The 72,089-nt window shown below is 36.6% G+C and overlaps 4 protein-coding genes across 4 annotated transcripts in view; 2 read left to right on the top strand and 2 right to left on the bottom strand.

The window, feature by feature from the left end:
- Window positions 1-16,189: 16,189 nt before the first annotated feature.
- Window positions 16,190-44,992, bottom strand: cUnh18orf63 (chromosome Un C18orf63 homolog). The gene is made up of 15 exons (XM_081352440.1): window positions 44,686-44,992; window positions 44,262-44,396; window positions 43,471-43,549; window positions 39,817-39,873; window positions 38,842-38,953; window positions 33,171-33,212; window positions 30,147-30,223; window positions 28,975-29,081; window positions 28,488-28,584; window positions 27,325-27,410; window positions 25,376-25,559; window positions 19,240-19,809; window positions 19,001-19,102; window positions 17,869-17,952; window positions 16,190-16,655 (listed from the first exon to the last, which is right to left on the bottom strand). Exons 2-15 carry the CDS (start codon window positions 44,393-44,395, stop codon window positions 16,533-16,535), a joined length of 1,854 nt encoding a protein of 617 aa, XP_081208566.1. The 5' UTR covers window position 44,396; window positions 44,686-44,992; the 3' UTR covers window positions 16,190-16,532.
- A 135-nt stretch (window positions 44,993-45,127) lies between these two features.
- cyb5a (cytochrome b5 type A (microsomal)) lies at window positions 45,128-52,484 on the top strand. Its single transcript, XM_081353282.1, has 5 exons — window positions 45,128-45,376; window positions 47,140-47,268; window positions 50,724-50,753; window positions 50,893-50,927; window positions 51,177-52,484. The coding sequence occupies exons 1-5, from the start codon at window positions 45,242-45,244 to the stop codon at window positions 51,259-51,261; spliced, it is 414 nt and encodes a 137-aa protein (XP_081209408.1). The 5' UTR covers window positions 45,128-45,241; the 3' UTR covers window positions 51,262-52,484.
- Window positions 52,485-58,953: 6,469 nt separating this feature from the next.
- ppp1r3g (protein phosphatase 1 regulatory subunit 3G) lies at window positions 58,954-60,192 on the top strand (the record flags this gene model as incomplete). The annotated part of the gene is made up of 1 exon (XM_081352971.1): window positions 58,954-60,192. The coding sequence occupies one exon, from the start codon at window positions 58,954-58,956 to the stop codon at window positions 59,710-59,712; it is 759 nt and encodes a 252-aa protein (XP_081209097.1). The 3' UTR covers window positions 59,713-60,192.
- Window positions 60,193-60,953: 761 nt separating this feature from the next.
- Window positions 60,954-72,089, bottom strand: part of lyrm4b (LYR motif containing 4) — a 75,430-nt gene continuing 64,294 nt past the window's right edge. Inside the window, exon 3 of the mRNA XM_081352972.1 lies at window positions 60,954-62,929. Within this exon, the coding sequence (XP_081209098.1) occupies window positions 62,861-62,929 (69 nt within the window). The 3' untranslated portion in view covers window positions 60,954-62,860. The remainder of the gene's footprint in view (window positions 62,930-72,089) is intronic.

Below are 72,089 nucleotides of genomic sequence, written 5' to 3'. Positions count from 1 at the left end.
GTAACGATAGGCGTACCCACGTGTATGACGAGGCTTTCAAAACAGATGCAGGACAAATGGAGGTGCATCATCTCGCTCTCCAAATAAACACCATGTCGAGTCGTGGTGTGGAGGAAACTGGAATATACTGTGATGTTCTGTGCTGTAGTCACAGCCGAAATCTTTGGACATGCCGTTTGAACACTGTATAAATACTTACACCATTTCCGTCAATAGTTTTGACGTTAATGATGTGTGTTGCATTGAGAGAGACGCAAAAGACCATTTGAAATATGATTTGAGCAGCCAGAGTGACTGAGACGCATCTGCAAAAATCTGATTGGAATCGCATTTCAAACCACCTCCAAATGTGTTTTGAATCAGTTGAAAAAAAAAATTTGATTTCATATGTTTCATATGCTCTCCAGACTTTCAAAACGCCATCTGGATAAAATCTGGAAGTGCAAAAAAAATGAGATTAGATTTTTTGCTGGCAGTCTGAACACAGCCCAAGACTGTGTGAATCCTGATACTTCAACAGAAACAAACAGTTGAGTTTAATTAAAGTAAGTAATATCTTGATTTTTATTTGTCTTTTGTAAGGTAACCTGGAGGGGACATGTTCAATTCACTTAGTTTTGTCGTGGCCACAACATATAAACTCGTGGGAACGTGATATTAAGTCGTGGGAACGTCATAATATCTCGAGGGCACGAGATTGTATGTTGAGGGAACGACATCCGTTTCTTGTGGCTACCAGTTTTATAACATGTGGGAACCGAATCTTCACACGCGATACGGGCTTCTCCTTCAGCCCCGGTTATAATTTACTTTATTTGTTCATTTAAGTTTCTCATAATTTGTTCTTGTTTATTGCCTTAAACGGGACTTTATTCATGACCCGAGTATTTCATTCAAGCCAGCAAATTTCAGATTTCTAACTCTTGGCCACGAGAAAAATATATTGTTCCCTCAACATCTCGCGGCCATGACATAATAATGTTGTTACCTCAACATATGATCTCAAGGCCACGATTTATTATCACGTTCCCACGACTTAATATGACGTTCCCAAGAGTTTATATGTGTCCACGACAAAACTAAGTGAACCGAACATGTCCCCTCCCGGTCACCGTACTTTTGCTTATTTTAATGCTTGTTTTGTCTTATTTTAAGGCCTGTTCACACAAAGAGCGATAACTTTAATGATAATTATATTTTCATCTACACCAAAGCACAATGACGTTCTGGTTATTCTAAGTGTGTGCTGCAGCTTTGTCATATTTTGCTTTAAATGCTTGGGCTGTTTAAGTCAGGTGGATTCTGATTGGCTGCCGGAAAAAAATCATTCTGAAACCGAACGATGTTGTTCCTCTGTGTGTCGCTATCATCACAGTTGTGGTTTGAAATGTCCTATTCTCATAGAATTAGAACAGTTATTGAAACTTTAGTTAAGGCCCGTTCACACCAAAATATGACTATAACGATAACTATATTATCGCCCACACCAACAGATTATGTTCTGCTTATATTTATACATACTGATTCTAATTGGTTGATGAACATTCAAGGTGTGCATTTATTTTCCAGTAAACGCACGGATAAAGTAGTTCCAGGCAGGTCTTAACCGCATTACAGTTCCATATCACTAACACTAACCCTAACCCTAATCTATCTATCCATCAACCCACCAATCTAAAGGTAATGTTCCTATTCAGAATAATGGTTGTGTTAGTGTTTATATTTTGGAATGAGTTCTGCTCTCATTCGGGAGCTTGAATCCAAACCTTTGAATCCAAGCTCTTGTAAAATCAGGTACAGGTCGAGCCTTGCCCTAAAATGCTCAGATGAGGGATTATTTCACCTGTCATACCTGCCTCCACCTGCTCTCTATCTCCATATCTCCATATATCCAGGACTCAAGCCTTTCCCTTTGAACATATCTCAACTAATCTTTGAACTCTCAGCTGGCACAGACTTTTCTTTCAGATTCAGCCAGTGGATTACAAGGATTTTTATGTAATTAAATGTCTCTGTATTCTAGGTCACACCAGAACAAAGCATGCTTTGTGTTTTGATCAAAGTAATGACTGTATTTGGACTGTTTCTAAAATGCTTGTGGCGATGGTTGTTGCAGCAAAAATAATGGTAATTAAAAGAATATTTCCCATGGAGCTGAAAATGTCATAATTTACTCATCATCATATTGTTTTAATCTCATATGAGGAGATATTTAACAAAATACAATAGCTTGTCAGGCTTCAAAACTCTCATGTGGTTTCAAACCTATTGGGTACAACGGGGCTAAAGCAGTGTGAAGTTGATTCTTTGCTAATTTAATGTAATATATATCTATTTTTTAAAGTAGCAAATGAGAATCACTAAAATTATTGAATATATTTTGAAACAAAGGTCGTCTTAATGATTTTTGGTTTTGTTTAACATAATTAAAGCAACAGTTTTTCAATATGTAATACTGAATATGTAAAAGTATGGTATTTGGGGCAAAAGGTACAATAATAAACATAAACAGCTGACTTTTCCATTTGTTGACATGACATGGTTAGATTCAGTTGGTAAATATCATATTTATACAGTAATGTCCCATACAGTAAATATATTTTAAATCATCATGGGATCTTTACTTTTTTAAATAATTGTTTCTTTTTTTTATTTAATGACAGTATATTTATTAAACAAAAATACATTTTATTATCAAAATAAATAGATTATAGTACAAACTTTGCTAAAGGGATTGTTTTGATCAAGCATTAACTTAGACATTATTCAAAACATATTATTTTACCTAAAGTATTTGTATAAATAATTGCCATATTATACATTTATACGATTTTAAATAAACAAACCACTTTTATTATTTATTTTCACACAAAATCCGTTGCTGTTCAATACAAACACACACACACACACACACACACACACACACACACACACACACACACACACACACACACACACATATGTATATATATATATATATATATATATATATATATATATTTATTTCTGCAATCATACACTATGGGAGCTAATTTTTCTTAAGGTGTGCCATTAGCTCCGATGTACCCTATGATTTTCTTTCTTCAGTAGAACATGAATTAATTTTCAGTTTTGAGGGAACTATCCCTTTAGGAAATATAAAAGAGCTGCCAGTTTCCTCTTGTCTGTGTGTTAAATATGGATGAATACTTTTTTCTCTTTGTACTGAAGGTCTGAAGGACAAGCATAGAAATCATCTCAGTCCTTATGACCCTTATGATCCAGCGGCTGTGATTTCAAACTCTCCTCATTTTGTAAGAGCTCTGCACAGGGACCGTTCAGGTCAAACGGAGTAGGTGTAGTCATTTATTTTCTTGGAGGAAAGAGATTCATTTTGCTCTACACAAAGATATATAAATATAATCTTTCACTCCCGAAACCACAAGCGGGTGAGATGTAGCTCGGAAACAAAAATATGACAGGCACGTCCGGCAAGAACAAAACAACAAACACAGAGAAAAGACATAAATAAACAATGATGGTGGGCAATGTTTACTTGGCTGGTGAAGAGATGGCAGATTTCCTATGAGAAAAGCTCTACGCCTGGCTAGAAAAACAAAGGAAAAAGAGCAGTGAGGATCTTTTCAGCTCATTTTGATTCTGGACGGACATCTGTAGTGAAAAAGTAGTAAATCTATTGAACCTGAATGCAGACTTGCAACATTAAAGACTGAGCGGGGATGGACTGTATAGGCTTGACTTGATCAGAACAAATGAATATGTGGACCACAAAACCAGTCACATGGGTCTATTTTTTGAAATTGAGATTTATACATCACATGAAAGCTGAATAAATAAGTTTTCCATTGCTGTATGGTTTATTAAGATAGGACAATCTGGAAATCTGAGGGTGCAACAAACCGAAACATTGAGAAAATCGACTTTAAAGTTGTCCATTTATGTTCATGATTGTGCTGCATTCATTCACAAATATACAAGTTTTATATATTTACAGTAGGAAATTTACTAAATATCTTCATGGAACATGATCTTTACTTAATATCCTAATGGTTTTTGGCATAAAAGATCATTTTGACTCACGTATTGTTGGCTATTGCCACAAATATACCCGTGCGACTCGTGACTGGTTTTGTAATCCAGGGTCACATATACTAAAGTGATGTCAACAGAATTTTTTTCATTCAAGTTACGTAAAGAGAATGATATATATGCTGCTAAATTGTCTCATGTACAGTATATAGAAGAAGAAACCCAGAAGCTGCATGTTTGGGTATACACAGCTTATATTCTACAACAAACCAAGTGACTATACCTGTCATACAAACATACTTCACTAAAACTGTCTCTTCAGTGTCTGGTTTGCATCAAGAGATGTCTATCCACACCCCATGACACAGATTATACGTTTCACACTCTCCTCCCCAGTGTGTTATTTCTGGATGTGAAGTGTTTGGCTCTACGGCGTGTTGAGAGGCAGTAAACGCGTCTCAAGGAGAAATCTGTATTGAGAAACTGTGTGTTATGATGGACCTTTAGTTGGGGACACTTAATATTCAGCAATAGCTGCTTTCACTGCTAGCATACAGGTTGATTGAACTTAAAAAAATGTATGTAAACTAAGATTTAAATAGCGCTGCATTAAAAACTCTTAGTTCAATGAACTAAACGTTTTTAATTAAACGTTGTTGAAATTTTAAGTACATTCAACTTAAAATGTATTGTTTTTTCAACAAGACAAAATTAACTTTTTTAAGGCAACGAGTTTCTATTTAAGCAATAAGCCCCTTGAAGCCGTGTTTTACAGTGGGTTTAGAACAGCTAAGGGGCGTTGTTAGGCACAACGCGGAGTTAAACGGTTACTCCATAAAAATATTCATTTTATATTTATTTTATTCATAAAATAAACACCAGCAACAAAAAAATAAAACGTTATAACACATTTATTCCCCTGCCAAGCAATGCATTTCCAAAGAGGTTGCTAAGCAACACATGCAGCAACAAAGAATCACAAACGGCAGTTGCGCAGTAACACTAATGTAATGCGGACACAGGTGTGTGTTTGTGGAGTAATTTACAACGGCTTCGAACACGGCTCAACCAATCAGAATCAAGGACAGGAACTATCTGTTTTATAAACATTTTTTAAGTTAAATCAACCTGTATGGGCTTACAGTGTAGATGAATTTAACAAATTTTTGATGATCTTTACAGTAACTGAATGGAACTGAATTAACAGAACTGACCTCAGCTATTTTCTTTTTAGAGCTGCTTTACAGCAGTATTTAATTCTGTTTGCATAATTAAATAATAATTTTTCTGCTTTATCCCTTTAAAGATGGTATGAAACAATCTGTATTGTATAATGTGCTATCTAAATAAAGGTGACTTGACTTTTGAATAGTCCTATGACAGTTTAAGGTGATCTCTAAGATCAAGTAGGGGAGCGCGGGGCTAGTTGTAACACGCTTGTTTTAAATACTTCCGCACATGCTTGGATGACGAAACTTTGTGTATTTACTAGTTGCCATATCAACACTAGGCCTATATAGAAAAAAAAATCCACCAACATTTTTTTTTGGGAAGATATCCATAGACATTTATTAAACCATAGCAAAAGTAAATTTCTTACTTAAGTTAATTTTTCATCTCTATTTTTTGTGTTTATTTAAAATAAGACAAATCTGATGTTATTTTAATCTCCAATATGTTATTTAACAGTTGAGATAGTTCTGTAATGCTTCGCTAACTAGCAGAAGACACTAGCAGGGTTTAAATCCCAGTTGTGCAGGCGGGGCATGTTGTCACACTGGGTTACAATGTGCCCCTATTAGAAATATGCTATTATATTCTATACTTTTATTAATTTTATTGAGAAAACGTGAGAAAAAGGTGAATAAAGACTGAGAGTCAATGTTCAGAAATGACTAATTATTTATTTGTTTTGAACTATGTTGTATAGCTGTGTTTTCATGTGTTCATAGTCAAAACTCAAAAATGAGTTAATATTTAAAGGTATAGCGGAGGATCTTTCCAAATTTTAGATAAGACCCGCCCTCTCCACTTTTTGAAAAGTTTGATTGATTCACCAGAATGATTGACAATTAGGAGGACCAATAGTATAGGTTACCCACCAGGAAGTAAAACATCCTCCGCTATACCTTTAATTATTAAAAATTGCCATTACTTTATATGAAAAAGTTTTTTAATTGTATTTTATTTAGAAAATATTTTAGTTTGTTTTGTATATTTTTTTTATTAGATCAGATAACATTTTAAGCTGTCATATGGTCATGTTACAATGTGCTCCACACATGTTACAATGTACCCCACCCTATGGGGCATGTTGTCACATTTCACTTCCATTCTTTCGGGGTATATCAAGAAAAAAGTATATACTGTATTAATAAAACAAAACCACATAATTGTACTAGACATGTGGGAAATTAATGTGGGAAAAAATAAATACTCTGAACCATAAGTAGATTTACACAAACTGAGAAAGTCAAAAAGCGTTACTTTGTGCCCCGCTCTCCCCTAGAAGAGAACTGAGTGTGACTACATTTGCTGGTTTGCTATATGCTATTTGGCTCACAGAGGAGTGTGTTATTGCCAGGAAATAAGAAGGGTGAAAACATTTTTTTATGAGATGAACACCACCACAAAAACGTAAATACCAGTGGAAAGCTCTGGATTTTCTTTAAGCCCGATCTTTATGAGTTGAGTGTGTGTTGGCGAGAAACATGGCAGAATACCACAATACCTGTAGGTATTTAACAGTGACATTGACAGGCTTTTTTATTTACAACAAAATAAGCGAATTGCCAGCACAAAATATAATAGCTTTGAAATATAACAATATAGTATTTAACAATAAAGTTTACAGTTGCTTCATAAATTAATTAAAAACATACAAAGCAAAACACACAATGCACATTCTTTGTTCTTCGTTTTCTATAAGTAAAAAACTTCCCTGTATTTTGGTGTAGTTTAAGTGTAGTTAAAGGGTTAGTTCGCCCAAAAATGAAATTTCTGTCATAAATTTCTCACCCTTATGACGTTCCAAACCCGTAAGACCTTCGTTCATCTTGAACACAAATGAAGATATTTTTGATGAAATCCGAGAGCTTTCTGAACCAGCCATAGGCAGCAACGTTATTACCACTTTCAAGGCCCAGAAAGGTAGTAACGACATCGTCAGAATAGTCCATGTGACTACGGTGGTTCAACCTTAATGTTTTGAAGCGGCAACAATACTTTTTGTATTTTATTGAAGAATTTCATCTCTTCTGTGTGAGTCTCCTACGCTGATCACGTAGTAAATAGTGAAATTGTTGAATAAAGCCGTTGCTAACTTTCTGTGCCTTGAAAGTTGCAAGTTTTTGGGTGAACTAACCGTCATCTTGCTCCAACAAAAGTGACGAACGCACCTGACGTCGTAAAAATAAAAATAATTTAAAATCATTCCTTTGGTTACAGTGTTCATGTTCATGTGTCTTTAATGCAACTGAATTTTATTAATAATGATGTCATGATTATGTTCGGTTTCGTTTGCATGGTTTTCCTGTGTTCCCTGTTCCTGTTTCCTGATTTCTCATTTCTAGTTGTCATAGTTTCTAATTGAGTTGCGCACCTGTTTCTCATTCTGTTAATCATCTCTGCATGTGTATTTAAGCCCTTAGTTCTTTCTGTTCATGGTTCGGTGTGGTCTTTGTAACATGTGTAGTTTTCTATCTTTTAAAAGACCAAAACAGGTAGTCCTTCCCCTAAACTAACACCACTGGTTACTCCTGAAGTCGATAGGTTGAAGTTTTTACACTCTTCAGGAAGTCAACCTACAAATGGCTTAAAATCGTCACTGCATATTAAACTCGGACAGAAATAAATACTTTGACATCTGAAAATTGACACATTTGAGAGTATTTCTTTCAATTTGTCTCGCACATCCTGGAGTAAAATGTTAACACACACCCATAAATCTCAGTGGCTGTAAACTAATGGGCATGAAATCCTGCCGAAAACATTTCTTTTTCTTGAGGCAGTCTGCTTCAACAGAACCCATTCTTACATTGGTGGCACAGTTCAGCGAGTTCAGAAACACAATGGACCGTTTTTACACACTGACCTCTATAAACCAGTTCCTCTGTGAGAGCCAAACTGAAAGAGTGACATTGTGATATTTCATATGAAGGAGCAAAGTGAACATAATGGAAAGCATGAGAGTTTCTTCCACTGATTTTTTTTTTCAAAACCTCCAAAAATTCAGGCTAGGGCTGTCAGCATTCTTGTGTGCAGATGGAAACCAGACACCGGGATAGTCTGCAGATGCCTCGAGGGAAAACGCAAGAACCCTCAAACCACAAACTCTGTAATTAGCTTATGACTGACTTTCACGAACATTAATCCTTGAAATCAGAACAAAAATGAAAGCCATTAATCTAGGAATTACCGAGCTAACATGCATTACATTTACTCTATTTATTCCATCTGTGAGACAGATTTACAAACCAAACAGTGAAAGCCATTAAACTTGTTACAGATTTTAACATGCTTAGTTTGACCAGGATGCAACTTAAAACATAAAAACAAATTTCTTCTGGTCAATATCTTCCTAATACAATGTGGAAACAAAGCAGCTAAACTCAAACAATGCAACTAAGCCTTCCTGAGCCTTTAAGCTTCATATTTCTCTTGCAAAGCAAAAGTGTTTTCAGTTTTGTACGCAAACGTGATGCCAGATGGCCAGTTCTGAAATGAGCTTCGTGGACCTTTTTCAATGCACTCGATTCCTTCACGTAGGCCTGTCGTTTTTATGCTTCGGTGCTACTTGAAGACAGCTAACTCCTCAGTCTACTCATGCTGTGTGGTGTGTACCGATGCATGCGCAAGCTTTTTGTGTACAGGGTTTCATGACTTTTCCAGGTACATTAATAATGGATTAAGATTTTAAAGGATTAGTTCAGAATTAAAATTTCATGCAAGATGAGCATTTGTGGTTAAAAAGCACAGGTTTGAAAACCACTATATGGAGAAAATTCTCAAAAAACATTAATTTCTTTTTGACTGAAGAAAGAAAGACGTGAACATCATGGATGACGTGGGGACGAGTAAGTTATCAGGAAATTGTAAGAAATTAAAACAAGAAAAAAAACTTACATTATGCACTTGGATATTTTTTATTTAATTAATACATTAAAAATTAAATATTTAAATTGTTACATGTAACATTTTTTATATAATTTTCTTGTTAAATGATTTTTAATAAATATAACATACTAAATAGTTTTTAAAATATTCAAACTGTTTTGCACTTGGATAACTTTTATATTTAAATAAATATGCATCTTTTTAGAATCATTTTCTTGTTAAGTTTAAAGTTATATTGTTATAATTATCAAATTCCCTGACATTTCCTGGTATTCTAAGTGTTTAAACCCTGTGTGTCATACACGTAGATATTATTTCAAATTCACAGAGCACTATGTTAAACTATTTAGATGGGAATGTGCCAGAGGCTGTACACCTATGTGACCAACATTTTAATAAACCTCCTTTCAAGCCATGTTATTATTTTATAAGCATATACACTGAAGCACAACACAGCAGTGCATCATGTTACACAGGAGTTGTGAAGGGTTAAGAGTAGATGTGTTCGAGCTGGGTGAAGACGACCAGCTGCCACCTGCTCAGCTCTGACTCCCTCTGGCATTTCATACATTAGGGCACATTAAGCACGGAGATCGTTCTCTGCTTGGCAGCAAAATATAGCCATGTGTTGAGGACGTGAGAGAGAACTTCAGCGTGACCAAGCTGAATATTATCCCGACTTTGTATTGTGGGTGTTCAGCTGTAAGAGATTTCACAGCGTTTCTCACCTTTGTGGTATGTCCAACCCCACGACCCTTACTATGGCTCCAACTTTTACATTTAAACATAACAGTGCACTAAATATTATTAAACAGTATTAAAATATGTATTGTTTTAACAAATATTAGCATACTAGCATACATTATATTAAATTCCCCCTGTAGTGAAAATCAAGTTTTTAATGTCGTTTATATATCTATGTGGTGTTTTTAATAGGCTTTAAGACAAACCATGTGTAAATTCATAAGTCGACAGCATTGCTGAGTATTTTCTCCTTAAAACTGCAGTGAACCAAAGACAGTCTCAAAAACACGCTTTGAAATCGCTGGTGTTTCTGACGTCACAAACTACCTTGTAACCAATCAGATCAACGTGTGATCGTCAACCAGTGGATCTCTGAGCTGAGTGAGTGAGTGGAGGCGGGGCTCATTTGCATATTCATAGAACCACGTATACTACATGAGGCAATGGTGTGTAGAGTTACATTCAAGCTATTTTAAGGCATGAATAATTTTTTTCAAGGAAAAAACATTTAAAAATGTCCTTTTGGTGATCAAAGAGTTTTAAGAGATTAAATGATTGACTACAGGGGGACTTTAAGTGTTTTTAACTACTGTGTACTAACATTTAAACGGACAGTATGGAATTTTTCGCCACTAGGGGTCGCTAACCTATTTACAATAACAAAGGCGTAGATTGATGACGCAACATTTGCTAAGAATTATGGATCTTGTCGTCAACGTCAAGCCGACTGATCTAATAATGTTTATGGATGAGTGAATACATCGATGCTTTTATCATGACTGTGATATGAAGCAGTTCGGGATTGCTAAGAGACAGCTATCAGCTCCACACGCGGATATAAAAGGAATATGGACATTTCATTCTACCGAACTACACGCAGAATTACTACTCACAGGTCAGTTTATTAGACAAATTAAACTTGTGAGGTAACTCAGCGCTGTTTTATTGGTCTAACATTACACTATCACACTAAACTGCATTTGAATGTGTTGAAATGCATGTGTTAGTTTGTCTGTATGAGACTAGCAGTAAGCTAGATCAACATTAGAATAACATACAGATCATATTCTGACATTTTATCATTGTTGAACTATAAAACATTGATTAGTTTTATGTAAATGTGCTCACCTGTTTAATAAAGTACATGTAGGAGCGGTCGAAGTCTCGGACGTGGAGCTCTCGTTTATATACTGTCTATGGGAGCTCTCGGCATCTCGAAAACACCGCGCTGATATTGATTCTCGTTTTAGTTCTCCTTTTTTATCCAAAGTCTGCTTGCCATGGTCCATGTTTGAACGAAACAACAACAACAGCGTGCAAACAGACATTGCGAACTACACATTTGTCCACGTCTGTCGCCTTGGTTACTATCAGACGGCTCTGGTTCATAGCTCTGGTTGCTATGGCAGTACGAGCGGAAACCAGGGAGAACGCGGATATGACGCCATTGGCGGCGATAAAACGGAAATAAAGAAACGGGACGTGTCTTCGAATTAAATTACAAATTTCTCCTGGTTTGAAAGTTGTTGGAAACAGTCGGGATAATGTAAGTACACAACAAAAAAATATATATAACATGGATATAGTTGATTTTTGCTATTTTTAAAGCAAAAAAGTTACATATTGTGCCTTTAAATTAATCATTTGATACACTGCAAGTATTGTGTAAATACACATTTTAACATTGTACTTACAGTATATTTAAAAAAATACCCATATGTATTTACAGCTGTAATTAAAGTGTTGACCCTTCCCTTACTCCTTGACCCACCCTTAAACCTACCCATACCACTAAACCTGTCCTAACCTCCACCTCAATAGCAGCACAAGTGTTTTGCACAATAAGTACACTGTATCCAACATTTTTCTTTTTGATCCGAGTACAAGACACCTAATATAAAGTGGGACTGTGCATTGACATTACTGAAACTACATTAATTATAATAATGTATTATAATTAACTTCAATACAAGCTCAACTACTCATACCATATTATTTGATAAAGGAATCTTTCAATTATATTATGCTTAATAAGCAATTGCCATCAGCATAATAGCAGCTGGGAGGCATTGTTCCTAAGCAATGGAGTGACAGCATAACACGCCTCTAGTGTATTGGCTGGCATACTTGTGGTATTATACAATTTGTTTTGACTTGATTGCAACAATTTTGTTTATAAAAATGTATCCACATTCATTTATCAACTACGTCAGCACAGGTGGGGTTTTCAGCACATTTTATATGTATAAATCACCACTGGATGATTTCCTTAAACAGCTGAGTTTTTTTAGCACGATATTTCAATAGAAAAAAACGTTGTCTTGTTTGTTCACCACCCTCAATCCAGTTAAACCAGGTGCTTTAAGTGCTGCTAATAATGCTGTGCCATTCACATGTTTATTATTTACCTATTTGGTGACTGTATTATAATTGTGCTTTTTCAACAAGTCAGCATGTTTTGCTAGCGGCATTAAAGGGACAGTTCACACTAATATTACAATTAAGTCATCATCTACTCACCCTGTTATTGTTCTTTTTTGGACCACAAAACAAGAATAAAAAAAAATAAAAAATTGTCCCACTCGCGCTCATCCAATGATCTTGTGCAACACACTCCATATATTCCAAGTGTTCTGGGGGTTTATGATAGAGTTTGGTGAAAAGAAAACTGAAATTGTATGTATTATTTAACGAAAATGCTGACCTTGGCCATTGGTCTTCTGTACATGGCTACGCGAGGTGTGCATTTGTGATACTATCAGCACCGCAGTTCACCCCATCTTGCCCAGAAAAAGCACACAAGTTGTAAGAAATCAAGATTAACAAAAATGTGACATGAAATACAATCCATATACCTTCTTCTCTGAGGTGAATATATCCTCTTTGTTCGTCGTAATGAAGTTATCGCGCTCACATCTGTTCACAACTGTCATTCTGACTGACATCAGACAAAAAGAGTTCAGGTCCAGAGATATTTAACTCAGTGAAACACAGATTATTTTGGGGGATTTAGGCGCATGTCATTTGTCATTTCTCACAACTAGTGTGCTTTTTCTGGGCGAGACGGTGTGTATTGCTGTGCTGACAGTCTCATGAATGCCCACGTCGAAGACCAACAGACAAGGTCAGGATTTTTGTTACATAATCCATTAAATTTCAATTAGTTTTCCAACTGTTAGTATCTATCCCTATCAACTAATGCAGGTGGTAAACAGAATCTTATCTAAAAATATGACTTTTCTAGTGATTATAGCAGCAGTTATGCACCACCAAGTGATGGAGAAAAACTATATAATCAGTGTATCTGCAGAGTTTTTAAAATCAAATTTAAGACTGTTTAAGACCTCCACAAATAAAATTAATACTTTATGTCTATATACTCTCTCTCTCTCTCTCTCTAAAAAAAAAAAAGGTATAAAAGCAGTCACTGGAGTGGTACCCTTTAAAAAGGTACATTGTTGTAAAGTACCTTATTTACCCTTATAGGCTTTGTATGATACGTTAACGTCATTTCCACTGAAACAGGAAGCTAAGGCGGGACATATTGAATGGCTCCTCCCCCTTTTTCAGATAGCCAATAGCGTTTAGTTTACCTCACAGACTGCGAGTCGTACTTGACAGCACCATGGAAGCGAATCCGAGCGCTGATGACACGTTGGATTCAATTAATAGTAGAGGTATAAATAAAAGCTAGCCATTTAATTCCTAACCAATGTATAGTTGGGAATAAAAAACGGAATAAAACTCGAGCAACCAAACACACATCTCCAACCAGTGGCATAATTTTGTTTTAAAAAGTGGGTGGGACAGGTGTGTGTGGGGGGGAGGAGGTTGCTATAGAATTCTAAGAATAATGTACAATTTATGTGTACATTACAATAACAATTTTCAGAAAAAATAACATTACGATGTCCAAAAATCAATTTCAACAGTACATGGGGTTTAATTCGTCATTTAATGAGATCTACTGTACTAATATATATTGTTAAAAAAGAGAATTTTCACGGGAATAAATCCACAGATCCGCGACTGAAGCTTATACTTTCATGGGCTAGTGGCATTACTTTTGCCAAGCTTGTCAGAGGTTCTTGGGTTCTAATCCGCACTTGTATCGTTTTGTTTTTTCTCTTCAAAACCGAATGTTTATCAGTGGTTGTATGTCAAGCAGGGACATGTTTGTGTGCATTTTGTTTTGTGATTTCACCGGAACGAATATTCTCCACAATGGCGATAGATTGAAGCGCGCTTCCGAGTGAACACAAGAGAACACTGTATCCGCGCCACTGATAGCAGCTTGGTTTCAAAAACAACACATTTCAGCGCTAGATCGACTCTTATTTGACTAACAAACAAAATGAATGCCCTGCTAGTTAACTGGAGATATTTAATTTATTTATATTATGTACATCCGTGCCGCGAGTTGTTTCAAAAAGTGGTCGGGACAATATCGACCCTGGCAAAAACCCATATTGCTCTGTGAGGTGTCAACGACGGTCGCTTTGGCTAGGTGGTGTTTATAGCATTGGGGGCGGGACTCTTTACATACTAGAGAGCATTTGATTGGACAGAAGATGTGATGAGAAGCTGAAGTCTGCGGTGACGTCATAAAAATCCATGACCCATTTTAACAGAAGTGAGGGACTGTAAGTTTTGAATGCTTATATCTCCTAAATGCAAATTTTGTCATTGGTTTGGAACACACCAGCTAATTCATAACATTAATCCTAACATATTCATATTGAAATTTTGATTTCAGGGGGCCTTTAAAGGGTGATTTTAAATACCTAAATGGTACATATTAGAACCTTTTGAAAAGCTACTTTCCCAGTGACAGCTTCGCACTATTTTTTTCTGAAAGTGTACAGAACTAACTGATACAACCTCAAAATTATGGCTAAAATGTCCTGGCCAGCTTCTGTGAAAGTAATATGGGTTATCTAGATCTATATATGCTGTAAAAACCCATCGTTGCTTTAATCAATTCAGCATTTAATACGATACTTCAATGCTCCAATTGTGAAAGGTTATAAATTATAGCAGCAGACACCTTGACTCTGTATATTAACTTGGTTGTAAGTACAGTCTGGCAGGTCAAAACTCAGTAAACAGTCTAAATCAGAGCAGAAGAGTCCCGAGGCCTATGCTTTGAGATGAGAGCATGAACCAGCACGCAGGAGACAGGAATTTTGACTGTGCCTTGTGGTGACTGGCACCTGAACAAAAGTGTGTTCTAGTGTGCATTGATGTAAGTAAATGAACAACAAATAACAGAAGAGGGACTACATATGAATATATGTATTGAAGTCTCTGAGATGAAATATGTCAGACTAATTTACTTGCTATCACAGATTGTGATATATATCATCTATCACTTGTTGCATGTGCTGATGCAGACAAAAAATAGCCTGATTCTGCAAAGCGTGGGAACCATTTTCAGGGAACATTTATCTTTGTCTGTGACATGAGGTTGAGGACTTAGTCAATAAATCAACTAACCCCTGATGTCTACCATAAACAAGTCATCCGTCAATTAAACGTGCTGATATTAGAAGCCATTACAGTAATGAATACTGTAGTCACAGTGCACTGATAGCAAGTCTGTTTCACATTCAAATCTTTGATGTGCAAAATGCACTGCACTTTTTTTTTAAGCTTAACAATGTTTGCCTTGCAGAAGTGCATACTTGCTCCTGCATTGACCTCCTACTTACCGCAAAGCTTTTCAAGTCAGATGTGTATGGGTCATTAAGCTCTGTAAGTATAAAGAGCAGAAAAGACAAGAGTGATCTTGCTCTTTTAAGATACAGAAAGCAGCGCAATCTGGACCCTATCATTAGCCATCAAAGTGGCTATAGGCCTGACTTCCATCTCAGTCAAGAGCCCCTGACTCTATTCTGACTCTTCTTTGGGGTCATTATTGAGGAAAGTCACCTTGCATCACTGTTTTATGCAGTTACGGCATTCATGATTGCCAACTGAAAATCTGTTTGTTAGGAGTTTGGCAAGATCACTGAGAAAACTAGTATCTCACATATGCCTCGTTTAGATCTCGAGATGAGATTATAGAAAACTCCCAATGAGATTTGCCAAAAGTCTGCAATCAAAAGAAGAGATTTCAAGATTAATTCTAGCATTAAATTCTTCTGAGCTGTTTTCGTCATGAATTATATAGCTCTAAACTCATACTGAAGCCTATGTCAATAATCATCGCATTTGTGTCCAATTTTACTTCTAAAGAATTTTAGAAGAAATATCTGAGACAAAGACCTCTGGGTCTGATTAAAGTCAGAGTACAGAGTTAGAATAAATAATTGCACTAAATTTAATGGTAAGTTTGATTGTTGAAACATGACCATCATGCTAACAAAAAAGGACCACTATTACAAAGAAAGGCTTGCATATTTTTTCTTTATCTGCATCTCTTTCTCTCTCTAAACTCTAGATTCAATTAAACAACAGATTTTAGCTTACAAAGTCTTACTTGAAAAAAAGTCAATAGTCAAATGTGTTATGAACATGTAGTAAATCATGGCAATCGTATTGAACTGTCAGTGTCAACAGAGTTTATCAATGGAACAAAAACTCAGTATGCAAGGTCTCTATGTGTGTGTGTTTTTTTAGGTGAGTAACCCAATCCAACACACCTAAGTTTCACTCAGACATTGCATAACCTTTGACACTAGCAAATGTTTCTTATCCTTTGCGCTCACACTGATCCCTCGACTCTTCAACCATGCCTGCAGAGTCACTACTTTGACCTTTGAGAGCTGAAAACAGAAAAATATAAATAAGTTACTGGGTTACAGCTTATTCTCTTTAACTTCCATTATATTTAAAACCACAATAAATAACCGGACAGAATCTGCAGAATTGTCTCTCGTCTGCAATGATCTTCTAAAACATGGATTTAAATATGGTACAAATATGCTAAACTGAGCAATAAGTGCTTTAATTTTATGGTAGCATTAAATATTTAAATTGATGAATGATTATTTGGAATGTACAGTCAAAAGTTAAGGTAAGTATATCTTGTGTGAATCTAAGATTTTTTTAATATTTCTGAAAAAGACGTTTCTTATGCTTATCAAGGCTACACTGTAAAATACAGTCAATAGAGTAAAAATGGAATCAATTTTCTATTTTAGTATATAGTATATTGTAAACTGCAATTTATTCCTGTGATCAAAGCTGAATTCTCAGCATCATTACTCCAGTCTTCAGAGTCACATGATCCTTCAGAATTCATTCTAATGATGATTTGCTGCTCAAGAAACATTTCTGATTATTAATAATGTTGAAAACAGTTGTGCTGCTTAAATTTTTGTGGAAACCCTGATACATTTTTCAGGATTCATTGATGAATAGAGTTCAAAAGAACAGCATTAATTGAAATATAAATCTTTTGTATCATGTTTTCTAACACGAAATGCATTCACTCTGATTAAATGTAATAATTTATTTTAAAAAAGAATCCAAACTTTTGAACAATGTGCATCTTGATGCAAACCTCTGCAAAGCGCTGTACACTTATTTCTGTTCATACTGTCCAAGGGCAGCCATCAAGCCATAACATGAAAGCAGAAATGGCAACAATACATATAATACAGATGATCTGTATGGGTTTTTATATGGCTTGCACCTGTTAGTAGCCTCCATCATAAAGAAAATATACGAGCTCATCCTCTCACTCAGTGACATTCAATCAAGACCATGAACACAAGCCAGGCTTGTAATGGATCTCATTTATATATATTATAGGTGCCAATGAGCAGTCACTCTGCTGTTATTTAGCAAACTATTCTGCCTTGCTAAGATGAAACCGTAATTACACCAACACTGAAACTAAACGGCTTATTGATTGAGTTTTGAAGATAATGAGATGTTATTTTGATTAATATTTCTTTACTAAACATTATATATATGTGCAATTTAAAAATAAACCGAAGAAGATATTATAAGTACACTAATATGCCAAAGTACCTGATTGTTCGTCGCATACACTTCCACACACACATCCTGCACACTTTGTTTGGGCTTCTTCGGTTTTGACTGAAACGTGTCTCCCTGAAAGATGGTGAGACAGGATCCATTAGAAGCACTGCACGTCTTTCTTTACAACCCATATTTAATCATTCATGTAGGTTCATTAATTATTTTTTTGGAAAACTACACCAGTTAATTTGCCTAGTCTTGCTAAATCTTTGCCCTTAATGGACTGTGTAAGATGTGTAAGATGTCTAATGAGAAATACAGCAACTTAGACACTAAATTTGTACATTTTCTAAGTAGGAAAATATGAGTGGTGTTTGCCAGTGCAAAACTTACGATGCATTTACTAAGGAATTGTTTTTAAAGAGGCCATATTATGTCTTTTTACAAAGTCTTGATTTTGTTTTTGGGCTCTAATAGAATAGTTTTTGAATAGAATAGACTATGTCATGCAAACAAGAAACTGCTTCTAACCACAGGTCGAGAGCTGCCAAACACACAACTTTGCGATGCTGTTTGCGAATGTTGGAACAATGTTTTCAGGAAACAGCGACTCGTTGAATTCTGCTGATAACGATGGAACCATAGTTCATGTCTCTATGAAGCCCCTCCTTCTAAAAAGAACACTGTGCTCTGATTGGTCGGCTGGAGCAGTGTGTTGTGATTGGTCAAGCTCTTCGAGTGTGTTTCGAAAATGTCCCGCCCCTTACCATAACTGCAAGTTTCAACGCACTACTAACTAACTCAACCAGGCCCCGCCCCTTTATTCTGCGTATGCAAAACTCAAGACTACAATGAAGGTGTTTCATGGAGTTCAGAAACAGTGACTCTGATTTAGAGAATAACTCCCGACTTTGTAACTTTGCAGAGCTTTTTTAAGCTCAAACAGCATCATTGACAATGTAAAAAAACATTATTTACATTTTTATGCATTTGCTGATGCTTTTATCCAAAGCGACTTACATTGCATTTCAGGGTACATATTTACTTTCTTATCAGTTCTTGCTTTCCCTGGGAATCGAACCCATGACCTTGGCGTTGCAAGGGCCAACGCTCTACTGTTTCTAGAGCATTCTGATTCTGATTTACAGCACAAACAGTGCAGAACAAACTGCTTACTTACCCCTCTATTGCTGGGGATCTCAGGTAAATTTTGGGTCTGTGTCTGTACTAAAGGCAGGGGTGGGAGAATCCTATCGACTCCGCTGTTGGTTTTTTCCTTACTCTTATAGCAACGTTGACAATGTAAAAAAGCATTATAGGTTCTCTTTTAGTCAAATTGCTTAGGAATCGAACAGGTATCATTCTGATTTACAGCACAAACAGTGCAGAACAAACTGTTTGGTTGCATTGCTTACTTACCCCTCTATTGCTGGGGATCTCAGGCAAGGTTTGGGTCTGTGTCTGTACTAAAGGCAGGGGTGGGAGAATCCTATCGACCACGCTGTTGGTTTTTTCCTTACTCTTAAAAAATGGTAAAGACATCCGCCCAGGGGCTGGAGGCCTGGAGAACTGGTTAGAACGAGCTGGTGGTGTGAAAGACGATGACAGACCAGTCGATGACAGAGGCTTGATGAATGCTTTTAGCTTCTGTTCTTTCACAAGGATCTCAGTCGCGTTCATGCGGTGGGTGTATGGTTTGTTTTTGAAGATTGGTACAAGCCTTGGTCTTGGAAGTGTAGACTGTGACTGGATGTGAGTAAAGTGAACAATTGTGGAAGAGGAAGAGGACAGAATTGCTAAGTTGGAGGAAGTCCAGTCTTTTTGGTCAAGCGATCTGGGTCTCTCTTTCTTTTCAGTGTGTTTTCCATTTGAGTCACACTGACTATTGTGGTTTTTTGCGGTGTCCCGTGGGCATCTGCTGGGAAGCTGGTTCAGCACAGCCCTGCTGCTGCTTTCTGTTGTCACGTTTATAGGCAGGGCCTCAGAGGACTAGAAATGTAAGAAAAGAAAAGTCTGTGAATGGGAAAATACTTCCAGAGAAAAGTTCCAGTGTAAATGTGCACATGAATAGCAGGTTAGACGCCATATTGAATTTAATACATATGAAAACGAGGCTGTGACTGATAAGAGTATAAAGCTCCTAGATCATAGTCATTTTCACAACTCACAACTCTTAAAGTCCCCCATTAGTCAATAATTGTATCCCCTAAAACTCATCTTTGATCACCAAAATGACATATTAAAACGTTTTTTTTTTTTTTTCCTGTGATTTTTTTTATTCATGTCTTAAAGGGATAGTTCACTTTGAAATTAATTTTTGATATGTTTTAGCTTACCTCAAGGGCATCCAAGATGTAGGTGTCTTTGTTTCCGCAGTAGTTTCAATTTTGATATTTTTAGGTCAAACCGTTCTTGTCTGTCAGTCATATAATGCAAGTCTGTGGTCACTGTCTCAAAGACCAAGCACAGAGTCCAAATTAAACAATTCCCCATCATCCAAATTAAACAATTCCCCATCGTAAGTACACATTGATGGCCTAAGACACGAAACGAGCGGTTTGTGTGAGAAAACGAACAGTATTTATATCGTTGTTATCTCTTGAAAACAGCACACGTCTAAATGATCTGACGGCGCGGGCGGGTATAGATATATACATAGATGTCGCCTTGGCTACTGCAGTTCATTGGAACGAAACCGTAGCCAAGCGACATCTAGTGTATATATCTATACCCGCCCGCGAGCGGGTATAAATGTATACACTAGATGTCGCCTTTGCTACTGCAGTTCATTGGAACGAAACCGTAGCCAAGGCGACATCTATGTATATATCTATACCCGCCCGCGCCGTCAGAACATTTGGACGTGTGCTGTGTTACAAGAGGTAAAAACGATATAAATACTGTTCATTTTCTCACACAAACCGCTCGTTTCGTGTCTTAGGCCATCAATGTGTACTTACGATGGGGAATTGTTTAATTTGGACGATGGGGAATTGTTTTAATTTGGACTCTGTGCTTGTGTTTTGATACAGTGACCATCGACCTGCATTATATGACTGACAGACAAGAATGGTTTGACCTAAAAATATCCAAATTGAAACTACTGCGGAAAAAAAGACACCTACATCTTGGATGCCCTTGAGGTAAGCTAAAACATACCAAATTTTATTTTTAAAGTGAACTATCCCTTTAAAATAGCTTGAATGTAATTCTATCCCCTTGCTTCATTTAGTATACACGGAAATATAAATATGCTAATTAGCCCCGCCTCCACTCACTCACACCAGCTCAGAGATTCACTCGGTCGACTTACTGAGGTAAGTTACTGAGGTTACTTACTTTCTTTTAAAAACACCACATATAAACAACATTAAAAGCTTGATTTTCACCACAGGGGCACTGTAAAACTGTTTCATGGAGTTTTTGTCGACTGAAAAACATTTGGTCAGCAGAACAATCTCTATGTTGTTAAACAACAGTGCGATCTATTGAACACTCTGTTTTCTATTCCTCACAGCCTCGTTTTCATTCCTGTCAAAAATGATATATTGGTGCTCCACTGACCTATGGTTGATTCTATGCTGTTAGAAACCACAAATGTCTAAAAAATAAACTTTTAAAGGATCATTTACCCTTAAAGTTAAATCTACCAATCTACTATTCTTTTATGAATTACGTTTTGCGTGTATTATCAGAATGATAATTTCTTCAAAAAGGCCAATATGTAAAACTCGAGTTCAAAAGCTCTTTTTGGGTCTCATTCACTAACCATGTGTATAATTTTTTTCGTGAGAAGTTCCTCTGTGCAAATACGAATAATCCACACAATTATTAGTGAATGAGACCCATTGTCTATTGGGGGACACTGCAGCTGTGGTATCTTAAGCCAAAACATTAACTTTATAATATCTATTATAACTTATACATATAAATTTAACTATAAAATAATAAATGTATTTTAACTGATATAATCTCTATATCATCTCTAAACTCTATAAACTCTAAAAGTGTCTGTGTAAATGCAATTTTTAATGATCTGATGACATTAAATGCTTTAATATATTATTTTTTTATTTTGCCTAAAAGAAACATTCCACTACAACTATTCCATTAATATTTCAATAATTTTCCATATTCAATTTTTGATAAAAAATTATATGGTATTGTTCCAACATGGATTGCAACACTTGAATGACGCATCATGGCAGACTCACTCTACCTCCAGATCTCTGAGACAAGGAAAAATACTTTCCCGATAACGACATCTGTAAGGTTCCTCTTAGTCAAAGATTATTTGTGTTGAACAAGTATGTTGATAATGATCCTGGAGCTAGTATGCTTTTCTGCATCCAACATGAATTAAATAGTCAGTTAATCATTGCTGCCTAATGTTGCCATTATCAATCATTATAGTCTATGAGATTAATGAAAGCTTCCTCTGCGCCAGATTTCCATCTGTACCAACACAGGGAACGGCACACATAGCGTTTCAAATCACGTTTTACAGCATTTGTCAAAGTTTAATAACATCAGCCCTCAGCTCTGGCCAGTATAAATTAAACCTTAGCCCATCTGGCTGACTGTTAGACTCTCCTCCATGCGCCAACAACAACTACATGGAAGAAATGATCTAATGTAGTATCAGATATTGTTCTTACTGGAAACTCTTACTTGTATTCTTTGAATTCAATGACAAGCGTCAATTATCCTGCAAACTGAGAGATTGTTTTAGTAGGCAGACCTCACCACAACCAATTTGTCCATATAAACACTTCTCATATGTGTGTGAGGTAATTCGCTCCACTTTCACTGTGAGTTTAGGCAAGCTATTATATTTTGAGAAAATGTACGATTTCATAATTCATCCACTAAACAAGGGGTCTTTAATCTTGAGTGTTTATAGTGTTTATGAAATTAAATTCACAGATTTTTTTTAATAATACCTTAGGGAAACAGAAAAACAAAATAGAAAATGTTCTATACAATAATCTATGCAATTACATTTTAGCTATAGCTGACATACACAAAAAGTAAATCAATCAACTGGGGTGCCAAATGGCATTTTTTTCATAGTTAATGAGACTAAAGCCCGGAAACTGAAGAATGTGATCAGGAAATGACACAAACCAGACCTGAGTTACTGACACATATGTGCATCACCCTCCAGGCCACGTCTTTGACAACATTTTTGTTGTTTGTAACTGGAGTGGATGATTCTGGTCTTGTTGAACGCTGCGATCATTTATAAGCATTGCATGTGCAGTGAAGTGTTTTGAGATGCTGTCTCATTTGATCTCTTATATTAGCGGCTGATGTATAACGTGTCCAAGGACTTCAGTCAACAACATCATTTCAGATTAAAATTGATGTGTGTAAAAGGAAACATGCTTATCATCGGTCTGTAACTGGCCAGTATTTATTTTAATTTATTCACCATATTTAATCAACTTTTTACTAGCTTCTACTTGCGGCATGACACATTAATTAAAATCAGAACATAAACGCTGCATGCATAAGAATTAGGAAAATGTGCAAAATCCTGTATAAAATAATTTTAGCTTTAAATTAATTTTTAAATAAACTCCAAAAGTGGGAAAATGCAGGTTTTAATGATCTGATGACACTAAAGGGTTTATCATATTATTTAAAAAAATATATATATAATAATTTTATGTTGCCTCGAAGTAATCTATTGAAGCTCCATTTATTTTTCAAACAGTTTAAATATAAATCCTTTTATTATTCACCATATTTTATCACTTTTTAACTGATTTTTACAATTAACATCAGGCCATAAAAGCTGCATGTATATTAACCCTTGTGCATTGTTCAAATTCACTCCCCTTTCGTTATGTTCGTGGCTGAAAAACTGCTGTAAAAATGTATCAGATAAATATTTTTTTCAATTTGTTTTGCATAACTCTATTAATCAACCTCAGTCCTGTTCAAAACTACTAAATGTTTGTTTAAAAAATCAGGATTTTAACTCTTTAATTGCAAAATTCATAAATGATGTCACTGATTCCGGAAAAAACACACACAAAATGACTTATTTTAAATATAAAATGTGAATGTGGACTGGATTCTTTTAACCTTTTATCAGTCTTGGACATGTCAAAGATTAAAAACAACTTTGGTTTTGATGCATTGTTAGTTTTTGTGCAGCATCAGATTTGAACTTTTTCTCCCTCATTTATTGTTCGTGGCTGTTTTTGCCCCATTGACTTCCATTATAACCACATTTTTTGATTGCAAAGCCATGACACCATATAATCATGCATTTTTGATTTTTGGTGGTTTTCCCTGTTGGGAAGAGGTAAAATTTGTCATTTTTACTGTTGATTACCAGGTGGCACCATTAACCCTTTAGATAGGCCTGTGCAAAAAAAAAGCTTAATTTCTGGCTTTTACATGGAGTTATATGGAGTATAATAGCATATTTGTGTGTGTGTGTGTGTGTGTGTGTGTGTGTGTGTGTGTCCCCAACAGCACATAAGGGTTAATTGATAAAAAGATACATAAAAAAAACATAATGCTATATCATTTTTTTTTTTTTTCGATGGAGAACGGCATGCCACACCACAAGACAAGGCAGCTTCCTTAAAGTATTTAATGTCTACAAACCCTGTTTAAAATGGGATTTCTACTGTCTGCATTGCACCGTGTCCTAACCAGACGAGATGCGATAAGATTCCAGCGACAAATAATGTGTCTGTCCACACTAGACGCAACGCGACTGCGAGATGCGTCAAAATCAATCAAAACCCACAGCCAATCAGAACAGCGTGTGGGCGGAGTTTCACGGCACCAGAGAGTAATCTTGACGGCACCCGCAAGAAAATGCATAAGTAGTTACATAATCAAATTCACAAATATAACACCATTTAAACATTATTAAAAATACATAGGCTGAGTAACTAAAACAATCTTTGTCAAAAGAATACACTTGTTTGTTCACAGTTTGAACGTTCTTGTTTCCATTTGTTTAATCTGAGGTGAATTATCCATTGTTGCTTTTACAGCTACAAATCTGGAGCACTAAATGATATGCAAAGTCACATTACACGCTTTTAACATTAAATAAAGCACATGAACAGTACTTGAGATTATCATCGCCACACTTTGTGTTTGTTGTTCCGTCCGCGACATCGCAGGAAAATAGAAACCGTTTCTAAAATAGAATCGTGCCGTGTGGCCGTCGCGGCTGATTAGGACAAACACTCTGATTAACATGGAAAATAACCTTTTATCGCGCGTCACATGTAGTTAGGACACGGTGTAATCCACTTATTTTGCAACACGAATATAAAATCTGGATAACACATGCATCTCAACGGCTCTGGAACATCCATAAAGGATCATCCAGCTGCATCTGTGTTACAGAAGAGCATCGCCATAACAAATTAGACAATGTCAGATGTAATACTAAGCAGCAGAGTGCAGAACTTGATGTCAAATCCAATTGATTGTTACTTTATATTTCTCAGCAGGAGTAAGCAGAAGTCCCTGAGTAATGGCATGTTTGTGTTTATGGACACGTGTGTGTATGTAATACCAGCGTGACTGGTCTCTTCAGTTCACTGCTGTAGTAGCAAGGCTTGCAGGTGATCCAAGCTGAGAAACCACACACACTCTCCAGTGAAGCCTGCAGATCTGATGTGAAGCTTCCCAGCACCCCCTGCAGGTCCACTCTGGGAAAGCACTGTACTGGCTGAGTCCGGATACAGCACAGCGGATATCTGAGCAGGACGTCAAGGATACATATCTCTGACTGCCAAGATAGAGAGAAAGAAAAAAAATATAAATCACAGCTTTCCAAAAGAACAAACCGGTTTTTAATTAGATTGTAAAGCTGCTATGCAAACGTGGCACTATAAAAAAAAAAAATGCATGCGTGTTCCTAGTCTTTAATTTGTCCCTGCAATGTGTGATGTTATACAGACCTGATTCCATATGTGCACAGAACTAGCACAAGTGTGAAAATGAGGCTTATGTAATATTAATATTGAGAAACGTGTTCAGGAATGAGTGGACTCAATGCAGATACTGGGATGAAACACATGAAGGCTGCTATTCTTACCATTTCTCTAGTTTAGATTATGTGTACTGTGTACAGAATGCAGATTGTACACAACCGTTTAAAAGTTAGGGGTCATTAAGATTTCTTTTTTTTTTTATGATATAAATATTTTCATTCAGCAATAACGCATTAAATTAATGTAAAATGACAGTTAAGATATTTAAATTGTTACAATAAACGCTGTTGTTTTGTTCTTTTTTTTTTTCAAGAATCCTGAAAAAAAAGTATCACAATTTTCACAAAAAATTGAAGCAGCAGAAAAACTGTTTTCAACATCGATAGTAATGTTTATTGAGCCGAAAATCCGCATATTATAATTATTTCTGAAGAATCATGTGACACATGATGAACAGAAAACTGTTATTTTAAATTTAATATTTAAATTTCACAATATTACCGTTTTAATCGCCTGCATTTTTGTTTAAATAAATGCAGCCTCGGTGAGGTATAAGAGATAAAACACTTGACTTTCCATTTATAAAGCAACCCGTTGGAATCATTTCTATTTTGATCATCCCTTTCTTGATTCATCATTTGATTTTGGCATCAGTTTTTTAAAAAAAATAAGATTAAATATGCAAAATAACCATTAGATAACTGTACGCCACTCACAAAATTAAACATGCAATGTAATGAGGTCACGTGACAACAATGTATCATACTAATGTTTGCAATGCTGCATGATGCAAACTGTTTCACATGTTGGCAGTGTTCAGTGTTCAGCACTGCAGAGTGTGGTAAGCAGGTCCTGCAGTCTGAACAAATAAACAGTCTGAACAAATCTGCTAAATTCTCAAGAGTTCAACCTAATTCACCATGACTACTTGCCGGGCTCATGTCCACTAGGTGTCATTATCATGCTGCATGAATAGTCAGTCTAAGTCTAAGCCAGACCTCTGTACTACTTTTCACATTCAATTTGTAATCCAGCAGTACAATTTACACTGGCGCTCAAAAGATTGGAATGATTTCTGAAGGATCATGTGACACTGAAGACTGGAGCAATGATGCTGAAAATTCAGCTTTGATCACAGGAATAAATTACATTTTACAATATATTATATATTATACAATATAATAGAAAACAGTTATTTTAAATGTAATAATATTCCAAAATATTACTGTTTTTACTCTATCAAATGCATGCAGCCTTGGTGAGCAGAAGAGACTTCTTTCAAAAACATTAAATTTTGACCACCAGTGTGTGTCTGAAAAACAATTTCTGTTTCTAGCAACAATGCCTTTAATTAATTTGTGGTGCTGTGAACAGTGCACAAGCATAAAATGACTATAAATTGGTATTTTTGGGGCAAGTGTATGCCATTTTACTGTGAGTAAATTTTACACTAAACATGGATGAAATTAATACCTTATTAGCAGGAAACGGACAATAAACTAGAGCACCTGCCTTTACTAAAGGATACGTGAACGGCTTGTCACCGATTAGTTTAAAGTACACACTGCAGTAGATGACCTCCTCTTCACTCACTGAGGGCAGCTGATATCCATACTAAACCAGGAGAGACAGTTCAAGAGAAAGAGAAAAATAAGTGAATAGCAACGTCGGAGAGACAGTTACACAAAGACAGGAACATTAATACAGTTTTAGTGACATTAAGTAATAGACAAACAATAAAATCTGCACTTAAAACTCTGTGTCAGTGTATATTTGTAAGCAAGCGAGCGCTTTCAAGCTAAATATTTTGATGTGATTTGGTTTTGAACAGATGGTGTGCATACACGATATAAATGAGCAATCGTGCATGTCTGCACACACATACAGTACAAATGCTGTTTGATAAAGCCAAGCCTAACGAGTCTGTTTGTGACCAAAGGTTACATTGTGACCTCTAATCCAAACAGAAGTGGATCAGAGTGCTCAACACACACACACACACACACACACACACACACACACACACACACACACACACACACACACACACACACTGTGTTTTATGGGAAATTTCCATAGATGTAATGGTTTTTATACTGTACAAACTGTATATTCTCTCCCCTTACACTAAACCTACCCATCACACAAAATTCTGTGCATTTTTATATTTTCAAAAAACATCACTTAGTATGATTTATATGCTGTTTTCCTCATGGGACAACATCCCCAACAAGGATTTTAGATTTTGCCATCTTTGTGGGGACATTTTGTAGGGTTTTATAGACCCCATAATGAAGGGTTTACCAGGCCACACACACAGTACTATATGTGCTCTCTTCACACACTCACACTCTCACACACACACACACACACACACACACACACACACACACACACACACACACACACACACACACACACACACACACACACACACACACAGTGGCATGACAATGCAACACTTCCAGTCTTAGCAGTCTAGCAACAGGATGACAGTTCATTTACAAACTGTGTCAGACACTGAGACACAAATGATCTGTAAATCGTTTGCTCTAATTTAATAATACAGTAAAACTATTTTGAATGTATTATTGCGTTATGATGCATTTGGTGGTTAACCACCAGAGCAATTACAATGACTACTGCTCATAAATATTAAACTTTGGGACAAAGTCTCAACACCACATTTACCATGTTGTTCCAGTGCTTTTGAAGCTCCGTGTAAGATTGAAATGGGCTTTCCTGAGGAATCCTGCGACTGATGCTAATGATTTGGCCTTTCTTCAGACTGCTCTCTCTCACACACACACACACACACACACACAGACAGAGAGAGAGAGAGAGAAAGAGAGAGGGAGAGAGAGAGAGAGAGAGAGAGAGAGAGAGAGAGAGAGAGAGAGAGAGAGAGAGAGAGAGAGAGAGAGAGAGAGAGAGAGAGAGAGAGAGAGAGAGAGAGAGAGAGAGAGAGAGAGAGAGAGAGAGAGAGAGAGAGAACAATGCAGGAGAAGTATTGATTCATTGATTCATAAATCAAACACTGCCAACAAAAGAGATTATGATTATGATTTGTTCCCTGCATGATGGCCCGTGGAGCAACAGTACAGCTCTAGAAAGTAACTGTTGTAAAAGTATACGGCGTTATAAAGCAGTCTAACAGAACGTGCACACGAACACACACCTCGGCAGAACGTGGCACCAGTTGTTTGGCATGACCGTATGCAGCACAGCATTATCAGTACGGAGGAAGCTATTCACCACAGGAGCAGGAATGTCAAAATCATTTATCTGGTAGAAGACAGAAAATAATTAATTAATACCTCACACAAAAACAATATTGCAATCCAATAAAATCTTTGGCTATTCTATGTCTTGCTATGAATAACCATTCTGTCAACTGATGGTTCCTTGCCTCTGTTGCTTTTGGTTTGCTTAGTTGGGGACACTTAATATATTCAATATTATTGATCTGCCTGTATTGACACCATTATATGAGTTGGACAATGACTCACTGTTTTCTCCAGAGCGGCTGTATAGATAAATTAACTCAATTAACAAAAATGAACCATCAGTGGACTTTGACACTATTTTCTTCTAGATCTGATATACAGCCGAAACAAACTTTGATGCATTATTTTCCCGTTATCACTGTAAAGCTGCTTTGAAACAATCTCTATTGCAAAATAAAACTGTTTTAATTTCTTAATCATTGATTTTATGCAAATATATACTCTGTGTATCATAGTTGTCTATGCAGATCTGTATTATCATATATTTAAAAATGTATTTATTTGTTATGAATATACTTGTTACATATATAGTGCATTATTGAAGTTATTATCTGTTTGAATAAAACATCTTCATAAAAGCTTTACATATATGAATTATACTAAGGCCTGGTTTCACAGACAGGGTTTAGATTAAGCCAGGATTAGGCCTTAGTTCATTTAGGACATTGAGGTATCTTTATAAACATGCCTTAGAGAAACACATCACTGATGTGCATCTTGAGACAAAACAATGGCAGTGACATATTTTTAGATATGTTGCTTTCAGTTAAAATAGCTCAAACATAAAACATTTTAGCCCAAGACTAGCTTTAGCCTTGTCTGTGAAACCGGGGGTAGATTTTTATTTATATTTTATTTACTGTGCAAATGATCTTAACTAATTTAACTTTCCTTCTCCTGTCTACTCAGCACAATCAGGATGACGAAAGATAGATAAGTGACTAAGGCATAGACATGAACTGAGGCAAAGGTATAGCGCTTGACAATGGCAGTAACTCGGTTCATAGGTTATAAGAGGCCAGACTGAGGATTGTGAACGCAGGCTAAAGGTTTGACTTCTCACCACAGCTGGGGCCAGTCTGACCGTGTTGGCTTCCACACTGACACACAGCTGGGTCTCGGTGATACTCAGCTCAAGCACTGTGAATGAATATACAAGAGTGCAGACGTGAGCATGAGTCAGCAAGAGTGGGAAAACATGTGTCTGTGTCATCATCAGTTAGTGAGTGAATTGTAAAAGGCATCTAGGATTTAGGGTAGGGTTTAACATGATAAAAGCTAGCTTAAAACATGACTCAGACAGTGCTATTGATTCTGGGATAAAGTGAAAGGAGTAGCTTACATTATTCAGAAGTAGGCCAACAGTTGGCGCGTTTCCATTACAGATTTGCACAAAACTTTTGCAATTTTTTCTAAATATCAGCAAAAAACTATTGCGAAATGACAGCGTTTCCATTAACCGATGTTATGCGACTAAAACTCTTGACTAATTTTTTCCTATTGAGATAATCATTCCAGAAATCACAAATCACAGCCACTGCACTAGCCATTACTATTAATCGAAGGAGACAAATGTGTGTTATCCAAGCATTAATGGTAAGGAAAGACCCTTATAATTGGAGTGGCTGATGTTTCTGGGTGTTTCTCACTCATATCAGTTTCGAGGTCTTGATTGTGGCATTTCTTTGAGGTTTAGAATCCAGTATTCCTGTAATTCTTTTGTCTTTTATGAATTTAATAAAGAACTCTGTCTCGTATTCTGTCCAAACACACCACGTCATCTACGTCAGCTGACCTGGAAATGTGCAAAAACTTTTTCCATTGCAGTTTTGCGAAATATTTATTTTACGAATTGCCTGAAAAAAAACCTCATGCGAGCGTAAAAACTGTTTTGCGATAAATGGGAGCTTTTGTGAAATTGACGTGTTTCCATTGGGCGTATTTTCAATTTGCGCAATTTGAAGGGTAATGGAAACGCGGCCTCTGACTACGTTTACATACACCCACAAAATGTGATTCTGAGATGTAGGCAATATTGCGATTAAACTTTACCTTCAACACAATACTTCGATCAAATTGATGCAATTAAGCTCATAATCAGAGTGATAATAATCAGTTATGTAAACACTCATGTACGCACTGAAGTGCGCATGTGCTTGTAATGTTTAACGTATGGTTGTCATGCACAGATTCGTGAACATATAGCAGAAAAGACGACATCACATTTTTGGGGTGTTCATGTTGACAACGATGCACGACATGAATATAATGCAGTATTGATGGTCGAAAACATCGAAATGAAGACATTTTAGCGAGGCGAAAACATCCTATATGTCCACATTAATGTGTTTTGCATTTGAGTAAGTCGATTAAAACAGTGACAGTAACACGCCTACAGTGTGTGAGGTAGGGCTGAAACGATTCATCGAGTTACTCGATTAACTCGATTACAAAAATTCCTAGAGGCAAAAACTCTGCCTCGAAGCCTCGTTAAATTCCTATGACGCGCACTATACGCGCAGGGATCTGTTTCACACGGACCGTTGTTCAATGTTCAGGAAGCACACCATAGCGCGTGATACATTTCGAATTTATTTGGCGCGATGGCAGAGAGTAGATGTCCATAAACGGCAGAGAATGTCTTAAGTTTGGGATCGCTTCCTTTCAGCGTCGCTGAATCAAGGTAACGATTCTGTCCCACGCATTTTTTTTTTGACCCAGCGCCAATATTTCCACCCGTGCCTAAGCCTATACATTGATGTTCGCTGATTTTAATCCCATACTGTATTTGTAGAGATGTCGTGATGCGGTTTGACTAGATATGATGTTTAGCTTTGATGGTTTTAAGCAGTAAACGTATTCACGTTCAATTGCAAGAGAGTATAGCCTAAAAAAAAGAACCCCTTCTCTCTCTCTCACACACACACACACCCTCGTCTTGGCCAGTCAGACCAATTGCAGCAATGCATCACATTATGCTTAAACTTTTATGTAGCCACGCAACAATAATTTCAGCATGCATTCACTGTATACACCGGGACGTGATGGAGGAACAAATATTGTATTGCAGTCTTTGCGAGACCTTGTTTGTCACGTCTGACAAATAGTTATAGACCACAACAAAAATGAAAAACAAAATGCTGTTCTTTTTCTATTTAACAATGCATATTTGCAATAAAATATTCCCCTTTTCAAAGCTACACTTATTTTTTTTATATAAATTGTATACATTGTGTACTTGATATTTTATATTCATTTCATTTATTTTTGTTCTCCGGTGGGTAATTTGCAGAAGGTGCAATCCTTTTTTTGTAATGTTGTATTAAGAAGACAAAACTAAGGCCAAATGGCCTTTACTATTTAAGTTTGTATTCATAGTTTTACATTTATACATGTTTTACAGTAAGTTGACTTAACTGTATTGTTATATAATTGTTGGCACTGGCACTTATAAACACTAAATGGGTAAAAATTGCAATAAATAGGCTTAGTTTTGGAGCCAAATGTTGGAGTTGGAATAAATACCTCTGTTTTTTTTTTTTTTTTTTTTTTTGAGAAATAAAAGCCAAATGCTTGATCATTTTATAGCCACATCATTTTCATTATGCATTATTTGTTTTGGTTGTTTAAAAACACACAATGTTTTTTTTTTTTTACCTGATTACTCGATTAATCGATCGATTAAGTGCTAGATTAATCGATTACAAAAATAATCGATAGCTGCAGCCCTAGTGTGAGGCCATCATTTATGCTGTGCATTGGGGTATGTGAATAATGGCGGTAAAAATAACCTAAATTCTTAGTGAATAATCAGAAGTTTGCTTGTGTGTCATGTAAACATCTTCCTGCGATTAACTGGTAAATAGTCACATAGTCATATTGGTGCACATGTAAACAGTTAGTGAGACTCTGGGACAACAAAACAACACAAAAGTTGTTTTCACTAACAGGAATAGATTTATGTGTTGTTCTAAGTGCTCCATCATCTTAGTCACTCCCTGCCAGCAATCAAGAGAAATCACAGTCTAACAATGTGAACACAAATGGCAGTGTCTCGTGCCAAAGTATACAGACGCCTCCCACCTACCAACTGCATTTAGTTTTCCAAAGTCACTGAGGAAATCCTTTCCTGGAAAAGAAGGAAAAAGTCAGTAATACTCTTAGATCAGTGTTACTCATTGCACGGCTCGCCAAGCTTTAATTTATGGCTAACATAGCGGTAAATAATACGGTGATATGATCATGCAGTCAATACAGATATTTCTTAAAAACATGTAGGGCTATAACATAACCCATTAAAAAACTCAAAGTGTCAGCTCTATTACAAATAATTTCGATCGGATTGAAAGGGGTGGTTTATTCCTTTTTTAATCTGATCGGGAGAACATGTAAACTCTTGATTGGATTGAAAACCGAAACTGAAAGGACGATGTATGGCGCGCTGAACGAGCTTTTCTTCCTGTTGAATAAAGTGTCATATACAGTAAATGAGTGTCCCATCATTCTGAAATTCTCCTTTCACTGCGTCTGTGAAGTGAATCAGGACAACGTCCCACCAGTCTTTGCTGCGGAATCTCATCCACAGATGATTGCCATTTTTACTGTGTGATAAAAATAAGCGGCACAGAAGGTTCATATGCTCATTCATTGTGTCCAAATTATTATGTCTACTGTTTAAAACAAATAACGAACCTATGTAGGATAATGGTTATAAGCGCAAACAGCGGGAAACTTTGTATATTTGTGCAGTGTGCGCATCTCAAAACATTTATTCCGATTTGAAGCTTGTGACATATAGGGCCCAATCTTACACCCGGCGCAATGCAGCACCAAGCGCGATTCATGTGTTTTTTGCTAGTTTCAGTTCAACGCAGTTATCATTTTCATGTCCTGCGCCACGTTGCTTAAATAGCAAATGCATTGGCGCCCATTTGAGCGCCCATGGGTGTGCTGGTCTGAAAACGAGGTGTGTTCTGGTGCATTGTTGGCGCGTTGCTATATTGAGGCAACAGAAATTGACTGAAACCTGGTCTAAAGTCAATGGCGCACTATTTCTTGTTGGGAGATGGGAGATGAGACTCTGATTGGTTAAACGCACGTAAATCCCAAAACACACCCATTACTCATTAAGAGAATAGGGACAACCCTTTTAGACCATGCGCCTGGCGCGCCGACCATTTTTCCCATCGTTAAACTAGCAAAAGTGGATTCGGACACGCCCTAAGTGAACTTGCGCCTTGCGCTTTAGACCAGGCGCTTAAATTGTTAAAATAGGGCCCATAAACACGTACATCAACCCAATCACATGTTTAGCATTCATGTGTAAACTACATTCAGATTCATCAATCGGAATGAATTCAGTCCAATTAAAACAAAAGTTGTGCATGCCACTGCCAGCGACTCTCTGCGGAGTTAGTACCAGCTCTTAAAGCCGAATGTGCTCTTGGATGGTTAGATACCAACACGATCTCATGAAAGTGCGTATCTATAGCACTTATTTTATTTCTCGTGCCATTTATAATGCAGTTTTTTTTCCATGCATATGATAGGCACTGTAAACCCCTAGGGTATGAGTAAGGGTGTGGAGTGTGTGCGTATTACACGCCATAAAGTGCATATCATACGCACGCAAAAACTATTTTTGGTGTATAAATGGCACGAGAAATAAAATTTGTGCTATAGATACACACTTTCATGAGATCGGGCTGTTAGATACCCTTTTGGCTAATGTAGAAAAAAAGATAATACATCAAGATGTTAGGTCTGGCAACTCACCATAGACACGGCTCAATCCGAGGGGCGGGATTAACGGCTGTCTTTCAAATTCCCTTTGCACGCAACAGGACAGCGCTTTAACCAACCAGAGCGTTTTCCCAACAGCGGAGCTTACGTTAGTTGATAGATTCAACTTTTGAATCTGGCCGGCAAAACTACGAACACATCTTCCTTTTTTAAGAATGACTCAAGTGCCGTTCTTTGCTCTTTTCTCAAAGAAAAACCTAACTCCAAGTCCTCCAGAGTCGCGGCCAAAGCCGATTCAAAAGACTGTTCTCCAGCAGCAGCCGCCATTCTTTGTTTTCAAGGGAACCGTCGCAACTCTGTCGTCATTATGTTAAGCCCGCCCCGCCTACTCTGTACACGATGTGATTGGCCTGACCAGAGTTTGGTTTTTCCAGCTCCGAAAGTCAACGGAGAGTTGCAAGACTGCCCTGGCTGCAAAATACATTTTGCTGCCGCTAGGGTGCGTCTAGATTTCTAGGCTAAATTGAAGGTAATTAAATACATTCAGGAATGAACATATTCTGGAAATCCTGTTTTTTTTTTTTGTTTTTTTTTGTCATTAAGGGAAATCATCTTGACTTAGTTACAAATTTGACTGGTAAATCATAAAGAATACTTTTTTTCTTCTCACTTTTGTATTTATTGCATTGCATATTGTGTGTTGTTCAGTGATGCAAGGCTTGAAATTGCAACCATTTTAGTTGCATATGCTCCTGAAATTTAATCTGTGTGACCTAAAAATATATTTGGGAGCATTTGTGCGAGTGCAAATAATCGTTGTGGTGCGACCTGTTTTCATTTCTCTAAAAAACATTTGCAAATTACTTCACAGTGTGTACCTTATGTGCGCTGATACGCGATGGCTGGACCATCATTCTATCCAACGTTATATAACCAGGGGTTTTCCTGCATTTAAAATTTTTTTGGCGGCGGCCAAAGCATTATTTGATCGGTGAGTGATGTAGAATAGAGTGACTGCTGCGCTTGACAGGGCGCACAAGTATGAGAGAGCGCCGTGGCCGTGCGCGCGCACTCTTACGTCTTCAAACAACACAAGTGCTGTCTTGCTCTCTCTGTCCCTCGCGCATATTAATCAAAATAATTTGACACGATAGAAAAAGGGCGGAAGACCGAAGTTTCACGTGGAGCATTCGGAGATTTTTTTTCTCCTGAATTACCGCGGAGTGTAAATTGTGCTAGAAATTAAACTGCCGGGATAATCAAACAACGCGTGCCGTAGGCTACACGTCCACTAATGACACGTCCGATTCGCAAACTAATGGCTCATTTGAACCGATTCACTTTAATGAATGGTTAAAACAACTGATCTGTCCAAAAATTGGTAACACTTTACAATAATGTTCCATTTATTAAATTCTAGTTAACTACATTAGTTAACATACTATTAATAAACTGCACTTTGTTAATTTGTTAACCTTTGTTAATTTGTTAACACTTGTTAATGTTAATTTTAACATTTAGGCTACTAATAACCTACAATATTGAAATATTTGTTTTTATTAGTTAACATAGTAATGCACTGTGAACTAACATGAACGAACAATGAACAGCTGTATTTTTATTAACTAAGATTAACAAAGATTAATACAGCATATTAATAGCAATAGAGTGCCAAGTGCCAAGCAAAAAATGCAGGGACAGGTGTGTGGCAAACAAATCAGGTTCATCAGGTTCGATTATTAAGGCTTTTAATCGGCAAGATGCTGCTGGTCGTTCCGCTCTATTAGCAGAGCTAATTATACGTCAAATATAACACCACATACACCATCGCCAAAGAAGAGCTTGCCTTCACTAAATTTAAACCTATGTTGCAGCTCATGGAAAAAGAACGGAGTTGCGATTAACATGATGTATGCAAATGACAAATCATGTGCCAATATCATCGGGTGAGATGATATAGAGCCAGAAGACCAGAAGATCTTGGCCACAGGATGTGTAAAGCCCCAGTGAAATGACATCTGTTAATATGTAATTTGTAGTTGTGGTGCTCCTTAATTTTTGGTGTGTGCTCCTAACTTTTTTAAGAACACCAGTGCTACAAAGTAAAAAAGTTAATTTCGAGCCCTGGTGACGACAGATTGATAAGCACACATGATATTTATGACTGGATATAACTTTTGACACTTTGTGGTAAAAGTGGCTCTCCTATTGAGATTTCTGTGTAATTCGTTAAAAGCCTTGTGATGGGGGAGTGTTGCAATCTGCTAACATCATTAAGAAAACTTTTTGAAACCAGGTTTTTAAAACCCTCACATTTTCATAAAATAAGATTTAATTACAGTAAATTTCTCTGCTCAGCTTTAATAGAGAATAAAAAAAGACTTCTGAGAGCCATGAATACAGCTTTAACTGTGCTCAAGGACAGTGCCACACACATTTTCAAGGCACGGCCTCCAACACAAGGCCATCAAACGGTCTGGTTATCTTATCATGTGCTGATTTTTAACTCATACATCAAATATTTAGTACCAACTAATTCTTGGCTGAGAAACGAATCGAGAAGTCTGAACACAGCAGTCGACAGGAGCATTGAGAACTAATAAAGACTAGTAAATACTAAAAACACATGAAACTGTCAAGTAGTGTACTTAATAATACCTTTTATACCTTTAATTAGTAACTTTATGCCGGCACAGTGATAATTCATGACAGCACTGCTGAACTCCAATGATCTTAGCTCCTTTCTATTAGTTAAACTGCTCTGAACTGACTATTGCTGACCTTGAGCCAAGGCAATAAAAATATTAGCTCAGTAAAGGAAACGAAGGGATCGGACTACATGAATTGCTTGTCCCTACACTAGAAAGAGGGCTCAGTTAAGATTACACAGCAGCTAAATCAGCCACAAAGTGAATCCTGTACTAGGGAAAGACTGTCTTCACAAAAGGCATCAGAGTTATTCTGTTAGTGATCAGATATGTCATTTTCTAATGCCTGTATTATATGAATCCAGACAGGCAAAATTCAGCTTGTAATTGTGTGAACTGAGACATTTAAATATACTGTCCATGGGATATTATATTTATATCTCTATGTGGTGTTTTTAATATGCTTTAAGACAAACCATGTGTAAATTCATAAGTCAACAGCATTGCTGAGTATTTCCACCTTAAAACTGCAGTGAACCAAAGACAGTCTCAAAAACACGCTTTGAAATCGCTGGTGTTTCTGACGTCACAAACTACCTTGTAACCAATCAGATCAACGTGTGATCGTCAACCAGTGGATCTCTGAGCTGAGTGAGTGAGTGGAGGCGGGGCTCATTTGCACATCCATTGAACCACCTATAGTAAATGAGGCAAGGGTGTAGAACTATATTCAAGCTATTTTAAGGCATGAAGATTTTTTATTTTTTTCATTGAAAAAACAATTAAATATGTAATTTTGGTGATCAAAGATGCGTTTTAAGGGATACAATTATTGACTACAGGGGGACTTTAAAAGGATATTTCACCACTGGAAAGATTAATGTGTATTTAAATTGGGTCATTTATGTAGTAGAAATGTGAAATTATTTTAGAAGTTGGTGCCGTCTAGACTGAGAAAAGCCAGAAAATTAATTTTTGGCTCATGTGGATGAAAGACAACAACTCCCAGAATGCACTTGCTTCGCTGCCCTACGAGGCCCAAGCCACGCCTACCGCTTACAGAGGGCAGAATCGGAAGAAATTATATGACTAGGCTACTAGACTCGAAACTGAAAAGACACCGTTTTATGGTGAGATCCCCCTATGGGCGGGGTGAACCCATGCGTGACGAGCTCCTCCTACTGGCTGGAGTCTCTCGCCTCTGGACAGAAGAGCCTCTGATGAGCTAAATGACGATTTTTGCGTCATCGGAGGGTTTTTTTCAGACACACAATACAGAAATCTCTCGTCTCAGGGGGACATCAGGGAGGGAAGATTCGAAAATACAAAGCTTAACGCTAATCGGTGAAGTATCCCTTTAATACTCACCTGCTATTAGGTATTGACCAGCTTTGTTCCATTTAGGGGCCAGTTTAGCAGTCACTGAATAAGATAAACAGGTCTGCAGAATGGCAGGACATACTCTTTGAGGAAGGTTGAGCTACAGGATGAAAAAAGAAAGACTATTATTAGCACAAAGGCAAAAGTGGACCAAATCTGATGTTTTTTTTGTTCACATGTCACTCAGACCAGTACTGTAATATATGCAATTGTTATACTGTAACCACATGAAATCTAGTCTTTTTCATTCCTGCATATGCTGTCCAAAACTTAAGATACATGTCTGATGCTTTGCAAATGCAACCTCAGTCTGAAGAGTCATATCAGACTTTACATGTACATCAGAATAGTCATTCTTCACAATTCTGTTTTTTCTTTAAAAAAGTTAATAATTGTATTCAGCAAAGACACAACGAAATTGATCAAACGTGGCAGTAAAAACATTGATATGTTTATATTCCAAATTAATGTAGTTCTTTTGAACTTTCTATTCATCAAAGAATTCAGTTTCCACAAAAATATGAAGCAACACAACGGTTTTCAAAATTGATAATTATCAGAAATGTTTCATGAGCAGCAAATCATAATATTTGAAAGATTTCTGAAGGATCATGTGACACTGAAGACTGGAGTAATGATGCTGTAAATTCAGCTTCGATCACAGGGATAAATTACACTTTATCATATATTCACATGGAAAACAGTATTTTAAATTGTAATATTTCACATTATTACCGTTGCACTATTTTATATCAAATAAAAGCAGCCTGGGTGAGCAGAAGAGACTACTTTGAAAAACGTTTAAAATATAAATGGCAGTAGTATATTCTGATGCAGTGAAGACACTGTTCAGGACAGACAAATAGTGTCAGTCTGGGATAAAGGTCAGACTGAACACATGAAACATGAACATTTGAGATTTGTCTGAACAAACAAGACACAGACAAATCTCTTTAAACTAACCTGTAGACCATGTTTCTGCGCAAATGCCTGGATGATGCCTCTCTTGTGAAATGTAATCTAAGACAAAGTGCAGGGGACAATCAGAATGGACAGTTAAACATAAATACCACGTTCATATACATCAGGACCAAAACGAGGACTTAAAAGAAGCACACAAACTTCATTCAGACCTTCATTCAATGGAGATGAATTGCTACAAAGCATGTCATCTTTACCCTTTTGGCAACACAAGCACAAATGGCATGGAAGTTATATAAGCACAACATAGTCAATTATTCACCAGTGTACCCATTGAAGTCTGACAACACATTCACAACTTTTGTGAAATGTGCATCAGATTCAAATCAAAGCACTACTGAAGGGGAACCACGGCATCTCTGTGGCTGCTTTTAACAGTGTGAAGTGCTGATTTAATTGGCCTTAGTTCAGGACAGGAAAGGAGATGATAGAGTGTGTGGAATGTGCCTCAAATATTTGGCTTCGCACGGGACATGCCTTAGCACGAGCTGTGCTGACACGCACACACACACACACACACACAGATGAGAAGTCACGCACATGCAACACCACAAACTTCACTGACAGGTGCAAATGCACGCAAGGTGATGCACGTATCACGAACACTGAGGAAAAAAGAAGAGCAATAACACGTACTGACAGGAAAAGCAATATAAATCATAAATGTTCTGCCTGACATGGAATTATTCATACAGTATGATATGGCATTAATTCAAATCATCATTAAATATAATTAAGTTACATTTTATTGAAAAGAAAGTTGCATTTTGTGAGCAAGAGCATTCGTTAATTCATCTATGCAAGTAGGAATACAATTGAGAGACACGTCGAATGCTACGTGTACTAAACATTAAATGTCTTCAGCCTTATTTCTGCATGCATACATTATGTGGAATGTCTGATATAGATTCAATTATGTCCCAAATACACAAATACACTAATCCGATTTTATTAGGGCAATTCTACTTTCCTTTTGATCATAATAGGCCTACACTGCAAATGATCAGATTTCTGTTTTTGTTCATCATCAGCAATTACAGAACATGCAACTTGTAAAAACTTTGAATTTAAAAACATTTGTAACAAATGTGACATAAACCCAATAATAAATATCACATCACTTTGAAAAACTCCAGATGGTTCTGTGATTGCTTGTATCTTTTCTTTGCGTACAAATGAGTAATTCACTGTTTTCATGCACACCAGGAGGGCAAAACAAGACTTTTCTCCTCTGCCCGCCTGTCAATCTTACTAGGTTTGTACTGATGTTGTAAGACTGTGATGTAAAAAAACAAAAAACAAATGTAATATACCGGTACACCTTATTAATGATACAGGCGAGCAGGTGAACCTGGAGTATAAATACAATGCAGTTTCCACTGTTGCTATCATATTCTGGGCTCACCTGCTCGCCTGTATATAGTGTGCATCATTAATAAAGTTGAATATGGTCTTTTAACACAACTGTTTTAGTACATTAAGGCACTTTCTGAAGTTTTTCAGAACGTCCTGCTGTTTTAAATACTGCAGCAGGTGCTGCATATGGATCACAAGTGCCCAAAACTTGCTCTTTGTTTACATATTTTTGTTTTTCTTCTTTGGAGAGGTGATCTAAATATTTGTGGCTTGAAACAGATGTAAAATTGACAGGCTTATGTTGCAGTTTTATGGATGTTTTGCCCTCCAGGTCTCTGTGCCAGTCACATGACTGAAAAGGAAAAATAGTTATTATCCTACACAATTATTTGCTATACAGTTTTTTACGCCAATCCATACGATACAATTAGATCAAACTAAATAAATAGTAAAATCACTGCTTAAAAGTAAACAGTTTGGATCAATACTAGGGCTGTTCGATTTTTGAGACATACCTGTTCATTGAATCAATTGTAAAATTGATTTTCCATGTCTAAAGACGTTTCCATTTTAAACGCCAAATATGGACAAATAAAAGTGGGCGCTTGAGACGCACACAAGTCAGCAATATTTCTGATGATTTATTGGCGTGAAGTTTCGTGCACAATGACAAACAGGCGTGCAGCATTCTCGAAAAACATTAAGCAGAATGGACTGCCATAACATCAGTGAGAAACATCACTGCAGGATTCAACATGGCTGAGTTTACGATTAGAAATGTCAAACAAATTTCACCTACGTAGGCGATGGTTGACCGTAGCCCGAATCTGTATCTGTATGCATGAGACTGTCTGAATACCGGCAGAAATCACATTTTTGTAGTAAAAAGACTAGGGCTGACTTCTAATAGTCGAGGATTCGACGATTCGATTCGGAGAGGTCTGATTCGACTATGAACCTCATAGTCGAATACATGGGCGTCAGTTTGGTTTGAAATGTGCTGGGGACAGAGACGCATTCGCATTTTCAGAAGGGCTGGGTACCATTTTTATTTTATTTTTTCGCTTTCGCGCAGGTCCTGTAGCTTACTAATGTAAATAAATAAAAATGTATTCAAAAACCTGCTTCACGTTTTCAGCAGGGCTGTGGAGCGGCTGTGAGTTGACTCCACACGGTTCTCATGTGCGTTAAAAAGCTTTACGTGGTTTAATGTACCTAAACAATGATTACCAAATTCCCCTCTCATGTTGCTCCTCATAACCACTTAAAATGGTAAAAAAATCGAACCCAGAGTCCAATTATTATGGACGTTAACAGATATTAAGCGTTTCTGCTTTACATTTTCAGCAGGGCAGCGGAGCGGCTGTGAGTTGACTCCACGTGGTTCTCATGTGCGTTAAAAAGCTGACTCCACACGGTTCTCATGTGCGTTAAAAAGCTTTACGTTGTTTAATGTACCTAAACAACGATTACCAGATTTCCCTCTCATATTGCTCCTCATAACCACTGAAAATGGTCAAAAAATCGAACCCAGAGTCCAATTATTATGGACGTTATCTGATATTAAGCGTTTCTGCTTCACATTTTCAGCAGGGCTGCGGAGCGGCTGTGAGTTGACTCCAGACGGTTCTCATGTGCGTTAAAAAGCTTTACGTTGTTTAATGTACCTAAACAACGATTACCAGATTTCCCTCTCATATTGCTCCTCATAACCACTGAAAATGGTCAAAAAATCGAACCCAGAGTCCAATTATTATGGACGATATCTGATATTAAGCGTTTCTGCTTCACATTTTCAGCAGGGCTGCGGAGCGGCTGTGAGTTGACTCCACGCGGTTCTCATGGGCGTGAAAAAGCTTTACGTGGTTTAATGTACCTAAACAACCATCACCAAATTTCTCTCTCATATTGCTCCTCATGTTTATGAAATGTTATGATATATGTGTGATATATATGTGTTTTTAGCTCTTTTGTTTGAAATGGAAAAAATCTAGCTGCTATCGAAAAAAAAAAGAAAAAAAAAAAGGTTCGACTATCAGTCGACTACGGCAAAATCTAACGAATCAGATTCGACTATGAAAATCCTTAGTCGAAAACAGCCCTAAAAAAGACACACATTATGCAGAAGTATAAGTACATTATGCAGAAGTCCGATCGATTGTGCAATCGATTTTCAAACGTAAAGTGACAGCCCTAATCAATACTCTCACAAATAAATGCTTAGATTTTGATTGTAAATTATAATTTATATCACACACACTCACACTATATCATACTTACAGTCATTATAACAGTGATGCCCCCACAATGGCCTAACACAGGTGAGGCAACAACATCTGAATGCAAGAGAACAAGCTCCCTGAAAGAGAAGGAAAAAATAAGACTTCTTTCAGTTTAGTGGAAGCATGTAATATCTGTGATTGATGCAGTTCTGGTGATTTTGACACTTCCAAGGTCAAAATAGTGAAACATAAAGCACTTCCATCATCCTAGGAAACAAACGAGGGGGTCTGAAGACAGAATATGTCTTTAAAATCCAATACAGTTTGGAACTCTAGTTTAGTGTGTTGATTTACATAAAGCTGGCATGAAATGGAAGCTGTGATAATCTTTTCTTTTCTATTGTGTATATCCAAGTATGTCCAAATGAAACTGCTTCTCGAACAAGAACAAATGTAGGGTGCAACTTGATTTTGTCTATTGGGAATTGATTGGATAGTTGTGGTTTGCTATTGGTGGATCCTATGTGAGTGACAGATTGCCCCACCCTCACGCCAGTAAACACATCATCAGAGAAGAGATGTTGCGGAGGGGAAGCTATTTTGATTCAAGAACATGAGGAACATGAATTAAAAAAAAAATGTTGTGCACGGATAAATCATTGCTTTATGCGCATTAAATCACAAGTTAAAGATAATCTATCAAGATAGTCTAAATATATGTAGAAAAACCATATCCAAAACCATGATATATATATATATATATATATATATATATATATATATATATATATATATATATATACACACACCAGTAACTTGTATTTTAATACATAATATTTGTCTTTTCACCTGCAGGTTTTCAATTGTTTGTTTCTCAACTCCCCTTCATCGTAACTTTTCGGGAAGAACAGATTTACACAGCATAGATTCCTCAGGTCCGGAAGACTGAGGAAAAACAAAGACTGTGTCCCACTTCCATTCATTCTGAAAGGGGAAATCGTGAGGGTTAAACAGGGCAAACTAACAGAGTCACTGATCTGTGACCAAAATGAGCTATTAGTGGTTAATGAGAAACTATTTTTGTCCAAAGATGAGAAATGACGAATTCCCTCAGATGAGACAAAACTCCAATAAACAGTTGACTTATAATTTAAGAAAGAAAGAAAGAAAGAAAGAAAGAAAGAAAGAAAGAAAGAAAGAAAGAAAGAAAGAAAGAAAGAAAGAAAGAAAGAAAGAAAGAAAGAAAGAAAGAAAGAAAGAAAGTACTTTTTACCTCAGTGAGGTTATACAAATATGTTGAGGTAAAACGGCGAAAGCTTTTGGCGGCAAGAGCGAGGAGACACTAAAGGCTCGCGTGACAGTGTTTTAAGTGAACAGTGAACGTACACACTCTTATCTGACAGAAACATCTAAACGACATCAACAACAGGCGCCTGAAGCAGCGTTAAGGGCAGCCCACTTGAATTATCGTGACTAACGGACATCACTAGATTAACGTGATGGCGATAAACTGCAACGTTTCCGTATTGCGTGAGAACTATCCTCTCGTGAACTTTCGTGAACTTCAGCCGAGTTACTTCGTGTGCTTCGCCGAAACCTATGACCCAATGAGTTGATTGACAGCCCTTTGTCCAATCAAAACAGACACACTAGGAAACACAGACATGATACCATCCAATCAGATTTCGTCTTAAGCGGAATGGGCGTTGCCGGGCGAGTTGGGAAATACATTGTTGGTAGTAGGTCCAGTTTTGAAGGAGGTGAAGTGAACAATTCGTAGGAGAACTTATGAAAGTTTCTGAGCAAGTAACACACATTTAAACAAACCAATGGAAAACAACGGAACAGACGAAAAGGGTGTTAAATATTATCGTTTGTCAGAAGTGGAGGAACGGAACTCTTTTAAAAGTACATGGATTATCATTCATAATAAAGTGTACGACGTCACAAAGTTTCTCGAGGAGGTGAGTTTTTAAAATAGAGCCTCAAATGTTCAGTTTGGTGCCAAACACATAGCTAACATTTGCATTATGGTATTGTTTTGGAATTTTGTTATGCATGCATAACGTGTATTGTATTGTATAAACAGAACCGCTGAATTGGAATTGTGTAATGCATAATAGAAATAGAATATATGTGCATTATAATGCATATTGTTAATAAATGAATGCATTGAAAAAGTCAGCTCAAAACTTCCAGTACAAAAGTTTACACTGCTTAAGGTGAGCACTGAATGGAGTGACCTTTGCCAAGTGCTCTCAAGAGTTTTAATTACAATGCTTGCCAACTAATGTGTTTGGTGTGAAATTGGCATTAGTGCAGTAACTAATATATCTCGTTAAACAATCAAATGCACTGTTATTTTTTTAATAAATTTGCTTTTGGTGGTCAGATTTGTATGAAGAAAAGCTGTAGTTGCACCACACACCACTTTGCTGTAATTGATCAGATAACCACTCTAACATTTCACATCTTTCCCTATTATCTATTTCTATCATTTTCTAGATCTAGAGAACCACCTATTCTAAAAAATGTACTCATGCTAGGTCTAAAAGTGCATACAAGTATAGAGGTCGCCCGATAACGACACTAGGTTGGCCCACGCTGGCCGATACGGATTAATCACCCAATAGTTTTTAAAATAGATACTGGATGAAAACAAACATAACACATAAACTAGTGCAGAACTTTATTACTAAAAAAAAAAAAAAACCGTACTGAACCATGAAAACTTTTTAAATATAAAAAATATAAATTATACCTTGATTTTTCATTTCAGTTCATAGTACATGATGTTAAGAGAAACAACTTATAAAAATGTATTAGTAAATGTTGAAATTAACAATGAACTGTACTTTTATTTGGCTAACCTTAGTTAATGTTAAATGGAATCTTATTGTAAAGGGTTACCATTTCATATAAATCCAAACACTCACAGATGGCCATCTTTAAATATCTACACAAAGGCCATATCATTGAAATTAGACACATGTTTATTGTATATAATGTATACTCTCACACTATATTTGCTTCTATTTTAAAACACTTGATGATTACTTAATCAAAATGACAGAAAAAAGGAACTGAAACCGAATGCATTTCTGATTTGTTTATATGTTTCTGTCGGCTGCATGATGATACCGTTTGCGTTCTCATGTCTCTAGCTTCAAATATGCTACTTCGCTGCATAACGAATGCATAAAAGCGATCAGCTGGATATAAACTGATGCACATAGATGGTAACAATTTTGTGTGTCACACTGCTGTTCTCCACTAATGCAGCATCTAGTCAACAAATTAATTATTTTATAATGATATGAAAACATGAACTGTAATGTACTATACACATACCGTTTCATTGTCTGTTTTAAATCCGTATTTGAAGTGTCTCGCCTTACGTGTCAAAACAAACTCCACGAGGTGTCAGCGAGGCCGCTCTCGTACTGTATAATGACAGCAGACTCTTCTCAGCCGCTCCGTAACCCGGAAAACTATCGGTATGGAAATGGCCCATAACAGATTGTTCCAGAAATCGGTAATCGGTGCTGATTAATCTGCAAAAACTATCAATTGGTCGACCTTTTATCGTATGGATGCATGACTCCGTGCACTGATGACACTTAAATCAACTGATAACTTCCTAGGGAACAGTTTTAAAAGAGCAATCAAGTTTAAAAGGGTTTTATAGGCGAGTTTGATCTTCTGATGTATTTGCTGATGTCCACAGCACCCCGGAGGAGAGGAGGTGCTGCGAGAGCAAGCGGGTGGAGACGCCACCGAGAGTTTCGAAGATGTCGGCCACTCGACAGATGCACGCGAGATGGCCAGTTCTCTGCTCATAGGAGAACTGCATCCGGTAAGACACCAGAAATCAGGACTATTGTTGAGCATTGTGTGCTTTCTGACAGTTCTGCTTTTGTGAATATACTATATTTACAGAAATATTAAAAAAGTATTTCAATATTGAAATATTTTAATAATTTCTTATTAAAAGTAAATCAAGAAAAAACTGAAAGGCTAGACAATTCCACAGCAGCTCCTAGTAAATGAAATCGAGGCTTTGAGGGATAGACAGACACACATTTCTTCAGTGGGTTGTACTGTTATGTGTTTTTGTATTGTTCTGCTGATGAAACACTGCAAAAATATCTTTCCAAGAGTTTTCAGTAAACAAAAAACTCCTGACAATATGAGCTGTGGAAAATTATGAGTGATCTAGGAACTTTTTACAGCGGATGCCATTGAAAACACGGTAAGTTTAACCCTCATAGCCTTGCTGGTGCAGCTCTGAATAAGGTTATATGGTAGCTTGTTTCTGCCACAGAATAAATAAAAAAATAGCTAATTGCGACTTTTTATCTCACAAAACTTTTTTTCTCAGAATTGCGTGTTTATATTTCACAATTCTGAGGGAAAAAAGTACGACTTTCGAGACAAACAAACAATTCTGAGATAAAGACTTGCGACACAAACCCGCAATTCTGAGATTAATAGTAAGAATTATGAGACAAACTCGCAATTCTGAGATAAAAGTCAGACTTATGAAACATAAACTCGCAATTCTGAGATTAAAAGTAAGAATTATGAGACAAACTCGCAATTCTGAGATGAAAGTCACACTTATGAAACATAAACTCGCAATTCTGAGATGAAAGTCACACTTATGAAACATAAACTCGCAATTCTGAGATGAAAGTCAGACTTATGAAACATAAACTCGCAATTTTGAGATTAAAAGTAAGAATTATGAAACAAACTCGCAATTCTGAGATAAAAAGTAAGACTTATGAGGTAAAAAGTAAGACAAGACATAAACTCACAATTCTGAGATAAAAAGTCAGAATTTTAAATTGTAAACTTTTTTTTAGTTTATAGTTTACTTTTTTTGTTTATATCTTGACTTGCAATTTGAACTTTATATTTCACAGTTAAAAGATTATATCTCACAATTCTCAGAAATTGAAAAACTCAATTTTGAGGAAAAAAAGTCACAATTATCTTTTTAAATTTGTTTTATTCTGTGTCGGAAACAAGCTTTGATTTAGCTCTTGAGGGCTGTTATTTTAAATTGTACCCTGCATGTTTTTTCAAAGTCTGTTTTGCATCTGTTGCTTTGCAACCATCAGTCAGCACTGGCGATCTGGCACACAAAAACACATGAATAATCATTAATGATTTATAGTGTCAGTGAAGGGATTACATCACACCTATAGATGCCAATGGTAACCTATGCGATTTACAAATATGTACATATATCCAAAAATACAACCAAAGTCACAAACTTCCCAATCCCCCTGAGATATCTGGGAATGTTCCATGAAAAGTCTGTTGATTCATAGTTGTATCTAACGAAATCCAAGATGTTTTCAAAGACCTCCAGGGGCTTGAGATGCTATCGATAACCTGGAATCCCGTTTTATTCCTCTCGAAGGACCTGTAATGCTGCTGGATTTAGCACACAGATGCTATCAGGGAGTTTCTGTGTCAGGAGTGGAGCAGAGTTGTGCACCTTGCACCTAGTTCATTTGGTTGTGAGATAGCAAACTGCATGCAGAACAGTAATTCAATTTTAAAGACAGAATTAAAATGAATGAAATTCAAATAAATGTATAGAACTGCGGTGAGGTATTTTGATTCATAATAACAAATCTTTTTCAGTTTTGATCACAGGAAGAAATTACAAATTTAAAACATATTCAAATAGAACATTTTACATTGTAATAATATTTCACAATATTTACTGTATTTTTGATCAAATCAATGCAGCGTTAGAGCAGAAGAGACTTAAGAGATTCAAGAGATTCAGATTTAAGAGACTCAAAAACAAAAAAAAATCTTACCAAAATATTTGAACAGTTGAATGTCATGTGAAAAAGAAAATACACCATTTTGATTTCTATGGTTTTACATTTCGAGTAAAAATATCATCTGGTCTTTGGCAAATAGGGCAAATACAACCTCAGATATACAACAACACATGATATATTACACTGTGTCATTGTTTATTTAACAAACACTAGGCCAAAATAGAGAAGCCATAGTTGACAAACCAAGTACACACTTACTGCTTCTATAAGAATGAAGAGGGTTAGTATCAGTCAGGCTCTGCTAATCAAACGCCTTTGATTAACTGATCATCAGCAAGCGTGACCAACTCTATAAAAGCAGAAGTTTTGCCAGTTTCAGGTGTGTGTTAACACAATACCAAGGAGGAAAGACATCAGCAATGATCTTAGAGAAGCAATTGTTCCTGCCCGTTAATCTGGTAAGGGTTACAAGGTAATTTCCAAACAAATTAAAAGTCCATCATTCAGTGAGGATGTGGAAAACGGTCAAGGCGGTTTCCGGACGTCCCAGCAAATTCACCCTGAGGTCAGACTGTAATGCTCAGAGAAACTGCGAGAAACCCAAGAGCTACATCTCAGACTCTACAGGCCTCAGATAGCACGTTAAATGTTAAAGTTCATGACAGTACACTTAGAAAAAGACGGGACAAGTATGGCATGTTTGGAAGGGTTGCCTGGAGAAAGCTTCTTCTCTCTGAACAGAACATGGCAGCACGGCTTAGGTTTGAACAGTTGCATCTGACACAAGACTTCTGGAACAATGTCCTTTGGATAGACGAGACTAAAGTGGAGATGTTTGGCCATAATGCACAGAAAGCTAAACACAGAATATCAGCACAAACGCCTCACACCAGCTGTCAAACACTGTGGTGGAGGGCTGAGGATTTGGGCTTGTTTTGCAGTCACAGGACCCGGGCACCTTCAGTCGTAGAGTCGACCACAAAGTCTGAAGTCAAATGTGAAGCTCGGCTGAAACTGGGTCCTGCAACAGGACAGTTATCCCAAGAACATCAGCAAATTTACACCAGAATGTCTGAAAAAGAAAATAATCAAGGTGTTGCACCGGCCCAGTCAAAGCCCAGTCCTCAACCCGACTGAAATATTGCGACGGGACCTTAAGAGAACTGTGCAGAAACAGATGCTCACAAACCTCAGTGAACTGAAGCAAAATTCCTCCACAACGATGTGAGAGACTGATAAAGTCAAACAGAACATGATTACTTAAAGTCATTGCTGCTAAAGGTGGTTCTACAAGCTATTGAATCATAAGATGTACTGAGTTTGTCACACACGGCTTCTCCATTTTGTCTGTTTTTGTTACTTTTTTTTTTAAATCACGGTGTAACATCATGCCGTTGTATAATTTTAAGACCTATTTAATGGTAATTCATTTTTCTTTGTCAATAAAATGTGAAAAAACTGTTATATTTTGTTTAATCATGCCTCTCCTCTGCTTTCCTCTCAGGACGACAGGGACAAGATCGCCAAACCACCAGTACGTAAAGCATTTTTCAAATGATATTTTCTCTCCATGTTCCTGGTTTTAACGCACAAACACAGCTCTGCTTTTCACTGTTTTTGTCTCACATTTGGTAAGAACCACCTAAAAATGCATTTGGTTTTCTGTTGAACAGGAATCGCTTGTAACAACCGTTCAAGAAACGACAAGGTAAGTTTACATGTATGCATAAACACGCCTAAGAACATCTGATGGTTTAGATATATCTAAGAAATCCAGATTTCTTGTTACACACGACATCTTTTTTTCTTGTATGAGTGAGGGATCATGTTCTTTTGAGTCCATTGTTTATTAGTTTTTACTTTCCATTGTAGATCAGAAACCGCAAGTATCCGGTTAATAATTCAAGCTAATTACCAAGTGCTTTGTTCAAATCTTCTGTTTCATCTCTTGTTCCAGCTGGTGGTCAAACTGGTTGATTCCTGCCGTCGCCGCGGTGATTGTCACGCTCATGTACCGCATTTACACCGCAGAGCAGGCATGATGGGATGCCTTTCTCCGATGAAACTACAGTACCCATAATCCATTTCAGGTTTAACCATTACCATAAAGATTATACAAATGAAGGCAACTTTTGTGTTAGTTTCAATGTTTGTTCAAGTTTATCCCTTGAGATTTAATTCCTGATGTATTTTATGATAAATTAAAGTATATTTTAGATCTACTTTGAGCATTATAAATATGTACGCTAAAGATGAAGTTTGGTTGTCTAATTGTTTTTCTGTTGTGTAAAACTGTGTATTCATTATTCAGTTGAAATATCCAGGCTGAAATATACTGAATATTATCACATACGTAAACACAACGGTTTGTTCCTCAAAGAAATAATTTAATTTCACTTGAAATGCATAATTTTCACATGCAAGTTGATCCTACTTGGACTAGAGAGAAATAATACAAATTGTTTAGATAAAAAAAAAAAATTATGAATAAAATGATGATATTGTTTATTAAAATCCGGTAATTATTTAATCATTAACATGGCAATTGTGACAGATTCAAGATTAATTATTATTATTAGCTGCTGATAATCATATTAAGCTCCAAAATCAAAAGTAAAAGTAAGATTTTGCATAAATAAAATGAAGATTATTTTTTAGGACCATTAAGATTTTTTTGAATTGTGACATTACTTTTATGACAATCAAGTACATGTTTTGCCGAGTTCTCATCTGCAGTTTTCATTTTGCATTACGATAATGTTCATTTGTCTTGAAAATAATGTTGCAATGCAAAAAACGGTCTTCGTTTGTTTTATGCAAAACATAATCTAATATTTCTCTTTTGATTTTGTGGAGAAAGATGAAGCTAAACTGTTCAGAATGTGATTGTACACAATCTAACCAAAAGATATCATTATGTGCTTAATTAAGGTAAGTCTGCATAAATCTTTAGTGAAGAGCAACTCTGTTATAGTTGTGTTCGGGCAGTTACACTGAGTCGATGTGCCATTTAAATGCACGTCCGTGTACCGCCTTGAACGGTGCTTATACATTCCCCCTTTTTTTTTTTTACAAACTGAATGTAATATACTTGTATATGATAAGAGATACAAGCAACTTTCCCATATACATGTTGATCCAGATGTTTGCAGTGTCTTCATTGCTGCTGCCACACACACTAATGCTGATGTGAGAGAATCACACACTGTAACCTGTGGCTCAACTCGTTCAGCTTTATTGTGTCCCAATAAACAAAGAAACTGCTTGTGTGACTTGCTGTAAACTCATTTATATAGTACTTTTAACAATGTAGATTATCCAAAGCAGATTTACATTGATAATACATTTACATTGCTGTAAACTCATTTCAGTAAAAAGTTATCCTTATGCATTTTTATAAAATTTCCAAAAGGGGTTTTTCGTGGCAGAAGAACCATTCAGTCAACAGTTCTTAAAGTAACCATTTATTTTACTAAGTGTGAATTGAAGAACATTTGAATAAACTAAAGACCCTTTTTCCACTATAAAGAATCGTTTGTTCTTCCATGGATGCTAAAGGTTTTAATGGCAATTTAGATGCCAATAAACAACCTTAATTATTAAGTGTATAGAGTGGCCCCAAACAATATTTTAAGACGGATTATGAATGTCATTTCATTATATGATACCATATCAAACCAAGCAACATTTATGATAAAAAAAAAAAAAAAAAAAAAAATGGATATTGTTATTTTCTAGTTGACTTACATGCATTAAAAATCAACTTGAGACCTGTTTGTGCAAAGTCATCTAAAAATGACAGTTTAAGTAAGTTCTGAGACAAGGTATAGCAGCATTTAAGCATAGATATCTGAATTGATAGTTTATCTAATCTAATGGAAGACATTCAGAAGTGTGAAATAGTTTATGTTTAGACCTTTAGTATCAGGAACTGTTACAACACTGACATCTGCTGGAGATCAGAGCTGCTGCAACACCACCGGAAAGCCTCTCATCTCAGTGTCATCGTCATGAAAAATAGCTTTAAATGGAGAGCCACAATGTGTTCTCATAGTAGAACACAGTTAAATATAAATTACTATTAATACAAGTCCTTATTATAATCATGAAGCTCTTTATCATCAGTGTCTACAATTCTCTGGTTTAAAATGTCAGTTCAGCGTGGCAGGTCATCGCTCACATCATTGTGACGTGTAAATTAAAAGTCTTACATTTTTACTATAATGTTTCAGCTTGTAATCGCATCTAAACGCTTTGGACTACGTTACACCATATATTTGCTCATTATATGTAAACATGTAAATAAAAAAGCCATTTTAGATCAAGTGTACCTGTCCACTCCTGCTGTTGGTCATTAATGGTGTTGTAACATTGCAGTGTGTTTGTTTGGTCTGATAACAGCATGTTTGGAAGCTCTCGCTGACCTGTGGTCATTAGCTGGGAGAGCAGCCCGAAGTAAAGCTGCTGTACTGACACACACACACACACACACACACATTGGACATGTTGTGGTGTGTTTTTACTCTTCTCCTGGTTTCCCAGTTCCAGCAACTGCACTGTAAGGGTTTCCATCAGGCTTGTGCAAAATTCAGAATTTCAGAATTGGCCTCAATTCAATTCATGAATTGGAATTTGAATTGAATTTACTCCGCCCCACAGGACGTTGAATTGAATTTGAATTGGAATGACAGGAAGTGGAATTAAATTCATGGCAATTCAAAGAAATTCTACACAGTCACACAACAGAAAGAATGTGTTGAGTCTAGCATGCATTCAGTGTTAGGAAGATTACTTTGGAAATGTTATTGCTTACTGTTATTAGTTACCCATTATAAATGTGGTTTGGATTACTTTATTTGGATAACTTTATTAATGCAAAGCAATTTCGTTTTAAGTTGATTAGTAACTAATTGAATTAAACATTTTACCTCAGTATTACAACTAAATACAATTACATTCATTTTGTAATGTAATAACAGAAATTTCATTTCACGCAACTATTTACTCCTCAACCCTGCATACATTTTGTTCTAAAATAGATATTGATCAGATTCTTGAAATAAATTACCCCTCAATGTTGTTTAATTAGTTTTGTTCCAATGTAATTTTCATTTCAAAGTAATCACACAAACACAGAGTTGTTGTAAATGCAGTTATCATTTATTCCAATGCAAAACATTACAGAGCAACAATGTTGCATCTAATTCTCAATAGCTCCTCAACTCCTTTTCATTGAGTCTGCACAGTTCTGGTCTGAAAATCTTTCCTGCAACACTAAAGATTCTCTCAACTGGTGCAGAGTGAAGTTGTAAGGGACTTCTGAAACTTAAAAAGTCCAGTGTTGCCCATCAAATTGTGCTTTCAAACAAATGTCCACCACAAATTGTTTAGCAACCATTTTAAATACTTGGTTAAACTAAAGCATTCTGGGAAATGAAGTCATGTTCCATCATGTGGCACAAAATTATAATTACAATAAATCAAACTTAATTATTTGTTCTGTGACTAGAGCTTTTAACATTCATTGCTGGGGGAAAACATATCATTTTAATGTAATCTGTACAAGTAGTTCAAACTAATATCATTTATAATGCAATCATATCTGACAAGCTTCATTGTTAAACACTTCACTTAAAATATGTATATGAATTTCTTTGAATTTTTATTGAATTGCAATTCTGCTTCCTTTAATTCAAATTTGAATTGTAATTCTAGATCCTGTTTTTGACATCAATTCAAATTCAAGAATCTAGCGCTGCAGGGAACACACACATGCAGATATTTAGACTCAACAAACTGGCATTTCCACAAGAAAAGCATCAAGCTTTACATATTTCACCAAGCAGAAACACATTATTTCAGTGATCGTTGAGTGGGAGAAAACGGACAAATTTTCTGTCTTTACACAATAGGTGTGTCCCAATTAGTGTACTTATGCACTATTCTAGTACAAATAGTGTGAGCAGTGTTCACACTGAAAAAAAGAAAAAGAAAAAGTGCACTTTAAATACCCGAATAATGCACTTAAAGGGATAGTTCACCCAAAAATGAAAATTCTGTCATCATTTACTCACCCTCAAGTTGTTCCAAACCTGTATGAGTTTCTTTCTTCGGTTGAACATGAATGAAGATATTTTGAAGAATGTCAGTAACCAGACAGTTGACGGCATGCATCGACTTCCATAGTATTTTATATCATGTGTCGTCAACTGTTTTATATATTTTACATTCAACAGAAGAAAGAAACTCATGAAGGTTTGGACCAACTTGAGAGTGAGTAATTGATGAAAGAATTTTTTATTTTTGGGTGAACTATCCCTTTAATTCACCAAAAAAATCAAAGGCTGCATCTGAAACCGCATACTTATAGTAGATGAAAAATAGTATATGAAAAAAGAAGTATGTCTGAATTCACAGTACTCATAAAATAGTAGGCACAAAGTCCCCGGATGACCTGTCCCAAATTCTGTCCGTTCTGTATAACTGTCCCTGTCCCAAATGGCACACTCTATGTGCACTTGCGGTCTTGTGGACTTACTGTAAGGCCCAGGTATACTTCATTTCCCGCTTTCCACGCCGTCTCACACACAGTTGAGTGCGCAAGCCTTTCAAACTACACTCCTTGGGCCGTGAGTGCATATCCTTTGTGGCGTTTTTGCCGAGCCCATGTTGAAGCGAGCTCTGCAGAAAACTTCTGCCTAACAATCGTCACGGAAGTGTGGACTTGAATGAAGATCACGAGGGCTTAGGGCTCCATTTGAGACAGGGCCACTGAACCTGGTATTGGTCACATGATTATGAAAGCATGGGGGATGTAGTACATCCAGATTAGATTCATACACACATTCATACTGTATTCATTCGCAAAGTAATTACTTTCAAAATAAGTGTCTACTCAAGACAGTGTGCGATTTCGGACACAGTCGAAGTGTGTAATGTTGGACACTTCATGCACTCAACTGTCACAGCTTTCTTTATGTAGTGGAGGGATCAGACTCTGATGCTGGATGACTAAATAACCTTATAAAATTCATACACTAGATGGTTGAGTACATAGTGGAATAAGTGCATAATATTGTGTCATTTGGCATACAATACTGTCAAATACTCTCTGGAACAGGGCAGAACATGATTTCACCAAGTGCAACATGTTCCTGTATCATCATCTTTGTTGATCCTGGAACAACATTAGAACCGACCAATCAGATTTGAGGGAGAAGTTTACAGTTTATGGCAAGTTTAGGCTTATAAGCCAGGTTAGGTGCTTCTGCATCAGTGTTATTCACCATTATTTCCCTCTGATTTTACTCATAACCGAGGGGTAGGGTTAGGTTTTATAGGGTTATGGTTAGGAATACATTTTCGGAAATCAATGTTGTTCCAGGATCAACAAAATATGTTAACCCACACTGTACATGTTTTTATGATCAATAGGTTATAACAACATGTTTTTACATTGCTTTAACTCAATTTTAAACTTTTTTTTATAAGCCATATACAAGATTCAACTCTTTTTTTTAAGTCGGTTTAATGTAATTAAAGTTGAAATTGATATTGAAATTGAAACATCCAAATTGACTGTACTTAAAAATTTAAGGCAGCAACGTGTCTAACTTAGCAAAACAGCAAGTGTGTGGAACAGCAAGTGAAAATAGACAGTATGACTCAAGTTAGAAAACCCAGTGATGTTAAACTGAACATCAAAACTCTTGGAACGCAGCGTGACCAATCAAATCTGAAGACCAGAACTGTTTTATAAAGCATAAAAAAAATGCAGTTTGTACTTTTTATTGGTTGCGTGATTGATTGATTGATTGATTGATTGATAAACAAAAGTACTGTAATGTTGGACATTTTAAAATGTTTTAAATTATTTATCAATTTAAACCCATTAATAAATTATATTATACATTATAAGTTTGTAAATACATACATCATCACACTAGAATGATTTCTGAATGATTATGGGACAATATAAAGACAGAAGTAATGCTGAAGATTTAGTTTTGATCATTTACAAGATATTCACATACAAAGCAGCAATTTTTAAATTATAATACTATTTCACAATATCACCATTTTTACTGTATTTTTGATCACATAAATGCAGCATTGGTGAGTATGGAAGCTTGTTTCCGCAACTGAATAAAACATTTTAAAAGATAATTGTGACTTTTTATCTCACAATTGACTTTATTTCTCAGAATTGCGAGATATAAAGTCAGAATTGCGAGATATAAAGTCGCAATTGCGTCTTATAAAGTCAAAATTCTGACTTTTTTTCTCGCAATTGCGACTTTATATCACGCAATTCTGACTTTATATCTCGCAATTCTGACTTTAAAACACGCAATTGCAACTTTATTTCACGCAATTCTGACTTGATATCTCGCAATTCTGAGAAATAAAGTCAGAATTGCGAGATGTAAACTCGCAATTGTGAGATAAAAAGTCGCAATTATCTTTTAAAATGTTTTATTCAGTGGCGGAAACAAGCTTCCATATGTTTCCGCCCAAAAAAAAAAAAAAGATAATTGCGACTTTTTATCTCACAATTGCGAGTTTACATCTCGCAATTCTGACTTTATTTCTCAGAATTGCGAGATATAAAGTCAGAATTGCGTGAAATAGTCAGAATTCTGACTTTTTTTCTTGCAATTGCGACTTTATATCACACAATTCTTACTTTATATCTCAGAATTCTGACTTTATATCATGCAATTCTGACTTTATATCTCCCAATTGCGTGATATAAAGTCAGAATTCTGAGACATAAAGTCAGAATTGCGTAATATAAAGTCGCAATTGCGAGAAAAAAAGTCAGAATTCTGACTTTATAACACGCAATTCTGACTTTATTTCACGCAATTCTGACTTTATATCTCACAATTCTGACTTTAAAACACGCAATTGCGACTTTATTTCACGCAATTCTGACTTTATATCTCGCAATTCTGAGAAATAAAGTCAGAATTGCGAGATGTAAACTCGCAATTGTGAGATAAAAAGTCGCAATTATCTTTTATTTATTTTTATTTTGTGGCGGAAACAAGCTTCCATAGAAACAAGCTTCCATAGAAAGTATAAGAGACTTCTTTAAAAAATATATATATATATATTATTCCAAACTTTTGACAAATAATGCATATATTACTGGGGAAAAATAAGCTCAATCATCTAAATAATGTTTCAATGCAATCAATCTTAATGGTCCAATGGTTCCAAAAATAGGTTTCATTTTCTTTTCATGGGGTGAAATGGTTTTGACAGTTTCCATGAGATTCCCCTAAATTTATTTTGGCATATATTAAAGGTAGGCCTATATTTATTGCATATTTAAGGAATATAAAATAGTTTAGGTTAACTAGATGACTAACTCTAATGCGCCAGTGCCAGGATTAAAGCAGGAGCCATGGACTAAAATTAGGCAGATTAGACACAATATACATATTGACCTCAAGTCTCTTTATAGGAACTTCATAGAGTTACATGTTCTGTTCCTAAAGAGAGTGTAAACGTGCATGTTGACATCTGTCTGTTTGGATATAGACCAAGGCGAGCTGGAGCCAGTAGTAGTGGGCGTAACCAGTGTGTAACTGATTACTACAGGACTGCAGTCTGCACGTATATACACATGTGGAGCTGTTGTTTGTTACCAAGTCTTCACATAAATGCTCTTCCGAAGGGATTCTCCTGGAATGATACATTCTGTGATTGGACATTACACACCTGGAATGATGAGCATAATGAATGAGGAGCAGATGGAGAACGGAACGGACTCCGATGACGATCTTCAATCCGACGAGATTCCCGCGTACCTGAAAGACAGGAGAAGAGCCAAGTCCTTACCTGCGTATCCAGATCAGGCGAATCTGTACCACCAGATCTCCCAGAGCTGCAGGAAACGCGTGCAATTCGCGGACGCGCTCGGGTTAAATCTGGCGAGCGTCAAACACTTCAGCTCGAGCGAGGATCCTCAGATTCCAGCCAAAGTGTTTAACAGGCTGAAGAGTTTCCCCCTTCATAAGGACCGAGAGTTCATGGATGACTTGTGCATGAACATCAAGTCCACTCTGGCACTGGACTGTCTGGTCCCGACGTTCAAGATGCCCGCGGAGTCCGGTGACTTGGAGACGCGGCTCACGCGCTGTCGCGTCGCGCTGGAAAGCGTCACGGTCACACAGTTTGATGTCCGCGGGATCATACGGGCGATGGGAAGGAGAGAGGTTGGGGTCAGGTATACTTTCAACGACTGGCTGTCGTTCGTGGACGCGCAAGCCATCCCCGTGCCCACCGAGGACACGACGCACGGAGCGCGCTTCTCCTTCACCATGTTCACGCCTCCTTTCTTAGATCCGAGCGCTTCTGTGCACTTCGCCGTGTACATGAGGGATGGTAAATCTGAGTTCTGGGACAACAACGATGGGCTGAACTATTCCCTGAAGTACCACAGCTCTTCATCCATTGAGACCGCAGCTTTCCACGCCATATGAAGGGATGCGCTTTTACGCACGGCACGCTGCGCCACATCGATGCGTTTTGACCTCACAACTGACTAAAACGAAGGACTGCTATTACAAAACATACATGGATGTGCTCTCAAGGGGATAAACAGTAACAGTGATAAACAGGAAAATAGCAATCAATGATCACCAATCAAATATGAGACTATTCACAATTTGAAAAATATTGAAAACTCTAAAAAGACAGTAGTGTCAATATTCAGCTCAATTCAGTTCAGTTCAACAAGTTCAACAATGAATGATGAAACGAGTTCAATTCAGCTCGAACTCAGTCAGTTCAGTTCAATACCAGTGTTGATGTTGCAAGATTGGTCAATTATCTTGATTGGTCCAGCTCGATTGAGTTAAGTTTTGTTCTCATCCAATAGTGTGAAAACAATTCGATGACATTACTGAATATTAAGTTCAGTAATAAAAGTATTGTCCTAGTATTAAAATGTTTAATATGAATAGTTAAAAAAAAAAAAAAAAAAAAAAAAAAGAAGAAGAAATTTCTGTCATCATTTAGTTGTTCCAATCCCATTTTACTTTCTCTTTTCCTTGGGAAGCAAGTTCAGTTTGAGTTCAGTTTAGAGCATTTAAACACATGGTAACAAAGAAATGTGATGCTTTTTGAATATGCAAATCAGATCTTTTTAGTGAGAAAATGACTTAAATGGTGGACTGTTTCTCACTCACATAAAGTTATTGTATGATTCCAGGAGACTAACTCCCGGTTTCACAGACAAGGCTTAAGCTAGTCCCAGGCTAAAATGCATGTTTGAGCTGTTTTAACTGAAAGCAACTCACACTGACATATCTTAAAATATGTCTCTGCCATTGTTTTGTGTCAAGATGCACATCAGTGATGTGTTTTTCCCCCTAAAGCACAAGGCCTAATCCTGGCTCAATCGAAGCCCTGTCTGTGAAACCAGGCCTATAGTGCAGAAGTTGTCTGGACTGCTTTATTGTGCCTTTTTGAAGCGTGACGTGATGTTTAGGAGACTGTTGCATGGAAAAGAGCAACTTGGACATTCTCCACAACTTCTCCTGTGTTCCAGAAGAAAGAACGTAAAATAGGTTTGGACTTACATACGGATGAGTAAATGATGACACAATTTACATTTTCATGCAAGTCCAAACAAGGCATGGATTGCAACCTGCACTATGTTGGTTTTCTTTCACAAATGAGTCAACAGTGTCATTTATTAATAACGTCAAACATGTTGTTTCCATCATGGCTGCACAGTTATTGACACTGTGGAGTTCTTTTTATTGCAATGCAGAGACATATCATAGAGGAAACAACACAGCAATGCATTATGGGATATTATCAGTTACATTTGGGACAACCAACAGATGCTGCTGAAATTTGCTTCTCAAATTTAATTTAATTATTGATGCTTTTGCTGCATTGGACTTTAAAATTAAAATGTCAATTTTGACATTCAACTGTCAAAATATATTAATTTTAATAAAAACAAAAGCACATTAAAAGACACCTGAATAAAGGGTTGATAACACAAAGTGTATAAATCATTCTAGATTGAATGGCATTGTACATTGAGAGTTTGAAGACATCAGAACTGAACGTTTACACTTCTCTCATCATGAGGACAGAGACTGGCTGTGTCGAAAGTAAAGTAAGTCAATAATAAGTCTATGTTTATGCATATGAGATACGCTATCTATCATTGTAACTAAAGTCCATCTTTGCCACAGTTGTTCCTTACATTGGTTGTTTGGTCTATGCGTCTGTTTGACTACGGGCGACATTCTGTTTGCGATATGCAATGTTTGTTTGAACATATGCCAATATTCTTAATGTATTCATTTACCAGCTGGATTGTACTCAGTAAATGATGCCTGATAATGTGCAGTATTGTGGATGTGAAATAGATCAGAATAGAAGGATGATTGACACTTGATGTTTCTGCTCTGTAAATATAAAGCTCAAATAGTTGCATAAACTGCTTAGACCATTCTTTTAAAAAGTAATTCATTTGTTTCTTCAAAAGTCAGTTACATGACGGATCTTTATAAACTGCCTTAGATAAACACACCACTGATGTGCATCTTGAGACAAAACAATGGCGGTGAGATATTTTAAGATATGTCAGAGCAAGTTGCTTTCAGTTAAAACAGCTCAAACATGCATTTTAGTCTGAGACTATCTTAAGCCTTGTCTGTGAAACCGGGGGAAAATGTTTAACTGGCCTAATTCTAATCAGAAAATTGAGACTGATTACCTCTTGTTTAAATGCTGTTGGTCTCACAGTAGTTCTCAAGGCACTTGCCGTAACACACTGGCTAAGTTTATGCAATTATGTAAGAATCGGTTGTTAGAAAATATTACATAAGAATAATGACTATTTAGAAAATGAGGGTATAATATTGACCAAGAGTTGGGCAAATGCATTACATCTTAGGTGAATGCAAATATTTCAGCTATGATTTCGGTTGTTGATATTTTGCTTTAACGTCACAATACAAGAACATAACTGCAAATAAAATATTCACTAAAGTCTTATTTTAATTCTCATTAACAGTGCAATGATTAATGCAAGTCGCCTCTGTGAACAGTATCTGCCTCATGAATAAATGTAAATGCGCATGCATAATTTCATTCAGATCTCCACATCTCTGCTTGCATGATGCACTTCTAACTGGGCCACATGTTTAGGCTTTGAACATACGAGTTTTAACAAAACTGTTTGCTTTTGCTGTTCGTAGCATTGAGTAATGTGATCTTTATACCGTCCCCATGTCTTACTAGGCCATCATAAGCTATTTTAAACCGTTCGACCTTTACCCTTTGTGAAAAGATCAATGAAAACTGTCATTTTTTTCAGATAACCCACTCAAAGAAATGTAACTGACATGAATTTATTGTAACTCTAACAAACAAAGCATGAAAAATACATTATGTACAATTTCTACGGCATCTTATATATGATATAGCAAGTCCAGTACGGTGTTCATGGCACACGACATCTGAAATCACTGTGTAAACAGGAAGAGTGTATGTGAGATCCATTCTGATGAAGATCACCAATGCAGATCACCATCATGACCATCATGACCAGCAGATGTTTGAAGAATAGACATCAGTTCTCTCTCGTCTGAGTTGACCATCACATCAGTCGCTCTTCTTTTCCTCCGGTTCCATGACCGTCTTCTGGATCTCATACATCTGCCCTATAGACACCTGTGGACAGTGGCAGAGATCACGGCGAATTACTAGAGTTAACAAGTACTGTGAGTAAAGTGTAATTATCAAATTCTTGGTTGAAATATTCCAAGGGAGTTGGATTTTTTTTGTACAGCTATGAAGTAGTTCCATATTTGTCTGATTATAAATGACTGGTCAAAAAAAAAAAAAAAAAAAAAAAATCACACACACACATACTTTTATCTTTATGAGGACATTCATTGACACACAATGCAATCTCTATCCGCTTACCCTAACCTTACCCATCACAAGTGCCTAACCTGACCCCTGACCCTAAACTGACCCTTGACCTCATTATAACCTGATCCCTAAAACCAAGTCTTGACCCTCAAACAGGCCTTTAAAGGCTCTCAGAGACTGAGGACCGGCCAAAATGTCCTCACTCCTCTGGTTTAAAACTCAAACTGGTCCTCACAAAGATAGTTGTACATGTACACACACACACACACACACACACACACACACACACACACACACACACACACACACACACACACACACACACACACACACACACACACACACACACACTCACACACACACAAATGTCATTTGAATTCTTTATATGCCAAAATGTAATTATCAAAGCTTAATTTTACGAATTGCACCATCAACACCACCAGAAGACCATTAATATTTTTGCTCAAAACATTATTTGGTTGTCAAAAAATTTAAATGAACCCTATTTACACATTTTAATACACATTCTTCATCTTGTGTTGTAAAGGAAAAACAAAATGTGTCTTTAAACAAAATGTAATAACTTGCTCCGCCTGCGAAATCATACTTAAAAAAACAACAACAAAAAAAAGGTTAGTTTGGCATTACGGTTCCATGAAAAACCTTTATATTTATTAATTATGAATAATTTCTGTGCACATCATTATTGTTTTAAATACATGTGCCTTGTAATTTTTCATCAGAATACCTTCCCCTCCCTCTCTCTCGCAGAGTCTCTTCTCTGATGACGAGGGCGGGGCAACCTGTCACTCACATGAGATCAGCCAATAGCAAACCACAGCCATCCAATCAATTCCCCAAACACAATCAAGCCCCGCCCTCATCTGTTCTTGTTCCAGAAGCGTTTCACTCAGATATACGGTGGCTCTTCTACGGCATTGTTTCAAAAATCCTTTCAAATCCCTCATACTTTTCAACTCCCACATCTGACTCTAGTATGCTGTTGATTGTAGTCTGTTGCTTCCACTGTTATTGATTCAATCAAATCCTGATGGAAAAATCAAGCCCCATCCTATATTATTTTGTTGTTGAATAAATATATAGTATGACATTCAAAATGAATGCTCCACAGTTCAAAAGGAAAATACTGAGAAGCAAATTAAAACTGATATTACTTATTGAACATGAGATTAATCACAGTTACATTTTTAACTTATTGGCACCCCTAGCTCCAAAAAAAAAAAAAACCCATTCTTTTCAACATCCATAAAATGAATGGCATTCGCAGCAAAACACTGAGCAACTTGTCAGAGCAACGGTGTCAGAAAAGTTCACTAAAGTCCAAAGGATAGTTTGTAATCTTTATTTGTCCATGTTTTCAGCGGTCCTGAACGAGGTTAAATCAATACTGAACAGAGACGTGTCCTTCGTGATGAGCGAGGACAAACTGTGTGTATGAAAACTGAGTGTTCGAAACGTCCATCGCCAAAACTGATGGAAACAACAAACCAACCAAACTGTAAAGAATGAGATGCGAGTCAAACAAGGCTAGTGTAGACACTGCTTGATAAAGTGTTCAAAACTGCTTCTCTAAGATGCTAATACTGATAAGATATAGACTGTCAGCTAAATAGAAAGTAAATATTTTACAGATATTGAAATTTAATAGTACTGTTAATAGATAAAAAAAATATATATATACTAATCATCATCATCATCATCATCAGTGTTTAGAAAAAAAGATACACTGTCAACTTAATATAAAGTTTTTAATTGAATTCACTTCTTTGGTCTTAATGACAATATAAATGCCAAGCATTTAATTTTGGACACAACATGTTGTCTTCACAATATGATATTTAATATTTCCCTGTATGAATGGGTATTTATACATGAAACTACTCAGCTGCCTGTATACGTTAGGGTCCATCACAAGTACATCACATTTTAGTGTCCATTTTAGGGCATCAAAAAGCCTGAAACCTCTTCCCTTGCCTTTATATACTGATCTGTCAGAAGTAAAACAGCTTTAACTAATAAACGTCTCTATCCTCAGTCCGGTCTATAATGAAACAGCCAACATTAAAGGATTAGTTCACCTCAAAATGAAAATTTCCTGATAATTTACTGACCCCAATGCCATCCAAGATGTTCATGTCTTTCTTTCTTCAGTGGAAAAGAAAGAAACACAACGTGATTTCAACTTTCCAACGTGATTACGTAATGCCTGGCGTGTCGCAGACCAGCACAAGACGAACAATTGTGGTTAAAAAGTATATACATGTTTTTTTTTTTTTTTTTTGAAAATGACAGATCGTTTCGCTAGATAAGACCCTATTCCTCAGCTGGGATCGTGCAGAGCCCTTTGAAACTGCATTGATTTGAACTTTAGCATTCTGGTTCCCATTGAAACCAATTGTGTGGAGAAAAATCCTGAAATGTTTTCCTCAAAAAACTTAATTTCTTTTCCACTGAAGAAAGAAAGACATGAACATCTTGGATGGCATTGGGGTGAGTAAATTATCAGGAAATTTTCATTTTGAGGTGAACTAATCCTTTAAGAGAAGTGGCTGTTGTAAGATAGATGTGATTTCTTCCCTAATTATCATCGTGTGTTAAATATGTTGTGTATCGGGACGCCTGCAGTCCACCCGTCCACACCAGCACGTCTGCTTTATTAACACCTGACCGAAGCTTCAGATAAACGCCAGCGCTCAAGTAAACGCGTCTCAAAAAGAGCCAAGAAATACAGGGAACACGAGGTCGATTTGCCGGGAGAAAGTCCGAGCGGAAGGAAAAGATGCAAGGTTGGTGAAGGGGAAACACGTGGTCATTTTTCACAGTGATGGCTCAGCAAAGAGGAACATTAAGATCCATTCCTGAGCTCTGTAAATATTCCCAGCGTCCCCGCGACACAGGCCATCTGTCAACCCGTGTCTCCTGTCCATAACCTCTCTTTAAAACAGAGGAGAGCAGGATCCCGAGGGAGCGAGGCCAGATGACTGATGGGATGACGAGGGAAAAAGGTGCATTATGGTCCAGGTGCCAAACGGAGGAGTCAAGTGGCCAGCTGGTTTCAATTAAGTCAGGTATTTAGTAAAAATAAGGTCATATTGATGGTGTAAACAGCATAACACTTTATATAACACTTAATTTGTGCACTGATGCTCAAACAGTAATTAATTAAACTAATTAAAACGGTTCTTGTTTAGAAAATTTGGGCTTCATTTTCTTTTGCTGGAGGGCGTTAAGCAGTGTTATTAATACAGGCTGGAGTCGTGAGTCGGTTCATTCGGATGATTCATTCACAATAAATTCATTTCAGTCCCTGTGCAATTTTAGGTTTTCATTTTTAATAAATAAATATGTTGATGGATTCTGCAATTATTATTATTATTATTTTATTTTTTTTTTTAAATGTAGGTGTTTTCTAGCTGTACTGTAAATGTATGTTTAAGATTGTGAATAATTCATCCAAAGATTAAAACTGTTATTTATCATTTATTGTTTGGAATGGAATATTTCACATGTCAAATAAATACTGGTCTGGTATTAAAAATAAATGAATGATCTGAATTATATATATGACTGTAGCTTGGAGTTTGTTGTTAGCTTGTAGTTTGCACCTCGTACACTGCAAAATGTAATTTTAACAGTAAAAACCAGTTGATTGGTTACTGGTACAGTAAGTCCCCTCACTCTATACAGTTAAAAACTGTAACAGATCTATTTTTAAGTAAAATTTTTCTGGATCGGATGGTTCAAAAGTTATAACCATTTGAACACTGAATTTTTGAACTGGTGGTTGCGATATAGAGTTGGTCCTAGAGACCCCAAAGTTGGTCAGATTACTATTCATTACCATCACTACTATTGTGCCAATTTTCATCATTTTCTTCTTACAGTTCATAGGGCTGCCATAGACTCCCATTGGGGAGGAATAATAATAAGAAGAAAACGAATGGATATCATTGTATACAATTAAAAACAAGACAAAAGTAAACAAAAGAACAGAAGACAACAAAAAGATAACAAAACCCAAAACAAACAAAACAAGACAAAACCAAAGTAAACAAAAGAAAAGAAGACAAAACACAAAACAAAACAAAACCAAAGTAAACAGAACAAAAGAAAAAGATAACAAAAAACAAGACAAAACCAAAGTAAATAAAATAATAAACAAAAACCAAGACAAAACCAAAGTAAACAAAAGAAGAAAAGGCAAAACAAAACAAGACTAAACCAAAGTAAACAAAAGAAAAGAAAAAGATAACAAAAGAAAACAAAGTGAAAAATAAAATGAAAAACAAGACAAAACCAAAGTAAACAAAACAAAAGAAGAAAAGAAAACAACAGAAAAAACAAAACAAAAACAAGACAAAAGCAAAGGAAACAAAACAAAAAACAGACCAGGGGCTCGTTCTTCGTACGTTGCTTATTACATCCGAGATCAAATGACACATCCAAGATGATTTCATCGTGCTAATCATAATCCGGCTAATTGAGTTCTTCGAACACACTTGCCGAATAGGATTAGTATCGCTGGATTGAGTTATCTGAGATAACTGCGCGTTCACGCGCTGGTTTAAAAGGGGATATGTATCGATAGTGGAAACATTGATCAGCAACGCTGCCATTGGCTGCTCAGCGTGGCCAAAGAGCGCGCACAGTTTTTCTCATATTATATCTATGTTTTTTCTCCTCAGCAGAGCAAGAACTAATAGTCGAAGTTTATTCGGAATTTTAATGTTTTAATCAAAACGCCAGGGAACACCTCAAAGTCTGCAAAAGCCAGGAGAGAGGGCTGGCAAAAAGTAGCAAACAATTTAAATCCGTTAGAAGTGGCCATGTTAGATGTTTTTATCACTTATTAGCCTATATTTTTGTATTTTAATAATTGCATAATTACTTTGTTCATTGTAATGTCAGAGTCACCACACTAGAATATGGGAACAAATAAAAGTGAAGTACAAAAATATTCTAATGGTAATTTTTAGTTATATTATAGTCTCTTTTATGAAAGGCACTGTTAAATAAATGGTTGTCTGTTTATAAAAGCAATCAAGAAAAAGGCTGAGAAAAAAAAAAGATCTTAGTAGCCTGCACTGTATTTTTGCTGCATTAAATTAAGGCCGTATAGTCATTTCAGCTGTTAAATCTTGAGCAATGATGAATTGCTTTGACTTGTGGAAGTAAAAACTGATAAACTTATGTTAATGTAAAAATATGTATTGAAGAAGAGTTCAAAAAGAGTTATTGATCACATTTTTCCCAAGTGTAGTTCATTGTAATGACATTGTGTTTTCCTCTTTTGTGCACTTTTACATAATACACCAACACTTGTTAACTTAAGTGGACATTGTAATGTCCATTTGTTTCCATTGCACTGGACAGTGAATAAACCCTCTCAGATAACTGTCATATGGAGGAACTAACCTACCTGCAAGTGCATAAATAACTTTACTTAATTTATACGTGTATGCTTTATGGCTGCAATATAAGTTTAAGGATTCCACATCTACAGAAAGGCCTACAGAAGAGTCTGCACAGACAGAGGAGACACAGGCCTACAGGTGGGCAGTGGATAGCCAACTTTTCCTTTTTATTTGTTGCATGAGGCTTGTGTCTAATATCTCTTGTTGCAGGCACTTGACCACTGGCTTTTCTTTACAAAGAACAATTGAAATAAAACTCAAGGAACTAAGCATATTTGTCTTTTATTAAACATTTAATGAAAAGTGTATTTTTTTTTTTTTTTGGCAGTGTTGTGTAATATGGCACATGCAAATGCAACAATGTCACAGGCCCTGTCAGGTGTGCAACCCTCAGACTTTTCAGACACTGAAATCTTCCCTTTAGTTAGCTGAAGTTCATTTCATTGTGTGCCCTTGTCCTGGAGCTGCATTGTAACTGGTTTGGGTCAGGGAATGGGGTCATAAAACACCTGTCTGCAGGCAGGAACATGTCATAATCACCTATGAAAAAATGCAGTTCTGTTAGGATCAGCATAAGTGTATGTAATACAGTGAGCTTGATATTTAATTGTGGAACTTTCCTTACCACTTTCAAATAATGTGCATAAATGTGAATCTCTGAAAATTCTTAAGTCATACACAGATCCTGACCATTTTGCTTTCACATTTGTGATATGGAAGATTTGTCAACTGCCTTTTTTTTATTTGATATAATATTATTAATCTGGAATATTAAGAATCACAATAGTAACTGGGCTGCACATTTACATTGTGAACCCCCTTTCTGTTCACATAATCCCCTTCATTGAGGCCTTGATGGCAGTCTAGCCTATAAGCCTGAGTGACATACTGTAATCAGCATGGTCATGATCGCATGATCTTCATAAAAAAATATTTAAATAGTCTAATAAATAGTAGGCTATAGTCTAATAAAAAAAAAAAAAAAAAAAAAAAAGCTGCTTAAAAAAAAACTGATTTACATTGGGTCTTCAGTGGCTTGGAAATGCCACAAAAAAAAAAAAAAAAACTAAAACTGTTTTTTAAACCTAAAAGCGCCAGGTAAACTCCGAATGACACGACAAACAGCACTTTCCATCAAGTTCTCCGCATCTCCAATAGTGTAAAGGAAAGAGCCACTCGCAATTAATCTTAGGGTACAGTTTGTGCTGTAGTAAAAGCCCGACTCCGACAAGTCGAAAATAAATGTGCGTTTCCAACAAATTAATAATGTAAACGACAATCTCATGAGTCACGAGAAAAAAAATATATATATCAGAAAGTGCACTATCGCGCTGCGCTGGACTTCCCGTATCATCTCCGTTTATGAGCCGCAGTCTAATCCTGTTTACATGAAATAAGCCTGCTCCCGAGCAGGTTTAAGATTGCGCACCTGTTGCTATGACAGCAAGTCCAGGATGAGCGTCGAAGAACCAAACAATCCAAGATCATGCCAAATCGCCAACAATCAAATCCAGCTAACTGAGTTAGCGACGTACGAAGAACGGGCCCCAGGAAACCTATGATAACCAGAGTTCTGTTCTGATGTGCGTATGAGAGTAAAACTCTACTAATAAAGGCTCTTCTCAAGAAGAGACTGTTAGATAATAGAGGTTCACTTACTCAAGAATCATAAGACATGTTAATGCTTTAAAGTTTTTAAAGAGCCTGATTCTGCACCAAACTGGATATTGGGATATGAAAGTGTTTAGTGAAGAGGACAGTACTGTATAAAGTGTAAAGGGCAGTGTGTGTGTGCGTGTGTGTGTGTGTGTGGAGTCGCTGTGTTTGGACTGTCCTCTGCCAGAGCTGGAGTCACTCCTGAATTTGTGCTGTGCCATCACAGACGTCAGCAAAGCATGCTGGGAACAGCACACTCCGGGGAGACACCTGTGCAAACTCATCCAGAACACACTCCATCTCTCAACATCAGCAATATCTGACCAGAAACTGACCTCAGAACAACACCTGCCATAATCAATGAGAGAAAAGATCCTTTATCAGCTTCTGAAAGACAAACTGAGTCCAACATCCTCCAATATGACTGGCATACAGTATAACAGCACTGGGATGTTTCACAGTTTGAGTGTTTGATCCGAGTATGACAGCAATATTTATGGATTTCCTTAAATTGGCTGATATCTGGTTATTTTAGACTATCGGCGTTGGCCGAGAGCCATATCTGTTCACTTCTCCACTTTTGTCATTTCCAAATTCTACTAGCAGATTTACCAATGGATAGTAATCTATTTCTGATTCACTGTATTTGTTTATTTTGTCAATTCTGGGTAAACGTTGTGTAAAAAAAGTTTTTTTCTTCTAATTTTTAATCATTATTTATTAAATATATCAGTTATACCAGCCTTCAGCAACCCTGTTTTGTAGATATATAGATACTAATGGCACCAGCCATTGAAAAACAGGTAAGGAGAATAAAATAAAATAAACAATAATTAGAAAATATATTAACAAAAATATATATATATTGTTTTATTTTATAGCATTTAAAATAGTATTTGAATTATTACACAAGTATATATTAATATATTATAACTATATGTTAGTATTAATACAATTGCTCTAATAATAATAATAATAATAATAATAATACATATATTGTACATATATTGCAGCATTTTGGAAGGTCAAGGTTTGATTTTGAGTGTCATTATTTTATTTTTTTGTATATTATATGGGACCCTGGATCACGTCACCAGTCACGAGTCGCACGGGTATATCTGTGGCAATAGCCAACAATACATTGTATGGGTCAAAATTATCGATTTTTCTTTTATGCCAATAAATCATTAGGATATTAAGTAAAGATCATGTTCCATGAAATGAAAATTTCCTACCATAAATATATAAAAAATATATATTTTTGTGAGTGAATGCAGCACAATCATGAACATAAATGGACAACTTTAAAGGAGATTTTCTCAATATTTAGATTTTTTTTGCACCCTCAGATTCCAGATTTCCAAATAGTTGTATCTCGGCCAAATATTGTCCTATCCTAACAACTTATACATCAATGGAAAGCTTATTTAATCAGTGTTATATGATGTCCATCCATCCATCCATCCATCTTCTACCGCTTATCCGGGGCCGGGTCGCGGGGGCAGCAGTCTAAGCAGGGATGCCCAGACTTCCCTCTCCCTCGACACTTCCTCCAGCTCTTCCGGGGGGACACCGAGGCGTTCCCAGGCCAGCCGGGAGACATAGTCTCTCCAGCGTGTCCTAGGTCTTCCCCGGGGTCTCCTCCCGGTGGGACATGCCCGGAACACCTTCCCAGGAAGGCGTCCAGGAGGCATCCGGAAAAGATGCCCGAGCCACCTCAACTGACCCCTCTCAATGTGGAGGAGCAGCGGCTCTACTCTGAGCTCCTCCCGAGTGACCGAGCTTCTCACCCTATCTCTAAGGGAGCGCCCAGCCACCCTGCGGAGAAAGCTCATTTCGGCCGCTTGTATCCGGGATCTTGTCCT

The sequence above is a fragment of the Scardinius erythrophthalmus genome, assembly GCF_964197995.2.
Source record: "Scardinius erythrophthalmus genome assembly, chromosome: 22".
NCBI lineage: Eukaryota > Metazoa > Chordata > Actinopteri > Cypriniformes > Leuciscidae > Scardinius > Scardinius erythrophthalmus.
Note: the sequence above shows the minus strand (reverse complement) of the source record. Positions and strands in the feature narration are given on the sequence as shown.

Bases quoted from the DNA above. Each gene is read 5' to 3' on its own strand.
- cUnh18orf63 (XM_081352440.1), bottom strand. From the start codon at position 44,395: ATGAATGGAAGTGGGACACAGTCTTTGTTTTTCCTCAGTCTTCCGGAC. The intron at 38,954-39,816 runs GTTAGTTTAAAG...TTCATCCTGTAG, and splicing joins CGCAGAAACATGGTCTACAG to CTCAACCTTCCTCAAAGAGT. The intron at 19,103-19,239 runs GTAAGTAAGCAA...CGTTGCTATAAG, and splicing joins AGATCCCCAGCAATAGAGGG to AGTAAGGAAAAAACCAACAG.
- cyb5a (XM_081353282.1), top strand. From the start codon at position 45,242: ATGGAAAACAACGGAACAGACGAAAAGGGTGTTAAATATTATCGTTTG. The intron at 45,377-47,139 runs GTGAGTTTTTAA...TGATGTCCACAG, and splicing joins TCACAAAGTTTCTCGAGGAG to CACCCCGGAGGAGAGGAGGT. The intron at 47,269-50,723 runs GTAAGACACCAG...CTTTCCTCTCAG, and splicing joins TCATAGGAGAACTGCATCCG to GACGACAGGGACAAGATCGC.